This window comes from Cynocephalus volans, chromosome 11, assembly GCF_027409185.1.
Source record: "Cynocephalus volans isolate mCynVol1 chromosome 11, mCynVol1.pri, whole genome shotgun sequence".
Taxonomy (NCBI): Eukaryota; Metazoa; Chordata; class Mammalia; order Dermoptera; family Cynocephalidae; genus Cynocephalus; species Cynocephalus volans.
Window position 1 is genome coordinate 102,498,614 of NC_084470.1, and position 72,089 is coordinate 102,570,702.

General features: G+C 40.4%; 1 protein-coding gene and 3 pseudogenes across 1 annotated transcript; 1 reads left to right on the forward strand and 3 right to left on the reverse strand.

Moving 5' to 3' along the window:
* Positions 1-16,222: 16,222 nt before the first annotated feature.
* Positions 16,223-17,128, reverse strand: LOC134390180 (mortality factor 4-like protein 2; annotated as a pseudogene).
* Positions 17,129-26,083: 8,955 nt separating this feature from the next.
* On the reverse strand, positions 26,084-30,893 carry LOC134390181 (transport and Golgi organization protein 1 homolog; annotated as a pseudogene).
* Positions 30,894-32,372: 1,479 nt separating this feature from the next.
* On the reverse strand, positions 32,373-52,616 carry LOC134390182 (transport and Golgi organization protein 1 homolog). The gene is made up of 24 exons (XM_063113440.1): positions 52,512-52,616; positions 51,391-51,522; positions 48,122-48,143; positions 47,293-47,380; positions 46,955-47,033; positions 46,757-46,867; positions 45,676-45,747; positions 45,393-45,497; positions 44,590-44,712; positions 44,372-44,483; positions 43,434-43,489; positions 43,276-43,343; positions 42,938-43,099; positions 38,151-38,252; positions 37,425-37,485; positions 37,279-37,314; positions 37,137-37,204; positions 36,913-37,013; positions 36,610-36,747; positions 35,836-35,901; positions 35,638-35,720; positions 35,445-35,516; positions 33,553-33,706; positions 32,373-32,536 (listed from the first exon to the last, which is right to left on the reverse strand). Exons 1-24 carry the CDS (start codon positions 52,614-52,616, stop codon positions 32,373-32,375), a joined length of 2,280 nt encoding a protein of 759 aa, XP_062969510.1.
* On the forward strand, positions 48,531-49,314 carry LOC134390871 (Parkinson disease protein 7 homolog; annotated as a pseudogene).
* Positions 52,617-72,089: the final 19,473 nt, after the last annotated feature.

Sequence of the window (72,089 nt, forward strand, 5' to 3'; positions counted from 1 at the left end):
CTTCCTGCTTCTCTAACCAGGCACCCTCTTTGTAAACCACATCGGAGAGATGGGATAAAAAAAAAACAGTGGCGTTGCTGCCGCTTTGCCTGGCCAGACCTGCGGAGCACAGAGGCTTTCCTCCCCAGGCCATGGCTGTGGTCATGCGCATGTTGCTCAGTCACTCTAGGACTGAAAACTGCAAAAAGCAAGAATAACTTGAGACTTTGAGATGACAGGTCTTTGGGAGTGTCTCGAGTTCAGGGGGAACGTGAGCAAATCGTGCTCTGTGGTGACAGACTTGAAAAGCTGCTGAATTGTGCTGACTGGCATATCCATTGTGAGAGGATGTGTTTCCTTTTGCAATAATTTTGGCTACATTGGGTTCGTTTTGTGTGCATCTTCATTACTGCCTTTTCAGTTCCATCGGGAGCAACAGCGAACAAAGTGCCGTGATTTTGACTCTTCAGACTTGCGACCACATCAAGCTGGTGCCGTGCAGCTCTGCAGTGAGCTTGATGTCCCCGCACTCTCAGGAACATCTGTGTGAGTGGGCGATGCTGGCCGTTAGGAAGGGGGACTGCAACGTGCCACTCAGAATTCGGCTTGAGCTGAGAGAAGATTGAATTTTTTGTTTGTCTGCAAAATTTTCAGGCAGTCTGATCCCTTTAAGAGTGAGGAAGGGGCATGTTCATGGTGCTGTTCCGGCTGGAGCAGAGCTGTGAGAACGGCATGTACCTTCTCGTGTTGTCTTGAGACAAACTCTTCCCTGTTAAATATCCCATTTGTTCTAGGGACTTCCTCTAGGGCAGAAGGCCTGGTGGATGACTTTGGGATTTGGCCAGGTTTGTGGGTATTGCCGGGGGTGTGGGCCATGTGGGTTTTGGGGACCACACATTCAGTGCTGCGTTCCGTTCTCATGTGAAGCCAGGTGGTGGCTGGGCACCGGGAGAGGATGGTTCAGAGGAGGGTAGTGCCTGGGAGGCTCTCAGTGTTGCCAGCCCCCCTCCCGAGCCTGCTTCCTGGGACACAGCCAGCTGCAGAGAACATGGCTGCCCTGGTGGCCTGGTGTCTTGGGTGGTGGGTTGACTCATGGGCTTTCTGCTTCCAGACTATTCCAGGACACAGGTCTGTGGTGATGCTGCCTTGTGAGTAGGTTCAAGTGAATGGAAGCACGCTGCATCTCCTGCAAGACATGCTAGAAGGTCCAGGTCACAGCTTGAACCCAAGGCTGGCTCTGATGGGAGGCTGGAGAACTTCCCAGCAGCCTGGAGCCCTTCACTCTGTGGCTGCCTTGGTGGCTGTGGCTGCCTGGGCATCGGGCAGAGGTCTTGCAGGCCAGGTGGCGGCCACACCCTGTGAATGTCACATTCCCACGGGCCAGGGCTCAGGACCTTTTTGAGAGTCCTACATGGAGCTGGTGCTTGCGTTCTGGAATTGGTCTCACTCCACAGCCTTGGGCAAGATGCCTCCATGTCATGGAGCTGTGGCATAGAGCATGTCATGGGCAGAACCCTCACCGGTGGGCCTCTGTGTTGCTGCTGTTGTCTGGGACTTTCCTGGTGGCCATTGAGACCTTTGTGCTGCGGCCCAGTGTGCATGTTTCTCACCCCTCAGATTCCTCCTTGGAGGCCACTAGACAAGCTGTGGTCAGGTGTGGAGTGAGAGGCTGGGGCTCTGGAGGTGGGCCAGGGGTGGATCGAGCCACGCATCCTTGGCCACGGAATGCACCCAAGTGTGGAATAAAGTACTGTGTATGTGGGAGTGGAGAGGAGATGGTGGCAGTGTCACTGCTGTTGAGGGGCGTTTTGCTTCCTGTCAAGGTGCTTTGCTGTACTTGTGGTTGACGGACAAGTGGCCTCTTGACGCGGGCTTCTTGACAAGTGGGCTTCTCAGTGTGAGCCAGGTCCCCTAGAGCTCACATACCACCTGGCAAGGTGCATCCAGGTGGACAGGGACTCATCGGCCTTCCCAGGCAGTGCTGAGCTAACAGCACGGCAGCCACGGGGCCATGTTTTGTTTGTTTCTGGGGCTTGCGGTGTGTTTCTTTTCTCTAGCCAAGTGGAGAGTTTTACCTAATTTTCTTCCTTGGCACAGGTGAGACTTCCAGTGTCCCTCTGGCTCATGAGGGCTGCGCAGCAGTGGGATGAGAGGCTGTGAGCACAGCTGAAGAGCAGCTGCAGCAGGAGGGGTGTGGGGACTGGTGGGGCAGTGTGGCAGGGCCCGGGAGCCCCAACTGCTGTGTTGTGATGTCGTTCTGCAAGTTCAGCTCCAGGAGGGAGGGAAGGGCCTTGTCATGGCCATGCCTTGGGTAGAGTGAGCGGGATGGTGACAGTGGATTTTGCAGGTACACGAGTGTAAACTTAGACCTGGGGGCACGGATGCCCTGCATCCCAGGCCTGGCTCAGTTGTCTGTGGCCTTTCCTCAAGTGAAGCCATGTTGCAGGTGGTATCATCTGTGTTTAAAGGATGTAACAATGTCCTGTTCTTTGGTCATGACAATGAGCTTTGCTGCCCTAAAGCATGGCACTCATGAGGGGTGGGGGCCTCGTGGTGGGCTGAAGGTGCTTTGCTGATAAAAATAAGCTCTGGGGAAGCAGCCTCCATGGTTGGTCCTTGACACAGTCCTCCTTCTTTCCTTGTCTGTGGCACCTGTGGTAGCCCTGGGATGGGCTTGTGAATGGTCCTGTGCACAGAATCCTCAGCTTCCAGCTCCCTCCCATGGTGGTCCCGGGGTCTGAGGCAGCCCCAGGATGGTGCCCAAGATGCAGCCCTGCTGACCTGAAGCATCCTGTGTTGATCCATTGTGGGCCTGGGGGTGTGGCCACAGGTCTTGTGCTTTGTCCTGTTTATGAGAGGTCAGGTGGTCACAGCGGGCGATGAGAGGCCTGCAGTTCCTGGGGTGCCATCTGGTGATTGTAAAACGGGCAATACACATTTTTGGAGGGGGAATGGTAGGGGAAAAGCTGCAGACGGTCAGGAGGCTGCCCTACCCTGCTTCCTAGGCAGACACCTCTGTGGCCTTTCTCTGGGTGTCTGTTCCCCAGGTGAAAAGTTCAGGGTGTCCTGTCTCCCCAGAGGGGCCGGAGGTGGGACAGGAATGCAGAGGCTGGATCCGGCCGGACATCCTCACTTCCCTTCCTTTTGGTACCCTGGCCTGGGGGGCAGGGTACAGACTGTGTGGTTGTCGAAGTCCCAGCTGGTATGTTGCAGGACTCTCCAGATGGGCCAGCCATGGGACAGACAAGTTCGCTGGAGTGCCTCTCCAGATCAAGAGCACCTTTCCCCATTCTGGGCTGCTATAGGCTGGATTGGGTGCCCACATCACAGGGTGGGCATCCCCGTGTGAATGAACCAACCTGATGGCCCCAGCAAGCACCTGGCCCTGGGCTGGGGCTGTGGGTACACTGCAGGACCCTTGAGGACTGGAGGATCATGCCCTTCAGCACACCCAGCACTTGGGTTACCCGATGGGATTGAGGGCATTTGGTAGCCTAGGCGTGCTTTGTGCTAGCTTGGGTAATGGGGGACTGTGGGTGCCCAGGAAAGTCCCTGAGAAGAACAGACCCTGCACTTTCCAGCCAGGCTGGTCATTGCCGCTGCCCCCCCGTCCCAGCAGCGCCTTCCCCGGTGGCTCCAGGCGCTCAGGAGCATGTATTCTCAGGTAGTTGTTGAACAGAGGAAACTTGGCACCTGTCCACAGAAGTCCATTGTGGTTAGGAGCTGTGGGAAGATGGTGGCCTCCCCTGCTGGGAGTTGGCTCTGCCCTGTTGCCCGAGCCTGATGGAGGGGCTGCGTGGCGTCCGTCTTGGACTTAGTGAACATGTGACTATTGTGCGTCCCCTTTTTGAGCTTTCCTTTTAAGAGGACCTATTTAAGGTCCCATCACTCACACAGTTTGCAGTTGCGAGGTTAAGGTCTGAGGTTAATGGCACGTTTTGGGAGGCACACCAGAAGGCTGCTTTTCACGGGGGCTTTGTGCGGGCCACCCTGACCCGGGCTGATGCCAGGCGCTTGCCTTTTATGCTCAGCTGCTCTCGCCCATGAAAACCTTTGTCAGCGCCTGGGGCCCCTTGCTGTCCCCGCAGGCCTTCCCTGGGCGAAGATTGTGGCCCTTCTGCCCTAGAGCAGATTCTGGTGGTTGAGGGCACACCTGCCACCCCTTCCCTCACATCCAGGCCAATTGCTGAAGGACCAGGAGGTTTCTGACAACATTTGTGCTGATGGTTCAAGAGGCTGACACCCCGGGGAGGCCCGGCTGGTGGTGTTTCCAGAAAGTGGCTTTTCAAGGCACACCTGGTCCCTTAAACAAGGCAGGGTGCTGGGACGGGAAGGGTGGCCCATGTTTGCTGTTTCTTTCATTCCTTTTTCTCCACAGGGTGCTCTCTTCCTGGGCAGGTGCAGGGGCTGCCAAGCTGAGGGTCTTGGGGCCCCCACCTGCCTGTCACCCTCTCCTGGCTAGCACCCTGCAAAGGGACCAGTTCAAAAGGTCACTGCTCTGATTTTCATTGCTGCATCTTGTGTTCTCACGACCTCTTGTCTTGCACACTGACGGGTGAGACTGGAGCTTCGAGGAGGGCCCTGGCCTTTCATGGGATTAAAAAGCTACTGAACGGTCTGAATGGTGAGCCGCCAAGGTTAAATGTTACAGTAGCACAAAATAGTGCTAAAAATCAAGCAAAAATACACATGCATCTCCAAGTTTAAGGTGAACAGGGACCAGAGCTACTGGAGACTGTGCCACCTCCTAAAACAGAAGTGATTCGAAAAGCAGTGGGAAGAGGGCCTTTTCCACACGACGTCCGAAGGGGCGGCTGTGGCTCTGCATCTGCACTCACCAATGGTGTGTGGGCCCCCTTCCCACTGACCCACACAAGCCCCCTTTCCCAGCCGAGGCACGGGGAAGCCCTTTGTGACTTTTTTACATAATAGAGAGTGAGTTGGTTTATATTTTTGCATTGTAATTGGCCAAAAAGCCTTTAAATACAACCATGTCTTGTAAATGTTGTCCTTAATGTAATTGTACATTTTATCAGAACCCAAACTTTCCTGTTGCTACTCCAGTATTCTGTTGGTGTGCATGTGAATCTAGTTTCTTTTTCCCTTTTCCCTTCTTTGCATGTGCTGGCCTGTTCCTCTGGACCCTGGAGCAGGTAAGATATTTCGCTCCTATGAAGCCCTCCCATGACCCCACGTGCCGCTGAGCCTTTCTGCCACTGGAGCTAGATGCTGGGGGTGTGCGTCTACGCAGGGAGATGGTTGGGGGTAGGAATGCCATGTCTTAAACCAGGAAAACTGTCCTGACAGTAGTAAAAATAACCAGCTGCCCTGAAAGAGCACCTGAAAACACAGGCTCTTTGCCTTCTCCATAAAGACATTTGTTATGTCGCCACCAGTATTCAAAGTGCAAATGTCATAGGGCTCTTTCTTTCTGAGATGACCCCAAAGCCATTTGGCCCTTCATCTTGGTAACAGATGAGGGAGGTCTGTTTGGTGGTGCTCAAGCCCCACCTGGGGCAGCTTCAGGCGTGGGAAGCTCTGCCTCTCCTGTTGTCGGTGCTGCTGCTGGCCTCCCCGCTCTGTCCTGCCTGGCACTGGGTCCTGGGAAGTGTGCATGGGCAGAGTCTCTGTTCTCTGGTCCCACGTACTGCTTGGCACATCCCTCTGCAGCTGGCACCTGGGACCTCAGCAGAAAGGAGGCACTCCTTCCAGGGTCCTTGGGAGCCCAGGGCCGGGGACAGGTGGTGCGGCTCCCGTCCTCACTCTTCTGCCTATGGTGGTGACAAAGCCCCAGCCCTGCTTCCTCTCATGAACTTGAGCCCTTGGATGCCCATGACCCCAGTCCTCAGGATGGCCTCTTCAGTGCCTGAGTGGGGTGACACAAGTGTGGGGTCCCCAGGTTGGGCGACTGGCAAGCAGACTGTGAGAATATCCAGGGGGAAGTGACGAATCCGTGGTGAGAGTGCAGGTCCTGGTTGGGGCTTGGCCAGGACCATGGGCCCTCGTGGCTTGCATTAGCGGATCTTGCCCGTGTGGAGGGCCAGGAACCCTGCTGCTGGTCCATGGAGGCCTGCCTGGCGCTGCACAGTCAGGGGCCGCGGTGGGCTCACTATGCCTCACTGACCACACCAGTGCATTTTACCATGACACTGAGGCTCCTGAAGTCGGGTTTCTAGGCACTGCTGGCACCTCGTGTACATGTGGTCACTGGCTGGTTGTGGTTGGGATGTTGTCTTACCTGACCGTCAGCCCACACTCTGGGAGAAAGCCTGTAAGAATCTTGGGCTGGCACCATGGGCTCTGGCCCCTGGTCTCAGTGGCTGCCATGTTCCCTACATGCCACACCAAGCACCTTTGCACATGTGTGGATCTGATCAGGCCGCGTCCCTGACGGGCTTGGGGTCAAGTTGGTGCATGTGCAGGTGGGTAGGGGGCATCCACCTGCACCGGGCAGCATCACCTCTAGAAGATGCCTGTAGAGGTCAAGGGTTTGGACCCCAGTACCTGCCAGGCAGAGCTCTTCCATACCCTGTTACTGTTGTGTTAATTAGGTGAATAATGGTGTCATTCCCTGGAGGTTGTGGGTGGGGCATGTTCCATCTTCCAAGGCCAGCCGTCTTCTCCTGACTGTGGCCTCTCCAAGTGACAGTGACAGTGAGTGAAACTTGTGTCTGTGAATGGAAGGGAAAAGCAAAAGGACTGTCAAAGGTTATTAATGGAGATGACTCCTGATTAATAAAGCCACACCACACACACTGTGATGTCCCTCTAAGGCAGTCACTCCCTCCATTCACCACAGTAGCTCTTCATTTCCATATTTAAAATGCAGAGAATGAAAAGGGATGAAAAATTCATTCTCACTGTGCTCACTTCAAACAAAAATGACTGGTTAATGTGCTGAGAAGCTGTCATTACTGCTTTTGTGAAGTGTAGTTGTGAAGTAACAACTCCACAGAGATTTCTCAGCCTACAAATTGTGACTGTACATTTCTGAAATTGTCTGCCAAATAAACAGGGCATTTAGTAAAAAAAAAAAAAAAAAAAAGAAGAAATACTTCTCATGAGTTAGATCGTTTAATTTTCCCAGGCCACTATAAACAGTGATCATACATCTGACAGGGAAGGGAAGACTGCTAGAGTAAAATGCAGACGAGACAAGAGAAATAACAGCTAACATCTTTCTAAAAGGGCAAAAACTAAATCACCCCCTGAAGACAGCTCTAAATTTACAGCATAATAAAATCCAAGCAGTAACTAATTAAAAAAAAAAAACGTACTACTACATTTCTTTAGAACGCCAAATTCATTTCCTCTTTCAAATGTTATAAATGGTGATGGGATTTTCAGACCAGTCCACAAAATCCTGGTATCTCATTATTTACTACAGTATCTGAACACCACTTACAATAATGCTGTTCCAGGAAAATGCATTCAGAAAATTCCAAAATGGAAAGAAATGAATATTTCTCTACTGTCACAGCCTAGCTAATGAGAGAGTAAGCTTCCTTCGCTCCCTTTCAGCCAAACTAAAAGTCACTTAGGGACCAGGCTTCCAAAAGGCAAATGCTAAGGCTGAGAAGCAACAGGACAAAGAGACTATATAACCTTGTGCAAATCAAAATAGGTCTTAGGGTTTTTTATATTGGGAGATAGAAGATTGGGAAATATAAAATGTTTTCACCTTTTCCCCTTATGTTCACACTTTTATTCTCCCTTTTTCCTTTTATCTGAGGAAAAATCTCATGAGGCTAGAGAATCCAGGCAAAAGAAATCCTTCTTTTAGGAATGATTTTTACAATCAATTGGGCAAGGACAGGAATCTTATTAACAATAATATTTCCATTGTAATATAATTAAGAAATTAATAAAACAATACAGTATTCAGTTTTAGAAAGAATTGCATTCAATGCTTTTGGCCACTTTAACTGTTAAGGTTCAAATGAAAGCTTTGCATTTGCACAGTTCATTTACACAGAATAATTTCCCCCAATTATGTGAAACAAGTGTGAAGCAGAATGACATACAGTACGAGAAAAAGTATGTAGGAGTATACACACATATACATACATATATATGTCTGAAAGTCATATTCTGTACAGAAAAAAAGGATAAAAAAATTTAATAGTGTCTGAAAATTATATAATCTGCATTTCCAAATAATATATTTTCTGAGCACATGATCAAATCAGAAAATCTGGCAAACACTTGTATATGTAAGGGGAAAAAACTGAAAAATTACTTCATCTCGTAAATATGAGAATTTTTATCCTTCTATTGTATTTCCTTGCAGCATTTTTTCTGTGTGTGTGTGTGTACATATGTGTTTTATATAACACACAGTTTAAATATACTTTAAAGTCTTGGTTTCTGCTTTTTTCCACTTCACGTTAAATTGAGAGCACTTTCTGTGCCTCAATGTCTTTGAAGTATGTAAAGCCACCTTATATCCCATTCTATGGATACAATAATTTAACAATTCCCCTACCATAGGGATCATTTAGGTTGTGACAGGTTTTCAGTCTAATAAGTACTTTTCCACTGAATGCCCTTGTATATGATCTTTAATGCATGATTGGTAATTTCTTTAGGACAGATAATTAGACATGATATTATACTATATAAAAGGATGTGACTATTTGTAAGGCTTCTTATACATATCACTAAACTACTTTTCAGAGTGGCTGTATGAATTCCCAATTCTAATAGTGCATATGTGCACCCTCCTCATTCTTAATCTTTAGGTTTTGATATAAGGGATTCATAAATTGAAGTTTTCCAATTGAGTTTATACACTTTATCTTATTCGCTTAAGTCTAAAAGACAAATTTTAGAACACTATAAGGTTAGCTTGAAGTATAATCATTAATTTGCACTTATGTTACCGAAAAAGAAGCAAATAAAAGGGCCAGTGATTATAAAACATCCCTTGCATTTATGAGTTAAAGTATAAATTAATTTACTCACAACAAGGACAGTTCTCCAGAAGAATACACCAAATGAAACAATTCCCAAGAAGGCTGTTACAAGTACAGGTTCCCATGGCAGTCCATAGAAATCTGGCCCAGGCTGAACATCATCATGCAATGTTGCAACAAACTGAAATAGACATATTAGAAATAATGGGAAGCCTTAAAGAAATTTGCAATAATGCAGTCAGAAAGAGTCAGCCATAGAAATTCTATGCCAAACTCCACCAGATAACAACCCCCTCAAAAAGCTTCAATAGCTCTTACTGCTTCAAGAAAGACAGGATGTTGGCAGTCTCATTTCTGGTTTGACTCATAGTGTTTTTAAATATTACCAGTCTAAACGTCTTTAAGTTGAGCATATATTTCCATTTAACAGAGACCCTGCCACATCATTTTGTCCAACACATAGCTAGAGTCCCTCTGGATCATACTTTTCTCATATTTAAGTGGTTCTTATTACTTTAAAAAAAAAAACAAACCACGTAAGACAAAAAATTTAAATATAGTATAAGTAATCAACTTTCATGGCTGCAAATAAAACCAATATGATGGTAATAGATGTGTTATTCCTCTAAAAATTTAAACGTTAATTTTGGTCTACTCTTACATAAAGAAGGACACATGCTAAGTCAGATAGCTCATGGTAACTGGTCTAGATAATCACTAATTTAACTGTCTTGTATAAAACTTGGTGCCTTAATTTTAAATGTTTCCTGGGTTGTAGTCCATTGAACACCTGCCAGCTGCACACTGTTTTTGCTGCCTTCTACAAGTACCCGAGTTAACTACCATACTGACTCCATCCCTCAACAGTGCCAGGGGCCACTGGGAAAAGACACGCTGGCTCTCAGTGTTTGGATAATGGCTTTAAAGATAACACAGCACCTGTCACTTCTAACTGTTCTGTAAGAAATGAGCAAGTGATGACACTTCAAATATACTCCCACTAGCCTCCCTAAACAGCACAGCAACATCCTGCGTGCCTCGGGCCTGACACACTCCATTTCCTTGGCCAGGTCGGTCAGGGCACCCACTCCGCTCAGAACTCGTCCACCCCCCTGCCAGAACTGGGGTCCCTCCGTGGGAATGGGGATCGTCATCTCCAGCAGCTTGGCTGTGAGGGCTGTGTACAGCAGTGACGGGTCCACAAAGCGCCCTGTCTGACATGGCAACAGAAGGCAAAATGGCAGCAACTGCCAAAATCACGTATGGACAGGTAGGGGGTGAGACGCTTCCCTGCTGAACGGCACAGGACTTGTCTCCTTCACTGCCTCTTCTCATGGAGACTGTCTCCCTCAAGGCACAGAACTCATCTTTTTCATCATCTCCTCATGGAGACCATCCTTCTTACAGCATAGGACTCATCTCCTTCACCTTCTCCTCTCACAGATACCGTCCAGCTCAAGGCACAGGACTTGTCTCCTTCACCATCTCGTTTAATGGAGACCATCTGTCTCATGGCAAAGGACTCGTCTCCTTCACCATCTCCTCTAATGGAGACCGTCCAGCTCATGGAGTAGACTGAAATCCGTCTGTCCTGTGGCCAGCTCTTCTGCCACCGAACACTGAGAACACTGTAACCATGGGGATGATAGTGAACACTGTGAACAAGTCAGACGGTGCTGCGTGGACGGGGCCTGCGTGGGCAGCCGAGCGGAAGCATCCAAGCAGGGGGAGGTGAAGAATGGGGCTCGCTCACCATAGGAGTTCAGAGAATAGACGACACAAGGGGCTGGAGTGAGGCGGCCAGTTGGCTACTGGGAGAGGACCATGGGCCAGGGACGGGGGACAGGAGGAAGGCAGGCCTTTTCAGCTGCTCAGAGCTGGCCCCCTATGTCACAAAGTGCTGAGACCCCCGGCCGCCCTTCCATCTGGACAGGAAAGGAGTGGCCCGGTGCCCTCCATCCTCTGCTTACTCCACCCTGCCCAAGCTCCAGCTGCTCACGCGGCCTCCCATTCTGGTGACACCCCTTTAAAAAACCTTATCCTGTGCAGTCATGCCATCGTCACCCCTATGCCAGTGGGTCCAGTTCTAGGTCCCACATTTTAAGGTTACTTGACTCATGGAAAAGGACAGGGAGAATGAATGGTCTGGAAATCACTTTCCAAAAGTTGAGGAAACTCGGGACATTACTAAACTGCAAAAAGAAAAAAAAAGCATTTGTAGAACTTTAAAGAGATGTCTTTGAGTTGAATCTAAAGTCAATTCAGAAGAACAATCAAGCATGAAGCAGGGAAAGCCTAAGGAGAAGAGCAATGAAGGGCACAGTGAGAGGGGCAGGGCAGGCCCTGTCATTACTCAGTAGGGTACCAGCCCAAGGACAGAGACCAACCACAGGATGGGACAGAAATCCAGAATGAGACCCCAGTGCAGTGGACATCTGGGATACAATAAAAGGCAGCTGAAGAAAAAAAGACTTTTTTTTTTGACCGGTAAGGGGATCGCAACCCTCAGCACGGTGTTGTTGGCACCGCACTCAGCCAGCGACTGCCCCAGCCATCCCTGTATAGGATCTGAACCCGCAGCCTTGGCGCTACCAGCACCGCACTCTCCCGAGTGAGCCAAGGGGCTGGCTCGAAAAACAGAGTTTTTAGTACGTGGTTTTGGCATATCTAGATAACCATATGGAAAATGATAAAATTGATCTTTTTCTCATTGTTCAGAAGGATAAATTCCAAATGGATCAGAAACCTGAACGGAAAAAATGAAAATGAAAAAGTGGTGTACTAGAAAAAAATTTCTATGTCTCATGTGTTGGGCAATCCTAATTATGTCTCAAACTCTAGAAGCAACAAGGGAAGAGATTTGTAAACTTGATTACTTAAATATAAAAAAACTTGCCCAGTCCCCCCACCCCAAAAATTGCAAAATAAGCAAAATTTGACGGTGACAACCTGAGAAAATATATTTGTAACATATTAAAAGGGATTAATATTTCTAAAATATAAAAAGCTTCACAAATAGAGAAGAAAGTGGCCAGCAAACCTATGGAAAAATGGGCTGAAAGAATGAACGGATCTGGGGAAAGAAATATAAATAGCTTGTAGACATATGGAAACACACTCTGCCCTGGTCATAATAAAAGAAATACAAATAAAGCCTACACTGAGTCACCATTTCTCACTTACCTTGGCCAGATCCAAATATGTGATCACATATGAGGATACTTCAAAAAGTCTGTGGAAGAACAGAATTAAAAGATAATACGAATCTTTCCATAAGCTTTTTGAAATACCTTGTACTCTGCTGGTGAGTGAATGTGGTGAAAATAGCCACTCTCATGCATTGCTGATCACTATGCAAAATGATACAACCCCTATGAATGGGAATTTTGCAAAATCGCCCAAAGTTAAGTGTGTATTTACCCATTGACTCAACAATCCCACTTCTAAAGCTCTATCTCAAAGATACTGGAGAACAACGAATGTTGAATCTATATATGCACAAAACTATGTTACTCCAGTTTTATTTATAGTAACAAGACTGGAAATAAAATTTCCATCAATAAAAGAGACATTGAATAAACCAACGAATACTGTGCAGCTATAAAAAAGAAACAAAATAATTTTTTATACTGTTATATAAAAAATATGGTTTCCAGAATATTAAAAAACAAAACAAAACGTGGCACTTGGTATAATCAGTCTTTCAAATTTTAGCTATTCTAATAAATGTGTAGTGGTAACTCATTGTTGTTTAAATTGGACAATTAATGATGTTGAGCATTTTAAAATGTGCTTCTTTGCTACCCACAAATCTTTGGTAAAGTGTTTATTTTACTGGGTTATGTTTTTCTGGGCTTTTTTCTCAAATGAGCTTTAAGAGTTCTTTATATATTTTGGATACAAGTCCTTTATTAAACAGATGTTCTGTAGTGAATTTTTCCCAGTCTGTGGTTTGTATTTATCATTTACTTTGAAAAGTGTTTGTTTTGACAAAGTCCTAATTATCAACTTTCACTTTCATGAATCATGCTTCTGATGTCAAATCTAAGAAATCTTTGCCTAACCCAAGTTCAACAAAAATTTTCTCTCATTTTTCCTACAAGTTTTATAGTTTTAGGTTTTACATTAAAGTCTGTAACGCATTTTGAATGAGTTTATGAATATGACATGAGGTATGGGTGATTTTTTGCACAGAAATAGCTAAAAGTTCCATTTGTTGAAAAGACATTCTTTTCTCCATTTAAATTTCTTTCCACCTTTGTCAGAAGTTCATTGCCAGATACGTGTGGATCTATTTCTGGATTCTCTATTCTGTTTCAATGATCTATTTGTCAGCTGTCCTGATTACTTATTAAGTCTTGAAATTATGTAATGTTTATTCTACTCTAGGACCTTTCTATTTTCCATAAGAACTGTAGAATCAGTTTGACATTTTCTATTAAAAAAAAATCCTGCTGAGATTTTGAATGGGATTATGTTGATTCTAGTGATCAAACTGTGGATAACTGACAGCTTAACAATATATTTAGTCTTCTGAATTATAAACAAGGTATATTTCTCTATAAATTTAGGTCTTCCTTAATTTCAGCAGTATTTTATAGTTTTCAATGTATATGTCTTACACGTTTTTTGACATAATTTAGGTACTGCATTCTTTTTATACTGTTGTACTTGGAAATTTCTTAAAATTTCAATTCCCAATTATTTATTGCTAGTATATAGAAATAAAATTGGTTTAGATGTAAATCTTTTTCTGGCAACTTTACAAAACTCCTTTCTTAGCTCTAGGAGCTTTTTTGTAGGTCACAGCAGATTTTATGCATAGATGTTCATGTTTTCTGCAAATAAACAATTCTTCCTTCCCAATCTGGATGCATTTTATTTCTTTTTCTTACCTTAATGTACTGGCTCTTGCCTTACTGAACCTCAGCATGTTGTCTAATAGATGTGATGAGAGTAGACATCCATGTTTTGCTTTCTGATTGTGGGGAAAAGCATTCAATCATTCACCATTAAATATGATATTATCGTAAGATTTTCATAGAGCCTATTTAAGTTCTCTTCTATTCCTAGTTTGTTGATTTTCTTTTTCCAGCAGTAATGCATGTTGGATTATTTTTTCAAATTCTTTTTCTGTGTCTATTGAGCTGTACATATGGATTGTCTTTTCTAAGTTTGTCATCATGGTGAATTACACTGATTTTGTTTTGTCTTTTTTTTTTTTTTTTTTTTTTGCAGCTGCTTGGTACAGGGCTCTGAAACCTTGACCTCAGTGTTATAACAACATGCCTTAACCAACTGAACTAACTGGCTAGCCAGTTTAATTAATTTATTTTTAATTTAGACACATTTGTACATATTTATGGAGCAGTGTGATGTTTTAATACATGTATAAAATATGTAGTAATTAAATTATGGTAATTAGCACCTCAGACATTTATCATTTCCTTGAGGTGAGAGCATTCAAATTCTAGCTATTTTGAAATATATAATATATTACTGTTAACTAGAGTCACCCTACTGTGTAATGGAACAGTAGAACTTATTCCTCCTATCTAACTAACTTTTCAAATGTTAGATGAACCTTGCATTCTTGGGATAAACCCTATTTGGTCATAATGTATTTTCCTTTTTATATATTGTTAAATTTGATCTGCTAAAATTTTGTTTAGACTTTTTGTTCCTATGTTCATGAGAGATACTGGTCTGTGTTTTTTTTTTCTTGTTTTTCTTGTTTTCATATCATAATACTGGTTTCACTTAGATAGGAAGTATTTTCTGTTCTTCAATTTTCTAGAAGAGTTTGTGTAGAATTAGTATTATTTCTTCCTTATAGGTTTAATACAATTTACCAGTGAAGCCATATGCGCTGGAGCTTTCTTTGTGGAAAAGTTTTTAAGTATGAATTCAATTTCTTTTATACTTACAAGGTACTGAGGTCACCTGTTTCTACTTGAGTGAGCATTTGCAGTTTGTGTATTAGATGGAATTCCTTCATCTAAATTGTCAAGTTAATTGGCCTAAGTTGTTCGTAGCGTTCCCTTGTTATCATTGAATATCGGTAGAACCTAGGGTGATGCTCCTCAGTGACTGCTGATATTGGTAATCTGTGTCGCCTCTCCTTTTCCTGATCACTTTGGCTAGAAGTTGATCAATTTTATTACTCTCAAAGAACCAGCTTTTGGTTTCATTGATTTTCTCTATGTTCCTTTTGTTTTCTATTCCATTGACTTATGCTCTTATCTGTATTATTTCTTTTCTTCTCCTTACTTGGGAATCATTTTATGCTTCTTTTTCTAGTCTGCTTTGGTGAAAACTGAGGTCACTGATTTGAGACTTTCTTTTTTCCTAATATAGGTAGTGCTATAAATTTCCAAGCAGTGCTTTAGTGGCATTGTACAAATTTGACATGTTGTGTTTTCACTCTCATTCAGCTCAAAATGCTAATTTCCCCATTGACTTTAACTCATAAGTTATTTAAAGTATATCATTTAGTTTCCAAATATTTGAGGATTTTCCAGATTTTCCCATTATTGATTTCTAATTTAATTTTGTTATGGTCACAGAACATATTTAGTATGCTTTGAATCCTTTCACATTTATGGAGACCTGTTTTATGGCCAGAATATGGTTTATTTTGGTAAAAGCTCCAAGTACACTAAAAAGAATATGCATTCCACTCTTCTATAAATGTCAGTAATATTAAGATGGTTGATGATGTTCGCACCTTCTAGATGCTTACTGAGTTTCTATTTATTTGTTCTATTAATTATTGAGAGGTGAGTATTGAAATCTCTAAATATAATTGTAAATTCATTTTGTCCTGGTAGTTCTATCAATTTTTACTTCATGTATTTTGGTTTTTTGCTCCTTTGATATTTAGAAACAAATTTTATTGAAGATCTGAAATACAATTCCTAAAATATCAACTTTTCCACAAAAGCTTGGTTACACAATAATGCATTGCCTCTATCATGTTAGAATGTGCATTAGAATCAAATACAAAAACGATTAAACAAACCACCATCCTTCAGCAACTTAAACAAAGATAGTATACCTAAGAAACAACATAGATGGACTTGCAGACAGAATGGGCTGTTTCACTTCAAGCACCATTTTAAAAAAAAGAGCACAAATGCATGGGTTTTCATGTATATACATTAAGTTGAATCATTTGGCACTAGGAATCAGGGTATTAACTGGGATTAATCGTGCATTAACTAGCATGATTGATCAGGACATTAAATCAGTAGCATTAACACATATAGAAAATTGTGTAGTGTCAAAGGGATAGAACCACCAGCGTTCAAGGAATATGGTCAACTAGGCTAGGCAAGAAAATGTTTTACTGAATGTTTATTCTTTGTCGAATTACTGCATACACTAGCAGCAACTTTCAAATGAGAAAAAAAGCTTGCAATCCTTGCGGAATTCTTTGCCAGATATTTTTGGAAATCATGCAGATAGCCCAACAATAACACAAGGCTCTTCTCATCAAGGGGTGTATATGCCAACATTGCTCCGATTCCTGCAAATAATCTCAGTAGTTGTGGCGCTCTGTAAAACTATGACATTGGTGCATCAGGGTGAGCTGAGAGGATTGCAGCATACTGGAGCCTCTCAAATTTGTCAAGCAGGTGAGTGCCCAACATCACGTTGAAATATTCTTTTATTCCTGCCACATTTCATTAACTGCATATTCCTTACTATTGATGTTTCCCTGTGATTTCTTGCAATTCACATACTCTTCCAGAATGGCATATGTGTTTCTCTTAGGATTTGAAAGAGCTGCTTCTGCCTCGTAACTAAGTCCCAGTCCTCAACATGCCATGGTTTTAATTCTTCAAGAATCTTCACTTTAACTTCCATCCTGTTCTTAAATACCACTTCACTTTCAACAGTATGGTGCACATGGGCCCTTTTCTTCCGAGGGGGCTGAAGTGCTTCGCTGGCACTGCCACCGTCTCCATTTTCAGGAGTCTTCTGTTTGTTTGTTTGTTTGTTTTTTGTCTTTCTAATGGATCCTGAAGGGAGGATCTCTGCTGAGCGACCCCACACAATCATCCTGGGAGAGCTGGTTCTAGATTCTTCTGCTGTGGACCAGCTGTCTTCTTTCCTGAACAGGCCCTTCTCATCTTACTTCTCTGAGTGTTGCTTCTAGTTGGTTTTTTGAAGTTGTTTTGTTCCACAAATTGTTGTCCATGAGTTTGAGAACCCTGCTTTCTGGAACTCATTCAACCCTGTATTTATTCCAACCAACAATCTTCCTTCCAAGAACGCCTAGTGAGTTCCCAGATGGACTCTTATAGATCTGGGATGGTCTTGAAGGATGAAGTAGGAGACATAACTTGGAACGGAAAGCAGGTTCTGCAAAGATGAAGAACTTTTGTGAAATCATCCAAGATTCTGCAATCAGGGACGGTTCTGCAATCAAGATCCAATCTCATCCTTACTGTACAGCAAACTTAGCTTTTCTGATGGTGACCTGAAATTCAGTTCTTCCCAGCAGCTGATGTGTGATCTCTGCTGTTCCTACAACTGCCATAGCCTGCTTCATGTATTTTGAAGGTCTATTATTAGGAGCACAAACATTTAGAATTGTTATATTGTCTTAATTCACTGACTCCTAAAAGAAATAACTTTCTTTATCCCTGGTAATATACTTTGCTCTGGAATCTCCTTTGTCTGGTTTAATATAGTCACTCCAGCTTTCAGTGGACTAGTATGAGTGTGGGATATGTTTTTTTATTTGAAGGGTGATCCTGGTAGACATGTAGTTGGGTCATGCTTCTTTACCCAACCTGACAATCTCTGCCTTTTAATTCGGGTATTTAGACAATTTCCACTTACTGTGATTATTGATATGGTTAAGTTTAAACTCAGCATCACCTTTTCTTCCATTTATCCCATTTGTTCTCTGTTTCCTTTCCTTTTCCCTCTTATTCTGCCTTCCTTTGGATCAGTTGATTGTTTTTAATGACTCTAGTTTATTGCTTTTGTGGGCTTAGTAGCTATAACTTTTTTTTTGTTATTTTGTGGTTGTTTTAGGATTTATAGTATATACATCTTTAACTTAATCATAGTCCTCCTTCAAATGACACTGCACTACTTCATGTCTATAATAAGAAATTGATTGTGGACTATACTATATAGAGTATATGTACTTCACAGGGCCTGGTTTTCCAAAGCCTTGCAGTTTCATATATTGACCTTGCAAGGACAGGAAATTTTACTCAGGGTATAATTCTCTGTTGCAAGATAAGGATTGTGGCACAGCAGGTTGCTGGCTCAAAAGACAGACTATTTACTGATTGTTATGTAAAGATACTGACAGATTGCTGTTAAGAAGGAATGTTTGCTAAGATCAAACTTGTTGCTAGGACCACTTACTTGTCTACTGGAATGTCATCTGGCTTGTTTTACTGAAAATTACCAGCCTATACTGTTAAACTCTAACCCCATCTATGTCTCTTCCTGTAACTTCCTGGTCTGGAAAATAAATGCAGGAAGAGAACCCCATGTCAGTGTTAATTTCCCAAGGAAGGGATGCCTCTCTCTTGAGGGTCCCAAAGGTAGATTAACCACTTTGGGGCCTCTCACTGCGCAGTAGAGATGGGCTTTGAGTAATCCTTTGCATCTCCGTCACACAGGAGAAGTAGTGTGACAATTCCGTGGGGGCAAAGTAACACAAAACAACACTTGATGATAGTTAGTACCATTTTACCCCCTTCTGACCTTTATACTATGGGCATATGTTTTACTTTTATGTATTTTCTAAATCCCATATACACTGATATTTAAATAACATGAAAATGGTTTTATGTATTTACCCATGTGGTCCTCATTTCCGGCATTCTTCACTCCTTTGTGTAGCTCCATAACCTCCATCTGTTGTTATTTCCCTTATGTCTAAAGAACTTCCTTTAACATTTCTTGTTTCTTGGTGACTGCCCCATATGTCCTTTAACATTTCTTATGGCAAGTGTGCTACGGAATTCTTTCCGCTCTGAGATGTTGTAATAGTCTTTGTCTCAAGTTTGGTTTTGAAAGATATTTCACTGGGTATGATACTTTAGGTCAATACTATCGTTCTTCAAATATACTAAAGATACTACTCCACTGTATTCTCTCATGCCTTGTTTATGATGAGAAATCCAAAGTAATCCTTATCTTAGTTCCTCTCTATGTAAAATGTCTTTCTTCTTTGGCTGTTTTTGAGATTGCTCTTTATCACTTGTTTTGAGCAATTTGATTATGATAAACCTTGGTGTAGTTTTCTTCATGCGTCTTGTGCTTGGGTTTCATTGAGCTTCTTAGATCTATGGGTTTATAGTTTTCATAAATTTTGGAAGTCTTTCAGCCATTTTTCCTTCTAATATTTTTCTGAATACCTCTTGTCTCCTCTTCTACAGGGATTCCAGTTACATGTAGGTTGGATTCCATATCCAGCCACGATAGCTTTTTAGGTACTGTCTCTACTCTCCAGTTACATTTAGTTGCTTAAAAGTGTCCCACAGCTCTGACTTCCAGTAGTTTTGTCATACTCTTGAGCTGATCAGTACTCTGATGAATGAAGGGGACTCTTAATGGATCTCCAGAGTTTTCTCGGCCTGTAGCTCTCTCCTCCTGGTTCTCCATCCTGTGAATTCCAGCTGCCCTCTTCTCCATGGACTCTGAGCACCCTCTCAGCTCAGGGTGTCCACTGGCTCCACTTGGTTCTTCCCTTCTGTGCCACAGCCTGGGAACTTTCTTAACACTGTAAGCTGGGACAAGTGTACTGACAGCATTTTTTCCTTATCGTTCAGACATTACTGTCCTTTGTTGCCTGATGTCCAGTGGCTGAAAAAATGTTATGTTATTTATTTTGCCTTGTATTTTCTTTTTAGTAGTTTCATTTGGGAGTGTAAAGCCAGTAGTTGTAAAGCTATCATGGCTGGATATGGAAATCATTTGCTTATATTTAAATTGATTTTAAAAGTTACCTATAGGGAAGGGTTAGAACAGACTGAATGGAACTGGGACAAAAGCTAGAGTTCTCCAAATACACCTTGTTTTACAAATTGACTTTGGATCCTGTAAACATCTTTGATAATTATTAAACAAACAAACAAAAACCTTTAAATGTAGGCTCTAAAACTTGAAAGAAAAGTGAAACCACCTATGTATCAATTTGGTAGCAAGACCACATAAAAGAGTGTTTTTCAAACTCGCCCTAATGGGATATATCTTAAAGACAAAGGAACTGCTAAACAGTCTTAAAATACTTTCTATCACATACTGTTTGTGGTAGTGTTGATATGTGTATTTTTAATACTCATATGACTATTGTAAAATAAGGTAAATATATGTTGATGTCATTGAAAACTGGGATTTCCATCATCAGAGGAAAAACAAATGTTAGATGAAAGAAAAATCTCTCTGGCATCCTGAATTTTGATTGGGAATAACCATATGACATTCTGATGAATATTCACATAAAAAATCCCACATATTTCCTAGCTTTGTCCTCTGAAAAGGCCTAGAAATGATGGCCAACTCAAAAGCAATAAGCAATCTCAGCACCAGAATGTAGTCTCTAAATACAATTATCCATTAAAAGGAACAAGGGCTCTTTAGAGAAACAGTTCCTTCAAGATCTTGGTAGGAAATGTCCAAGATGAGCTGTGATCATCTTGTCATACTAGGAGGCAAGGAAGGTTACAATGACCAGTAGATGGTGACAAAAAAGTCCCAAGAGCCAAGCTGAGGAGCCTCGCAGTAGCCAAAGATGAGAGAAATTGAGCATCACTAAGAATAATCAATATCCTTGATTGGACTGAAACACACCAAATATTTTAAAATCCGTAACATCAAAATGAGCATAAGAGAAAACAAACCAAAACCACCCTTTGGGCATCACTGGATAATGCTGGAAAGACAACTCATTGTTTTGAAAACCGTTTAAGTTAAGAAAAAAACATAATTACCCTGCCTTAACTATACATACCAAATCTCAGTGTAAAGAATAGTTGATCGTAGTTTCTCTTTGTAGAAGCATCCCAGACTTTAAATGAAGAAGGAACAATACAAAGAGGCTATCATCATTTTGCAGCCTGTAATATAGTGACAGGTCTAGTTAATGTCACCGACGATGACTGAGATCAGAAGAAAAATAAAATAAAAGAACAACACCCAGATGTTAAATGTTTCCTGATTCTTGTCAATCAAAATTGAATTTGCATCTAACTACTTTCAATCCTCTGACTGAAAGTGACTAGAAAACTTGATAAAATATATGAAAACAACTGTTTTTCAGATAGAGAACAGGTAGCACACACCTGTGATCCCTGAGTTAAAGAAAACAAATAGGCAAGCCCTGCGACCACCCAGCTTTCTCCCTGGAGGCACTTTCTAGACCTCAGTGCAGGGAGGGGAAACACAGGCAGAATACATCAATCCCACTGTGGAGGTGGCAGTCAGAGTCTGGGGAGACTAAGGTACCTGAAATACACAGGGAAAGGCACCAGAAAGATAGGACTATAAAGGAACAGAGTTTCCGACTTCTGCAAGGGGTTCTCCTTCAGTTCTGGGCTGAATTTTAAGCAATACCTGTGTAGGGTAATTATTTATATCAATAGGTACATTTTAATTATATGTAATTTATATCTGATTAAAGTTGAGTTAAGATACATATCAATCTATTACAACATCAGGACCTCAGAAGGATCCTAATTTGATCAAGAACAATTTTTAAAAGGAGAGCATGATGGTTACCAATATTATGAATATATTTAATACCACTTAGCTGCACACTTCAAAATGATTAAGAGAGTAAATTTTATGTTACGCATACTTTACCAAAGTTAAAAAAAAATGGAGGCAGGAAAAAAAGGAGGAAAAGGGATTTTAAATATGCCAAATATCGGGTGATATTAAGGAATTATTGTTATGTTGGGTAATGGGCCCATGGCTTCTCTGCTTTAGCATGTTTGAAATGTCCCATGATAAGATGCTAAAAAAATTAAGACATAACTTCAAATGTTTAAGGGTTCCCTATGTAAAAAGGGAATTAGATTCTAAAGAGGAAATCATGTGGAAGAAAATTTGGAGTCAATATAAGAATGAACTAGCCAGCAGAGGAGTGCGTAGCCTTGGAATGTAGGTGGCTCTACCAGGAACTGCTGATGCACAGAACTAAAAATCACTTGTCAGGGCTGGAGTAGAAGAAATAACTGCAACTAGTGAGAAGTTGGACTATTAGCCTTCTGAGACCTCTTACGTAAGGTTTCACTAAATATTGATCAATGAATCTGAACTCTGGTGCAGGTTTCCCAATCACACCAGCATCCCATTACTCCCTAAGCCCTGTCGAGTAATTATCTACATGATCTATTGGACATTTAAGATAAACTATTTCCCATATTCTTCACATTTCCCGGTTTTCATAGATATTTGCTAAGACATTTACTTAAGCTTTTCAAAAATCAGAATTATGCTTTATACCTCTTGGAATCTTTTGTTACTAGCACAATGTCTTGTACATATTGGGCCATCAAAATCCTTTTTTGACAATCCCTTTCACATCAGCAGATGTAACAGTGAGCGAGCACTTCTATCTTACCATTCAAGGCTGTGTCTTCCCTTGTCACAACCAATCACAGACGTGTCTTACAACACATCGTGTCACACAGGCCTTCAAGAGGGCACTGTTCATATCTAGACATACAATAAAAAAGAATCTTCCCCACATCTGGAGGTGGTTAACTTTTTCAAGTGATGATGATTCATTCTGATAATTAAATTCTGAGTTCTGAGACTGCCTCCATCACTGAAGATTTCATCATGCTAACTGCATGGATAACACACACCTTCATCCAGGCGGCTGCTACCACCACGACCATGGAGAAAATTGAAAAATGGTTTGATTTTTTTCTCCATCTTTCCCATCTTGGTGGTCTTTCTCCTGAATTCCCAAGGTATTCAATGTTTTTACACTGTTCTCTAACCCTCCAAGTGGGAATCAGGTGGAGAATGGGATCCTATGAAATTCCAGGCACTGCACCACACTTAACATTGTCAAATCATTGAGTTTGCACAACAACTGCAGTAGGATTTGTCTTCATTTTTCAGATGAGGAAGCAGAGGTTCAAATTTTCGTGATTTGGCCAAACTCCTAAATGATGGCTTTGGGATTGGAAACCAGATCATCCTGGTTCAAAACCCATGCATTTTATAGAACGATAACAGCAACTACAAAAAACAAAAACCCTCTTCCCTACAGAAATCTTGCAATAATAGAACCTAGAGGAAAATACTGTACATTTGTTGAAAAGGGCACTTTCTCCACAGCCCTAAAGGCAACTGAGCCTTCAACTTCTGAAAGCTTGTACATTTCCATAATTTTCTAACAAAATGTCCAATTTCCGCAAATACCAGAAGGGGGAGCTAAATCCTTAAAAGCTTAGATAAACCTCTAAAGAGATTAAATGCCTCATTTGGGTCATGACTCTCTTCAGAAAGATCAATCTGAATAAACATTCTGCCATAAATGACTCTTTCTAAGAAACACATCTGACCAATCCCTTTCCCACTTAAAATGATTGGCCTAATGCCACTCTTCACGGCACACATGACTCACCCTGCCTCCCTTCACAGACCATCCCCTTCGGGTCCCACACGCTACCACCACCAACCACCCACGTTCCCCTGGCTTCATCAAGTAACCTCGTCTTCAGGCCTCCACTTCTCTGAACATGTAATTTCCTGTCTGGCTGAATGCTGCCCCCGTCTCCCTCCCCCAGCCCTTCTATTCAACAGCAAACTACATGTCAAACTGCCATTTGACTCTGCTTCAAGCCTGTCTCAGCATCGTCCCACCACAATGATCCAATTTATTTAATATACTGTTCTACCTTCAGGTAAATACTTCTTTCTGCCTGTATCATATTATGTTTCAAGTGATTGTCTTTATCTCCCAGTGAGACCAAAAGATCCCTGAGGGGAAGAACCATTTCTTACACGTGTGCCCAGCCCTGGCAAGCAGCAAATCCTCCTCTTGTGCTGAACTAGGAACCCATCAAAGCCATACACCTATGGCTCATTTCAGGGGCTATCTTCAAAGGATCAGTAGCATTTTTCATAAAGATATTTTAAGGTCTTTAGCTCATGCTCAAAATCAACTTAAAAACTGTAATAATCAACATTTTACTGTGTTTATAAGAAACTGTATGTGTTAAACTTGCTCTCTTAGTTAAATAAACCATGTATGAAAATAGTGAAAGAATTGTGTTTTTCAAAGGAGTAACACTTGCTGGCTCTTCAGCATTTGTCTCTAGTTGCTTTCTTGCATCAACAGCAGTGACAGGACTGCCTTCTATTGTTAGTGCCTTCTATTGTTAGCCCTATAGTTGAGGGGAAAAACAAGTATTTTATTTTACACTTTAGAATAAGGATTCTCTTCAGTTTAAATATTTACTGAGTATGCAGTAAGTACTTGTCACTGTGCCTTGAATAATTGTTTCTCCTAAAAACAATTACACAGAGGAAAAATCTTTAGAATCCCCATTAGAGCCTTCATACCCTTTAATTATAAAATGAACACATCTCCGTTGGGAAAATATAGGAAAATGGTCAGGGCCCCTCAAATGTTCAGAATCTTACTGAGCATTTGATGTAAATATGCACGTGCACCCAGGTATTCCTTGGTTATTGTCCAATGTAATTGCATATGTGCATCCAGGTGTCCTGGCTTATGGACTTAAGTATAAAGGATGAGAGGCTCTGATCCACGGGGGTCCCCACCCCCGGAATGCCCCTGAGGGGCCAGGGGGAGGCCGCTACTGCTGCTGGAGGCTGTTGCTGCCAGTGCCCCTGGGATGCCCTGAGAGGCGACCACCGCTGCTGCTGTAAGCTGCTGCTGCTACTGCTGAGGACTGAGCTCGTGTCGTCTGCCAATGGCTCCTGGGATCTTTCCCAATTACCTAGCATGGACCTGCATGTGAGGGGTCTATGACCCAGTCTGTACAATGGGTTTGAAGGGTCTGAGCCCTAGCCCTGACAATACAAATGGAAACTTAGTATAACTAAAATAATGAAATGTTTTTGCTTTAATTAGGAAATGCCTAGCCATACAATTAGTGTAGCTATTGCCTCAACCCAACAACTGGCATAGTTGTGTAGCTTTACAATCTCCAACCCACCCTTCCCCCCACCAGTCGCCCATCACCTCCCTGGCAACAGCACCACTATGGGAACAATAGGAGTATTTACTCATGGGAATTGAGAAAAACAAGAATTTTAAGCTTTTTCCATATAGACAGTCACATTCAACAAACATTTGTTTAGTGCTGGTGAAGCAAATTAGTAAAAACTTCAGAAAAACGAGGAGTGAAAAAGAGTGCATCCTGGCTTGCAGATGTAGGCAGAATGCACCCGTGCTCAGCACAGGGTCTGGCACCCGGCAGGTGTGCAGTAACTGTCCTCTCAGTGAATGAATGGCAGCTCCATAAAGAGAAGAGGGTAAATGCCAAGAGAGACCAAAGGGAATCGCTTACAGGGCAGAGAACTGGCTCAGGCCTCTGAGGAAGAGGTAGATACTTACACCTGAAAGTATCTCCACATGAGGAGGCGGTTGGGGCATGGGTTTCAGTATGTGTTATATGAGCCTGGGGCATGTCTTACAAACAGCTAGGAGTCCAAAATGCTGATCAATTAGTGAGGGGTAGGACTAGTTGCCTCTAAGGTCCCTCCCAACCCGAAGGTTCCACCCACTATGGATCTATGAAACCTCTTGTGAAGTTTTCCCAATCAAGTCAGCACCTCAGTGCCTGCAATGCACGGACACGCATTTAGGAAAACTTGCCTGTGAAGGTTAATGATGTTATTTTGTGGTGGGACTTAAAAGATAGGGCAAAGAATTTGTTAACTCTGGAAGCAGAATTTTGCCTAATCCTGAAAGTTTCTGAGCAAGAGAGTAACAAGTCTTAATGTGCATAGCTCATCTTCAGCAGCAGAACATTTTGAGTTAAACAAGTTTAGAAGTAGAGAGTATTATATTTGAATGCAATGTCCTCTGGAACATGGGGGGGGGGCTCTGTGATGTCATTCCTTTGCAAATTAGCTTTATTCCTTTCCCTGCTGTGACCTCCTATACTTTGTGTGTGTGCCAGGGGTGGGCAGGTGTCAGCCCAGTGCTTCCCAGTCCTGTAGTGTCACTGGGTAATGCTGCACCTGTGCTCAGAGATCAGAAACTCTAAAAACACAATAAACAGTAACAATGTCATCATGCCCCCGTACTGGACAGACAAAATAACACAATCAGATGTTCTCTGATTCACTGGGTAAATGTGAGCTATGTAAGCATTAGAAAGCTGTTGATACCGTTATCGGGTTTTTAAAAAAATATTTTAAACTTCCTCATCTCCCACTGGATGTTTACTGTGTGCTGCAATGACAAATGACAGCCTACAATGGACTGTCACATGCTGCAAAGTTCTGACTGCTCCCTATGAGCACATAGTATACAGATACCTGGACCCTTCCCTGTATTTTAAAGTATGTTCTTCTTTTTTTTTTTTTTTTGGTTTTACCATGTCTAGGTAGCAAATCAGAAAAAGAACTGTACTACATTGTATCCTATTTATGGAAAAGGGGGTTAAGGTGGACAAAAAACACAGAATCCTTGAGTTTTAGAGCAGTGGTTCTCAAACTCTAACTAGAATCAGGCAAGAACTTGCTGAAGGGCTTGTTAGACACAGACTGCTGGTTCCCATCACCAGAGTTTCTGATGCTATTGTTTTGGTTGAAAATTACTATTTGAGAGTATAAGTCCTTTTAAGAATAATACTTTAGATTAAAATGTTCTACACAGGTTAGTGATAGCCAAACATTGGTTTGTAGGTTAGTTATGACCCCTGGCCTCTCCTATTTTTTATTTCCACCTGTTAGACTGAGTCACAGATCCTTCAAACCCATCCTGTGCAGACAGGGCACAGACCCCTCATATGCAGGTCGTGAGCTAGGTAACTGGAAAGACCCTGGGAGCCATTGGCAAGGATGACATGCTTTATTCAGATGCGAGCTCAGCCACTCAAGGATCAGAGCCATTGTCTTTTATATTAGAGTCAGATAGCCAATTAACACATGGGTGCGAGTCAGATAGCCAAGGAACACTTTGGTGCACATGTGCAGTTAACGTATTTACAACAGACATGCTGTTGTGGTCAGCCAGGTACGAGGTGAGCGAGCCTGACCAGTCTGTCTCGACTTTCCTCACACCATCTTTTTAAACTCCTGCCTTTCTCTCAATTAGCTCTGGGATCTCTTAAAAAAAAAAAAAAAAAACCACCTCTTATGTATCTGCATTATCTTCCCCTCTATTTCCCACCTTTGACTACAAATCTCCTAGAAGGTTTTCTCTATGAAGTGCCTCTACTTTGTGGAGAAAAATGAGCACGTTTTACCTGGGTCTAAGTTGTTCTCAGTATCTGGCATCTGTGATACCTCTGAGGCTCCTGTGTCATCAGTTGTTGGCTGATCCAAGTTGCTGAGCGCTACAGTTCCCTGCATACTAAGGTCTTCTTTACTCTCTTGTGGGAGATCTTCACGTGGTGGTTGCTTCTCTACAGGGAGGGAAGAGGAGAGTGCACCAGGCTAGCACAGCTTGACACCACCTGCGCAGCCAATCTGCACCTCAAGCCCACCCCCATCTCAGCATTCTCTCCTGCACCCCCACCATGCAGGGCCATCCCATGGAGCCCAGCTGGGCAGGAAATAGGAGTTTCAGTTTCTTTTATTCCACTTCAAGGATGACTAATCTACATAATACAATTTACAAAGAAGCCTGTATTCCCTAGTATTACATAAATAAATAGATTTATGGTAGGGACTTCAGTAATTTAACTCCCCTTGGAAAACCAACATATATGCACACAAATAAATGTGTAGAAGGGAAATTCAATCAAGGGCAAAAGTGTGAAATGCCTCTTCTATACAGAGTAATAAAGAATTTCATGCACAGTCACGCTTGTCTCACAGAGCTAGTACAGAGAAAGGCATTCCATACGATGCAGGTGGCTGAAGTGTCTTTCAAATATTCCCAAAGTATCTCAAGGAGCCAAAAGAGTACACCCATCCCTTTCCCTAAGACACTCAAGGCATGGTGCAATGTGATCCAGGGCAAAGACAAATTTCTTTGCCGCCTCACAATTTACCCTGAAAACTCATTTGAATTTTTTATTCCCATCCAAAATATATCTTGTTTGATTAAATTCAAAAACGTTTTCCTTCCCTAATTCTCAGGTATAACTGGCATCCTGGGAAGATATGTTTTTCTGAGGCTTTATGTCCTCCTGTTATCTAACTTATATCTTCAGTTCACATACCTCCATTTGAAAAGCCTGGATACAAAGAATAGTGCATGGAACCAGGAATCAGAAAGTTTATATCAGGATACTGGCTTGGGATCAATTCAGCAAATATTTACTGAATGACTTCTACGTGTCAAGGGCTGTGTTAGGGGCTCCTCATACTGGTTCCACCCTTGATTAATCGGATGCAGGAGCCCTAGTTTAACTGGAGAAAGTGACTGCTGCAAAGAGGCACAAAAGAACATGACATCCACAAAAGACGAACTTTGGGGTAAATGCAGGAACTCAGGCAAGGCTCGGTTAGAGTGCAGGTAACTCGAATAAGAAATTGTACTCAGTAAAGCCCTTTCAGAATTTTACATGATATCTGTACTTTTTTAACAAGTGCAACTCGTATATCATTTTCTTATTTATGTCTTTCTCTTTAGCTTTCTATAAAGTTTCATATTGAAACGCTAATCTGTCTCAACTGTCCAGGAAAAGTAAGAAATTCTTCTCCATACTCCAGCCTAAACAAAAGAAGGCAGGAAGGAACATGTGGTCCCTTGTGTGGTCTCTGTCCTTCACGCACCCTGGAAAGGTGAACAGAGCTTTATGGAGAAGGTATGAGGCACTTCAGCGACCCCTTTCCCCACCTTCTTCTCCAGGCCTGCTCTATGAGGCCACAGGCAGGTACTTTACCTTCCATGGGTCTGCCCCAGCCCTCCTCTAGGGGTGGTGCCATTACCAGTGGGGCAGTCTCGTCCACTGTAGAGTGCTGGTACCTGACCAAATAGATAAGGTCTTGAATGTCATCTAGCACCACAGCCTCTTCAAATATATTATTTCCCTTCATTCCCAGATCTCTGTTCTTGGACACACGTGTATCGAGCATGTTCTCTGCTACGTTCAGAATTTGCAACTCAGAAGCACGGAAGACTTTATCTAGGACTTTTTCCACATTGTCTGGCAGGCTCTCCCGCTGTGCTGACTTCAGGTTTAATGACATTTCTTGTAGCATGGCTTCCAGCTCACGGACATCGAAGTACTTCTGGAACCGCTGCAAGCACTGCTCTTCTTTAAAGAAGCTGCTTATTATACGCAAGTCCTCCCTATGGTCACTGTGCTGATGTATGTGTACATCTACAGGTGTATGTGGAGTCCAGTGGGACAGGTCATCTTCAAGTTCTTCAGAAACAGACCCCTGGTATTCTGTGTCCATGAATTTCTCTATATCCTCGTGGTCCTCTTTTAAGAGTTCTCCCCCAGGCTTCTCTGCAACCCCGAGGGGTTCCTGTGGGCTGTCTTTCTTCAGATCATCTCTATTCTGAAATGCTTCACCTTGCTCTATAGTCCTAGTTTTCTCCTTGTTCGGGAAATCAGTTATGTCAGACGGATTCTGTGCTTTCTTATCTACCAGAGGGCTCTCTTCTTTTCCCACCACCATACCGCCTGGGTCCCTGCCTATTGTGTCTACTCCTTCGGCCATGGGTTCACCTTTTTCTTTTAGTATCCCAAATTATACTGGTTTCTTGTTTGTTTTCTTCAGTTTCCAGCTCAGGATTAATGGTTCCTAAAATTGCTCTTTCGGTGACTTGCACATTTACGTCTGCCTGCCTGTCTTGCGTCCCAGGGCTCTTCTCTCTAGACTGTTTTGCAATGACAGCATTTTCATTTTCCAGTAGCTCTTCAGGGGGAGAGTCATCCTCTGCTGCTTCTGGATTTTCTGCATGGGAACCTGGCCCTCGTGCGCTGTCAGTCTGGTCTGCCTCCCGCGTGCTGGAGGAGTCCTCGCTGTCCTCTGCCGCAGTGGCCTCGTCTTCTCATTCACACGCTCACTGCCTGCAGTGGCCACAGCTCTTCCTCGTTGCTCAGAAAGACTTCTTCCCGGAGAGGGAGCCTCTGCTTTTTGTTCTCTCGGCAAACTGATATTATCTGAAGAGGAGAATCTAGGCTTATTTTGAGTTTTAAGAAATACTTGCTCTTTAAATTCCTCATGTTGATGCTCCATTGAAGGCATGTGTGGTTCTGGTTCACTTACCAAAACATTCACTTCTGCCACACTGTCTCTGGATGCATTATGTGGATTATCTCCCCAACGTGGCACAATGTCTAAGGATTCCTGTTTAATATTTCTTTCATTCATTTGATTCCCTGCAGCGTTATGTACAGATCCACTCTCTGAGCCACCTTCCAAAATCTGCTCCCCAGGCTTTTCCCCTTGGAGTGTGCCTTCTGAGATATGAATAGCTGCTCCTTTCTGGTCATTTTCTCTGTCACCAGAGGTGGATTTTAATGTGTCTTTATGCTTTTCATCAGCTAATAAAGAGTCAGGGTTACTGTCTGGAGTAGAGCTGTGCACAGCCATCTCCTCCTGCCTCTCACCGTCTAATTCACTCTCACTTTGTACCAGGCCCCTCTCAGGTTCTTGAACTTCCCTCCTTTTGCCTCTAATGTGAAAGTTCTGTGTCCACTTCTGGGTCTTCCCATTATTTCTTTCAGGGACTTCTACAATCAAAAGACTGTCTTCTACATTTTCAGGGTCAGTATACTCTATGGCTGATCTTGGTGTCTCCTGTTTGATATTCGGGATGAATGAATCATCATCTTCCTTTTCTTCCTCTGAAGAAGGACTCTCTAAATCCATCACACCTGTTTTCTCTTCACCTCCCATGACAATAGAGAATATAGTATCCCCCAACTTGTTAGTATATTTTTATCACCCTTTTTGATGGCAGGAGACAAAGTTATCTCAACCTTATACTCTCCATTTGAATTCTGCTCTTTCTCTGTTGAATATTTCTCAACTCCAGACGTCACTGGAGTTTTATATCTTCTTCACTTGTAAAGATTAGTAATGGTAGCTCACCAAAGTTTTCTTTATTTTCATGTTCTTTTTCAAATGTGTAATACTCAGTATCCAATTCCTCATCAAAATTATCTTCTAAACAAGTAACAAGTCTGCTTGTCTCATTGTCAGATACAAGTGCATCAGCAGTTGAGCCAAATTTGGTTTTCAAGTCCAGAGTCATGTCCTTTTGCAAAAGTTTATAAGCATCAATCTTCTCCTGTTCACTGGAAATCTGAGAGCTATTGCTGGTTTTGTTGTTTTCACTTTGTTTAAATTTAATTGATCTTGCAGCATTTCTTCAAGAAGTTCAAACAAAGACTACTCTCCCTTCGCATCTCCCATTTGACTGTTTGCATGTTTCTCCTCAGCTATAAACCATTCCTTGAGATCATTAGTGTTTTCTAGAAACACATTTGTTTTCCCCTGAGTCAGCTTCTTCTGGTTTAGGTTCAGGTTCATTTTCCTTAGATACTTCAGGAGTGTTTTCCACATGCACATGCAGAGAAGTTTTTTCTACAGCTTTCTCAGAAACTCCAGTTGCAGAATTGTATAATTCCAAAACCCCTAAAAGTTCTTCTACATTATAATTCTCATAATTGTCCTTTCCCCATCAAAACAAACAAAATCTGTCTCCTGTAAGAGAAAGGAAAACATTGATGTGTCACTAACCAAGTGGCACAAGAGCAAACTCTTACCATGCTACTGACAGACATAACTCCAAGTTCATTTTGGCTCTAGAGGGGAGCCTGTGTCAACCTCGATTGATGACTACTCTTAGGCAGTTGGGGGACAGGAGGCTGGAGTCCGCTTTCCCACCCAAGTAGTACTCCTGGCTTTGCTTCATTCTCTCTTCCTCAGGTAAGGAATGATTCATGTGGCCGGTGAGTTTGCTCAGCCCCATCCCTGTGTTGTGTTTTCGACCTGCCAGAGGGAATTCACAGGTGACTTTTAGGTTGAATCCTTAGCAGTAAGCAACAGGGAGTGTGCTGCCAAGTCACCATCTTTAGTTCTGAAGAGTTTGATTTACATGTTCCACAAATGTCACAAGTATCATGATAATCAAATGAAACAGACACTTGGGAAATATTAATAAAACAAATCTTTATTAACTATTACTACAGAGAACTTCAGCAAGAGGGGAGATAAAGTTTACTAATCTTTTAGTAAACATTTTTAGCATAACAGTCTTATAAACACCATTGTTATGTATTTATCTAGTGCATACTAAAAAGAGGATAATGGAAATACATGTTCTTAAAGCATTTCCACAGGAAATGTTCATATTTTTCATGACATTTTAAATTATTTATCAGAAATAAAGTACTCTCTTGGGCCAAGAGAGCCAAAAGGTGTAAATGCTGTGTGTCCTGGTCCAAATCCCCGAGGGTCAAAAGGCAGGTCCCATCTTCCAGGTGGAACGCCTGGTGCATATTCTCTTAAGTCTAGTGGTGGACGCATACCAGGACCTGGAAAACAAACATTCAGTCATGAAAAGATACCTACGAACATATCTAAATTAAGATGATTCCAGGTACATTAACATATTCTCTAATTTCTCACAACCCTAGAACGTCAAGTGGTGGCATCCCGGTTTTATAGATGAGGCAAACTGAGACTTATCATTTTTAAGTTACATGCCTTTGGCCAGACAGCCTCGAAGGAGCATGGGCAGGATTTAAACATGGCTCTACCTAGCTCCACACCTGCATTCTTTCCACTATACAGTCTTGCCATGTTTTTCTCATAAGAGCTCAATTTGTACTTGGACGTACCATAATACCATACCAAAAGTGACAGATTATGAAATAGGGCTTCCCTGCAACAAAGAAATTTTGATAAAGGAAACTCCATTGTCTACTACTGTAAAAATTCATGCAATAGCTCAGAATGGAACTAACATACACCATCAAATTCAAGGTGCTTGCTCTGCTGGAGAAGACCTTCTAGCTTCATCAAATTGAAATCAGCAACATTCACAGGATAGCTATTACATCCTACGTTCTCTTTCAAAACTCCTCATCTATTCCCAAGTGAGGAGTGAGGCTTTAACCTTTCCTTCTTTTGTGTTCTGTGACCCATTTCTTATGCTTCTGTTATGGGTGATCACAAGCTTTCTGTTGTAGAATCTATGTGTCTGTGACCTACAGGACATCTTGGGTTAAGGGACGTGTCTTAACCACCTTTCTATCCATTGCAGAGCCTGGTACATAGCCATGGGTGTTTAATAAACAGCTGCAGAAATCATATATCTGTCTATCAATAGCTCCTTTTCTTGTCTAGATGAGATAGGTACTGCCATCTTAGTACAGGGAGACTGTGTAGCACTCCATGTGTCCTAAGAACTTGAGCCAAAATTGAAATGTACTCAGTCAGCTTTATCCTTGTATTGCAAAGCCCTGCAATAGCAACTGTTTTAGCGAGGAACAGAGAGAAAAGATGAATATGCTTTACAAGTCAGTTACTACTATTGAAATCATCATACCGAATGGTGGAGGAAATGGCCGAGGCCAGAAATGCCCGCAGAGGTGAGGAGGTGGTCCATATCGAATGGGTGGTGGGATGGGTCCTCCAATGAGGGAGCCTATTGGGAGCACCCCTGGAAAAGGAGGTGGGGGGCCTTTAGGAGCCATATTACCCTGCAGAATAGAAGCAATTCAAGTTTTGAAAATACTTCGGTAGGACAGACAAAAGCACCAACACCAGTAAAAGCTAAAACCCAAAGAAGCAGATGTCAGACACCTGTCCAAAGAACAGAATCAGTGCAACAAAATTCTATCCCTCCCCCATTTGTTCTCACTGACAGAGAGGTTATAGGGATGCCACAGGAGTGAACGGTCTCACTGTAATCATATTACTCTTTGTGTCTGCGAATGGAAGGGAAAACCTGGAGGACTGTCAAAGGTTATCAATGGAGATGACTCCTGATTAATGAAGAAGCCACACCACACACACTGTGATGTCCCTCTAAGGCAGGCACTCCCTCCATTCACCACAATAGCTCTTTATTTTCATATTAAGAATGCAGAGAATAAAAAGGAATGAAAAATCCTTTCTCTACGCATGTCCTAATAGCTACTAGTCAGAGTACCTTCAGAAGGGCTTTCATATATCTTGAATTCTCAGAACTCTAAATCTCTAAGTATGAACATCTTATTTTCATTATGGGAGAACAGAGTTTTAGATAATTTGCTGAAGGTCCCCCAGCATGGAAGAGGCCAAGCTGGAATTCAATACCAGGTTTGCCTCCAATCCCTTGCTCTTTCCACCTCTGCTTCTCATCTCTAACAAAGGGGTCTCTACTCTCTCTAAAGTCTTCCGCCTCAAAGGGCTTTTGGGTCTAACCCAAGCTTCCCTTGGATAAAGAGATCTCTCAAGAGATATGTGTTCCTGGAGTCCTGCCCTGGAACTCAGAAGTATCTTCCAATAGAAACAATGTTATATATACAATTAGGCAGGCACAGCTCTAATATTTATCTTCATTCATTAGAAATACTATATATTATAAGATACTGACTAATCATTTCCTATGGTAAACTGGCTTGGAAACTCTAAATATTTAAACTTACTTTGATTTCAACATAGAGAAGCACTATGAGGTATGATCAGAAGACTTACCAGCTATAACAGCAACAGAAGTAACAAGAGAATACAGTGATGTGAACATATTTTAAAGCCATTGCTGGGAATGGAATCAACAGGTAATTACAGATTTTCATTACTATTTCACTTGCAGCAAACATTCTTCTGTTATCAATCTGTAATTTCAGATCATTCAAAGTAGGCTTTGCCAGGGCCAGCCTGTGGTTCAATTAGGAGAGTGTGGTGCTGATAACACCAAGGCCGTGGGTTCGGATCCCTATGTAGGGATGGCCGGTTAGCTCACTTGGAGAGGGTGGTGCTGACAACCCCATGTAAAGGGTTAAGATCCCCTTACCGGTCATCTTTTTAAAAAAAAAAACCAAAAAACATAGTGGGCTTTGGTTAGCGTACAAGTGGAGAAATTTTTAAATAGCAGTCTTCCAAGTGAAAATATAAGAACTATGGGTTTTGCAACTTCAAATGAATTTACTTTGCCTGAGAGAATTCAACACTGAATCACACAATATAGTTGAAATGATGACTTTTCACATTTTTAAAGTTAATCACAATTATACCAGATGCTCTGAACAGGTTAATTGTCTAACCAAAACAGGTAAGAGGAGAAAAAAACAACCAACCAACTAGTCAGATTTCAGCAACATTCCCAAATCAAGGACAAGAGTGAGATAAGTACTGCAGTGGAATTTAAAGCCAAGTATATTAGTACTCCTCATATCCTTTCCAGAAATACACCAAGTAAAAGCCCAGTGCAGTCCTCAACCTCTATGTACTTACTGCTCCTGGATGCTCAGCTAAAGAAGTAATGCTGGGAACTGAAGGGCCTTCACGCTCTTGGGGAACAGTTTGCTGTTTAAAAAATAAACAATTGAACACACAAAGAGGAAATGAGGCAAAGAGAGAGTGCTGTAGGAAAAGCTGAATGTTCCTGAAATACCTAATTGTAATTCACAACAGCTGCAGCATTTACCTTGCTCCCGTTCATCACCTTAGAAGGGGAAGAGCGTCTTGAGTTGCTGCTCATCATGGCAGCTGGACCAGATCCTGGGTCTGTGAAAGGCCAGAGTATTTATTTAGACTGATTTTGATTTGTACACTGTGAAAAAATCCTCCACTCACCTTCCACCATGACTTTAGACACTTTGAACACACTTAGGCCTCTTTCCAGAGGCAGAGTGTTTCCCAGACACCTCAGAAGACCATTGAGGATGAGACAGAGGCCTGTCCACTGACCCTTGAGAAAGAAATAACTGAGCCCTTGAATATATTTTTTCAGAAGAAATAAACCAATTGTGGACAGACCTGGGTTCAACTCTAGCTAGAAAGCGGCATTAGAAACGGGACTCCCAATACAATTAAGGAAAATCAGTTGTAATTTATGCACGGGCTTAAAGAATTAAAATAAGAACTGTTGTGGATTGATATAACAGCAATAAACCCTGCACATTAGTAGCACTGGTCCTGTAATTCATTTAAGCTTGATATAATTCTATAGGCTGATTTGTTTCACTATATAATTGGACTTCAATATCTTACCTAGCATTATAGACATATTTAGGATTTTTAAAACATACTTATAGTATTTCAGATTATAGTGATGTTATACAGAAGTATATATCCTGCATAAACTACAAAGTTGTAAGGCTAGTTTTATAATATTCAGGAGAGGAACCTCAAATTTAAAGATGTAGGGTGATACTTCCCCGTAAAAAGTTAAAAGAAACCAAAAACAAGAAAAGGACCTCCACAGAAATAATAAATAAATGCTTTCTGTTCTAAAGTAGATCTTGCAGTAGACTATCCACCAACACAAATGAAGAAATTTGCTTCTGTCTACTGGATCGATCCAAAATTCTAAAATGTTATTTGCATTAGAAATCTTGAATAAGAGGGAAAGAGCACTCTTGAAAAGTTTATTTCAAGGTCACATGTGAATGCTCACCAAATTCTCTTCTAGGCATATCTCTTTGGTTGAGCGTATCGAAGAGAGGCCTCCCGGGTGGCTGTGCTGCCAGTGGAGGGGAGCATTGTCCACCACTCACAGGGGATGGGCCAAACGAGCCATTGTGGCTCAGAGGACCTGAAGAAGACAGCGTCTTGTTACCACTTTAAGACCTTTCTTTTCTTTGGTAAGTTCTTGGAATTATTTCTAGGGCATCATAACTATTACACACAAAATAAAAAGTAATTTATATACGCTTTACACCAAAAAACAGAATGCTGCTTTTTACGAAATATTTCCCACCTCTCCGTGGAGGGTTTTGTGTGTTTGGTCTTCCTGGCATTGGTTTTACAGTCATAGGCTCTTCTTGCAGCAGTGCCACCTTCTGAGTTATTTCCAATAATCTTGAATATAGAGAAAGAATGGACTTAAATATGAAATTGAAATCAGTTCCTTATTAGAGACCACATAGTACACCCTTTAAAAAATTAAACTGCATTGAAAATAGAGATATCAAAATCACTGACTTGTATCTCAGGTCAGCGGCTTCCCTTTTCTCTTCAGCTATAGCCCTTTCTGCATCGCGAATTTTTATCTGTTGGAGAAAATATTTTTAAATTCAGTTGTGGTAGAATACACACAAAGTAAAGGAAAGAAAGAAAAGCTTACCCAGTTAGCATGCACTTTTTTGTCCTGAGCAGCAATCTGAAAAGATACATCAAAAAATATGTTTTGGAACTCATTATAATAGCCATTATAACAGTCTGTATTCAATACCAAAAAATTCTGCAACTGTAGGGCAGTATAATTATTACCTGATCTTTAAATGAACGCTCTGATTTCTGCAATTCTTCCTCCATTTCTTCAATTCTGCGCCTAAGAATTACACTTGTCTTTACCAGTTAAAGCACAACTGGATAAAAATTCAAACTACCTGGCCACATTCCCAATACTCTTAACAACTGTACCCTAAAAGACTTCATCCATACATATAAAAACATATTTACATGGTTATATAAATAGAGTACAAGAATGTTGAAAGCTAATGCTACATAATTTCCTTATTATTTAATGGCTAGAAATTCTGAGTCAATGGAGATTATGAGTTGATAAATTATAGTTTCCTTATATGTTCTTCAATATGTTCCCAAATAATCCTATTAATATCTTCCTTGATAAAGCTTTTTTACCGCCCTTATTAGAAAACTTCCAAGAATTATGACTACTGCATCTATCAAATGGCACAGTAACTTTAATCACTTTTGATACATCCTATAACAAATTGGTCTCTTAAAGAATCACTGCAATATATACTCCCCTCTCCTCCAAACTGTTTGCATTAACCAAGTTCCCTTACATACAGTCTTGCCAGCACTGGGTATAAAATTTAGTTTTTCTCTTGTGAGAACTGAAGGTATTCATGCCCACTGATATTTATGCTTCTGTACAATTATTTTCTTCTACACAATGTAAAGATGGTTATAAAAAAACTAACACTAGTTTCCTTAGCCATTGACACCACCTTTAGAAGCTGAACTCACTTGTAAGTTTTTACTTCCTCTGCAGCCAAAACCACCTTCTCATCTGCAGTTGACAGCTGCTGCTCTTTTTCTTGCCGCTTATACTCTTCTTCACTCAATTTCCTAAGATAAAATGGGTTGTCAAGTGAAAGTGTTTCTCTTTCTTCCCAGCAGTCTAGCTGAAATCTCTATTCAAATGTCACTTCCCATCCTACTCTCAAACATACACAGACATACAGAGTCTAGGAAGGAATTCAAACCTCCATTTAGGGATAAAAATCAAACTATGGCCTGTTTGAGAATCACCTGCATTTTCTAACTCACAATTCTCTGCTCACTAATGAACGAGACAGATGTAAAAACACAGTGGGCAATCTCTTGTGCTGGAGATGAAGAGAGCTCACGTTACTTCAGTGTGGAGACCCAGTCGAATCAACCGAGCATAGCTAAGCTTATTTGGGATAAGCAAGGGAGAATTACTTCTCTTATTTCTACCATGGAAAGACCACTAGTTACTTTTCTTATTTTGTTATGGATGAACTGTTTCTGAAACCAAGACATGTTAAAGGTAGTCAGCGAAAGAGCCCTTGGAACATGTCATGTAACTATGCAATTAACGGAAAAACATTTTCACATGTCAGAGGTGGAACTCCTACTACCTACTTCGATGGAATCATGATTAAGGAAAGAGTCCAATCTGAGTATTGGCAATGTTTATTGAACAGAAAAAAAATCCAAATGGTCCCATACTCAGGGTGATATCTACTAGAAACTGGTTTCAACCTAATAACCTTCAAGTTCATGATGTCAATCTACTATGACATAGATTGTAAAGGGAGCAACATTTAATGATTTAAAAATCCCATTTTATAGTAACTCTTGTACTTGTTTACCCATAGTTCTGATTCATGATACTTAAATTGAAAGTTAACTTTCTATGAATCAGAAGCAAAATTAGAAGAGCTATAGTAAAAAAAAGTTTACTAACACCAAGGAAAAAGGTTTACGTAATTTTTTATAACTGCTCATTCAGTAATTTAGCAAATATTTTACGTGTGGCTATAATACAGCAGTCACCTTGTAAGGTGCTAAGATAAAAGTATGGGTGAAGTACTATACCCACAGTAAAAAAAAAGGAGCTCACAGTTTAATGTATAAAAGATATATATAAGAACTGAACAATCCCTCCCTAACTCTGGTTTAGTAAGAAATGTGAAAAAACTGAGACTTGAAGAAAGACCAGAGAGAATTTTGCTTCCTATAGTGGATGAGTTAGTCTGAGAACAATGAGAAAATCTTGACAAAAATAGAAAGACTGTGCTTGAAGGCATCAGAGAGCTGATAAGGCATGAAAGATACATGTGTATGGCCAAGATCCTGTAGGAAAAAGAATCTCACAATTACAAGTAAGACTGGCATTTTAAGCCACTCTTCCCCTAGGTTCATCCACACATTGAAGACAGTGCAGAGAGATAAGGAGGCTGAACATAGCTTCCAACATATCTCTGGTTCAAATAAGAAAGAGGTGGAGTTCTGGGCTGCTGGAGATGGAGGAACTCTATTAAAAGCCCTGGGCTTTGAGCTGAGAGTAGAAAGTGCTGGATATGTGGAATATTAAACTGTTAATACACTGTCCTTTGAAGAAACTATGACATTTCTGAATGACCTTAACTGCTGACTGGATTAGGTGATGAGGACTTGCTAGAAATAACCTCAAATATTTCCGGTGGGAAGATCACACCCTCCTAGGCCTCAAATTTCCTTTATCATTATCATAATTGTCACTCAATCTAAACTGAGCAGGCACTCCACAAGACAAGACAATGTGATCAAAATCTAAAATACAAGAGAAATGGACTCAATGGCTTCACATAATGGAATTATTTTTACACAGATTTTTAAATTATTGTGCCTTACATATTCAAGAAAGTGAAAATGAAGATCAGGAATTTCAGCAGAGGATTAGAAATTATAAAATGAATAATAGAAAGTGAAATTAAGAACTCAATGACTGACTTTAGCAGCAGGTTTCATAACTGAGGTGAGATTTTAGTACATTGGAAGACAGGTCAAAAGAAAACTTCCAGAATGAAGCAAATTGAGAATGCAGGAGATAGAGGAAATAATTTTTACAAAGCCTGACATGTTTAATTGGTATCTCAGGAGAAGACAAAGTGAGGCAAAATTCATACGGAAAAAAAATACCTCCAAATTCAAGAGGTGTTCATCACCCAAGCAGCATAAATGCAAAAGAGAGATAGAGAAAGGGGAAAAAGGAAAACCCCACTCTTGGGCACCTCCCCATAAAACTGCTGAAAACCAAAAAGAAATATGACTGAAGGTGCTAGGACAAGGGTGAAACATGTGAAAGAGGGGAAATAAGAATGATAACAGATTCCTCAGGGAAACTTTAAAACCAGAAAATAAGCAATTGGTTATCTTTAAAGTGCTGAAATTCAATAACTGTGAAAAATTCTATAGCCAGCAGAAAGATATTTAAAAAATGGAATCAAAATAAAGACATCTGATGCAAAGGTAAATTCATCAAATCTGTTACTAAAGGATGTTCTAGTAGAATGAAAGTGATCCCAAATTGAAGACCAAAGATGTAGATGAATAAAGAATTAAAGGGACAATAAATATGTGTGTAAATTGAATGAACACTGCAGGACAGCACCATGAAAGACAATAAAAAGTCTTGTGGAGTTTGAGGTATACAGAATATTAAAATACACTAGCACAAAAACACCTAAGTCAGGAAGGAAATAAAGCCCAGAAAGTGGTAAATCTATTAATTTATGTCAGACTTTTTGATAAGTCTGGGATATAATTTTGAGGTCTTTTAAGCTATGGTCACGTGTCAATTAACAGGGATACATTCTGATAAATGCATTGCTAAGTGATTTCATCACTGTGTAAACACCAGACTGTGTACGTACACAAACCTAACTGCTATAGGCTACTACACATCTATAATCTGTGGGCCTACCATCATACATGTGGTCCATCATTGACCGAAATGTCATTACAGGATGAGCAAGATGACCTCGAATTAACTACCAAGCTTGAACAAGGGAAGAGAATAATTAACAATGTTCAAGCAATTCAAGAGGAAGAAGAAAAGAAACACAGTACAAACCAACAAACGGAAAGCAAATACCAATATGTAGATTTAAACTCAAACACATATTTAGCAGTTACATTATAAGAAAAAAATGAGTACTCACCCAGTGTCTATGGCTATTTATGCCACCACTCCCTCCAGAAATGATTTTAAGGAGCATAAACATTTGAGTAAGCAGGAGATTGGCAGGTGGAAATAGTGTTAGAATACAGTTTTGCTTCGGAGAAAACCACACACATGACAACAAGGAGGCGTGGAGTGGTATGAAGGGACTGTACTGTGTGTGGCTGTAGGCCAGGAAGCATCCGAAGGAGCTACAGGAAATGGACCTGGAGAGGCAGCTCGGGGCCATGTAAGGGGAGCAACCTCTATACCTGCTGAGGAGTCCAACATGGATACTGAAGAGAATGGGGTATCCTGGACAGAGTTTAGGCACATAATGAAATGGACCCACTTGTATTTTAGAATATACACTCTTGGAGCTTCAAGAAAATTGATCAGAGTGTGGAGGAAGTTGCATAAGAAAGGGAGACTGAAGACAGGTGATTAGTCAGGGGACTGGCAGAAAAGATGACATGTGCCTGAACTAACATAGTGGGTTTGAGAGAGGACAGTAGAATACAGACCAGACATGGTGACTGAAAGGAGGCTGGAGGAGCTGAATAAAATAGAGCCACAGTGCCTGAGTCCTGAAGAAAAACTGTCACTTACATGATTCACCCTACTATTAGGGCAGAGACATGCTTATTCTTAGAAAAGGTAATAAAAAGAGGAATGTTTCTCTCAAGTGGGCCCAGTGGTTAGATCTCGCCTGAACAAAATTCGGAAATCTAAATTGGTTGCTTGATGAGCGCAGAATTAGAGAAAGTTAATGGTGTGCTTTCAGTGTTTAATGGAATCAGGCAGTACAAGCATTTTTTAAGAAGTTAGCTTTATTCAGCAATACAGGCCTTCTCCCAGACTGAGTAAAGTGTAAGAGTAAACACAAATAGCAATGCCACAGACAAGCTATTTTGTAGGAATTCAAATATTTTTGTGGAGGAAAACCACAAAATTGACTACAAAAATACATCTTTTGAGAGATACTTAGCTCCAAATTTGAGATGGATATTTCAAAAGATTAATACCTAAATATACACACCAAACAGATATTTCTGTATTCAAAACTCCTAACATCCTTACCATAATTACATCATGATTAGTCTGAATATTTGATTTTATTAAGTCCTATACTTTCAGTAACTATATATTCCTTTTGAAATTCTTATTCTACTAAAAACCATGTCATAAAAATCACCTGGAATTTGAAGAGACTATATCAAGCACTAGTAAAACAAATGTAAGACTAATCAGAATTACATAAATGACCACAAAGAAAGGCAAATGGAGGAAGTGGTGGACTACAGACAGGGTGTGCATCTGCAGAAAAGAAGCACGTGTGCAGCAGCGACCGCTGCTACCAGTAAACCACGCCCCTCAGGTGAATTACAGGCAACAATTCCTGGTGCCTGGTCAGAACAGAAAGAAAAATGCAAGTTCTGGGGAAAAAAAGGCAAAGAAGGAAAGAACACATACCAATCAAAGGTGGAAAAAACCATAAATAATCTTTAAGATAAAATTATCTACATTAGTATACGTATATAGTCATGACAATTGTGTTAATAACTAACAATGAAAATCTTACTTATGCAGAGCCATCTCGTTCTGCTGGTATAGTTCACTCAAAATCTCCACTTTCTGCCTCAGGGTTTTACATTCATCCTCCAGTCCAGCTTTGGCAGACTGCAGTGAACTGCAGTCCTTTTCTAATTGCTTTATTCCATCTGTAAAGGATAAAACAGTTGAGCTCTATGTGTGTGCACAAGGACTTCAGAATGTGGTTGAGAAGGCGTTGCCGACAGGAATGAGAAGGGCAAAGCAGAAAGCCATTCCTCGTCTTCCCAATGATATTTTGTATCTTTCCAACATGTGGTGCTTTGTTTTGAAGAAGCAACCTACCTTGCAGGTTCCATTTTTGTGGACATGGAGGCTCTTAGCTTATATTGTAAGAGTTTTAGATCTCCTTCAACTACTGATATTGTCGTTTGTGTCTAAAAAGTGCAGAAGAGAGAAGTATTCTTAAAAGTGAGTCATCGTTAGTATTCACAAGCACTTATGGGACTCTATAAAAAAAATTATACCTGAGAGACCCCCATCATCTGCTTAATTCGAGTTTTCATTTTCCCATTTTGGTTACCTAAAAAACAGAAGGTTTTAATTGCTTTTTCTTCCCTTGCTTTTTTAACTATATATTTTCTTGACTTCCTCAAAACTACAAAATTATCGTGTTCAAATACTAAAAGGAAAAAGCAAATTAACCAACAGAACTAATGAGACTAATTGACTTTTAAGAGAATTAGAAATATAATTTAAAAAGTAAATTCCTAGTATGTACAATAAAAATGTTATCCATGCTGTTTTTGAGCAAGAAGAAATATCTGAGATGAAGCTCTGTCTTCTCTCTCAGATCTCTGCTTGGGTAAGTGTCTTATTTTAGAAAGAGTCACTCCTCTGTTCTCCCCCAGAATCTGTTATCAGGTGTGGTTTAAAACAACCACTAATACAAGCAATAGCCAACTTGGGAAACTGTGTTTAGAAACATTTTCTTCATCAGCAAATACTGCTACCCTGAAGCCTCCACTGTCACAGCCTAAGTTAGTTTATAGCTCCAACCACCTCAGTACTCTTAAAACTGGTTGTAAGGCTTAAAACCGCACAGCTACAGAGACGAGTATTAAAACCATATGTCGTCTCTGTGAAGCTGAGAAACAGGTATCTCCTATTGCATGGGATCAATACTTAGAGGTATAAAACATGACCCGTACAGTTCTAATGCATGTCATCTAGTTCTCAATGGGATGGGGAAAAAAAGTTCAGTGTTCTTTGCATTCCAATTGCTATATCACAACCCAGCAGACCACCTCTGCCCAATGCAGATAGACATATATAGAAATCTAATGATATCTTTCTATGACTGTAAAGCTTAAGAGGAAATTCTGCCAGCGGAGAAGCAGCATCAGTGTACTAAATTAAAGACAGGAAGGCAACAAGGGGTCCAACTTCCTGAGACTGATCTTACCTCCCACCTCTGCATTTGCTAATTCATCTGACTCCTTTCCTCCTTTATTTTGACTCTCAGATTCAGACTCATACTCTAACTGATTCAACTGTGTAATACAATTAGTCAAAGCCTAGAAAAGAAGCAAAAGGGGATCGGTAAGAGCCTCTCAATTTTAATCCAGCAAATTTCATGAGAATTCATGAGAATTAAGCATGTATTCATGAGAATGAACTTACATTAATATTATCATCTTTGTGAGTAAGAGCTACTTGTAAATCTTTCTGAGACTTCTTCAATGATTTGATTTGCTCACTGAGTTCATCATGTGATTTACTCCAGTCTCTGATTTCCTGCTGCAACTGAAAAGTCAAACATGTGAATTCCCACAGGTTAGGGCTTTTGCACTGAAGACACTAGAACTATGTGAATGAGACTGGGAAGTAAGAAACTAAGCCCCTCCCTGACCTGTGACTATGGGTTAAAACCCTTGCTAAAGGAAAGTGGAGAGTGGTCTTAACATTCAGAGCTATAGCATGAACACCAGATCTGTCAAGGAAGTTGATCCAGTTCACTGCATCCTTCAGAAAATTGGGGCAATTCAAATAACTCACTTCAAGTAGGAATGGAAGAGCATGTCCTATCGTCTCCAAAGTCCAGCCTCTTGATTATGTAACCTTCCCTTGGCCAATGAAGCAGTTAACTAGTCGAAGAAGGGTTAAAAAATACCTACGTTGGTCTAAAAAGCCAATCTATTACACCTTTGAAGCTACTCAAGTTAGTAGTTGGTTAATGTTTGATAAGACAAAGTCTAAACACTCTGATCATAAATTGTACAGAAGAACAGGAGCTCTGGAACAGATAAGAATGTAGACGTGCACTCAGTTCTGGAAGCAGAGTTTTAACTTTGCATATCCAGGTACAGAATTCTGCATGCTCATTTCATTACCTTTAAAACCAATCTGAGAAAAAATATTCATGAGGTAATGGTATTTGGTTGTCTAGATTACATGATCTAAGACATCCATTTTTTTTTTTTTACCTGCTCTTTCTTCTTCTTAAGCCTAGCATTTTCTTCTTGAACCCAGTGGCATTCAGACTTCATCTTCTCTTCACTAAGCTTATCTTCTTTAAGAGCAATTTGAACCTAATGTGAAAACATTCCTATCAGTGAATTAATTCGAAAGGACAAGCACGTTACAATTTCCCAACCAGAAGTAACGTAGTTTTCATTTTCTGCATATTTCAGCACACATCACAGTTTTGCTCCTCAACAAAACTAAAACATAGTATAACTATTCCGTAGGAATTGTAGTCAGCTTTACCTCTGCAAATTCTGAAGCGTTCATGGAGATAAGATTGTTTAACTTCTCTATAGATTTCCTGTTTTCTAATATCTGCCATGTGGAAACAGAATACAAAACATATATTAGAATTTTGGTAGAAACATCAGAATATGTGCCAAAAAGAAGAAACAATAACAAAACTTATCCCCCTGCCATCCTGTATGTTTCAGGTAAAAGCATGTGAACCAATTTTGGCATAGGGGAAAAATCAAGAACTTAAAGAGGAACCATAATTGAGTGCACAAACATTTCATGACATCCACAACCTTCCTGGTTAAGAGATAATGTACTAGATGACCAGACAGAAAGGTGAAAGCAGAGAAAATGAACAAACTTTCAAGTAAACCAATTCAAATCAGTCATTTTTTATTAATGGCAGAGAAAACAAACAAAGAAACAAACCCAAGAACACTTTAAAAATTCTCTTGCTTGAATTAAAAATGGCAGGATTTGAGGGAGATAAGATAAATGTCACATACAGAAGAAATTCCAAACAATTTATGAAGATACTGGCTCTTCAAGGAGGTGGGGCATAACTCTCCCCTCTTGGACTGTGGGTAACTTCCTTCCAAAGAGTCCAGTATATATAAGGTGGAAAAAGAGTAATTTCTTAACAGAAAAACCTGGCAAGACTACCTTTGCTAGGTGGTCAACTCAACTGGGTGTATGACATACAGGAAGCCTCTCTACTGTCTTTGTAACTTTCATGTAATTCTAAAACTAAAGTAAAAAGTTTACTGAAAAAGAACTTACAGAACCAAATGTAAGGACTGTTACAGTTATCACAGTTACAGTTTCTTGGTTGCTCTACATGTTTCAGAGGACAGAACCAAGTAATATGAAAATTACACAGAGCTGAGGACAAAAATACTTCCATAAAACCACTTTAAATTATATTAGTCCTTAAAATTCCTCAAAAATGGACAGAAGTAGGTTTAACTTCTCTGACTCCCACTCTTACTTTAGATAACAGCATGGAAAATATCGTGTTCAGCTCATGCAGTATCCAGAATATTTAAAAGTGTTACACTACAGTGACACTTAGCAGCAAAACTCTTACCAAGTCCTGATTCCTGACAGTATGTTCTCTCTCATGTTCTAACATAACACGAAGACTTTTAGCTGTGTCATCCAGAATTTTACTAGTTTTTTCAAGTGTCTTGATTTTATCCTACAAAAAAAGTTATTAAGATTGGTAATAATTACTCATTACTTTTACTTCTGTTTTCAGAATGTAATCGCAAGAAGGTAATTTTACCATATATTTAATCGCTTCATCACGAAGAATCATATTTTGTTTCTTGGTTTCTTGAATATATTTCTTCGATTCCTTGATCAATATAAAATAAAGCATTCAGAATTCAAAAATATAAATTATAGTTCTACCAAAACTTATTTCCAAATAAGTGACCCCTTCCAAAACGAAGCAGTGCTTTACACATATGATGACTGCTTAAGATCTGAATGGTTGGTAGCAAATAATAAGAAAATATGATTTAACAATACTATAATAACTAAATTTATAGTAATTGTAAAACAGGCAGAAATAATTCAAGTGGGAACAATGGGGAACAAAACTAAAAAAATCATTATACCTTCTGTTCATAGTCTGACAACTTTTGAACAAGTTCTCTATTTTCTCTTGTGATGTTTTTCACCTTGTCAGAAATTTGCTGTTCAGTGACTAAAAAGGGGGCAAAAATCAATATGTCACTAAATAAAATTGTTACCCAATGTATTAACAGCAAAGACATGTTATTTGGCACTATGAGGAAAAATAACTTCTTTTCAAAAGTTTTATGACTTTTTAAAGAGCAATCTGTAGTTAACAGCAATAAGGATATAAAAATATTATTAAAATTTAAGAAAAATATTCTTATAATAGAATGGCTATTTAAATGAGATTCTAGTTTAAATATATTTCAAAAATGGGAAATATAGTAAAACGTTATAGCTTGATGTTCCTTTCTGCATGAAGTACATTTCTTCTCAGAAAATGGGATTCCTTCAAATACATGTTATTTACAAAAAAACAAAATTCAAATATATTGATTGATATTTCTATTCCTCAAATTATCTAGTTTAATAAATGTTTCATGTATTGATTAAATCATTAGCACAGGAACGTTGTTCACCTGTAATAAATCTGCATTGAATCAACATTTAAAGTCAGGCTGCCCCAAATTAAACTAATCATCTTCTCTCTAGTCCCACAATTTACTCATCCTCATCTCCTCTCCATTGGTATCACCACCATCTACTCCATCATCCAACCTAGCAACTCAGGAAAACTAAAACTTTCGGGAGCTAATAAGTCAATCAGACATAAGAAGTCATTATATCTACTTCTAGCTTATATAAAACTCATGACAAACACCAATACAGAGGAAACACTACCAAAGATAAAATAAGTCTAAAATTTTACCTTGATAAACTCTACTCTTTACCTGGAAGAGAGAGAAATAAAATTAAATTTGATGTTTAACATTTTATTAATAAAAATATATAGTTCGTAATATAACGGTGAAAAATCATAACCAAGTGAGAGTTTAATAATGGTTTGACTCAGCCTAATGAATTCATAGGATTAAAAAAAAGAAATGGTTAGAAAGAATTTCAAATTTAATTGGTGGCGATACTTCATAAATAGTCTCGATAGACAAAAGCATTAAGGTAAATATACCTTGCAGCTAAAGATATGTTTATATATCTATTAAATGAGTACCAATCTTACAAAATGAACACGATTTTAACAACAGATATGGCTAATATTTCATAATATACTAATGCTTATTTACCTAAAATCATTTATTTAAGAACCCAAAATAGCCAAGATGAGGTCTAGAAACAATGATTGTTCAAAAAGAGTCTGAGGAAACAAAATTAAAGGTATAATCTTTGTATTAAGATATGCCTCTTTCCTTCACCAGAAAACATCTTTGAAATCTTATTCAAAGTTGGATATTGGCTGAATTTAGAAATACTTCTGGGTGTGTGGTCCCTTTCAGTCAGGTTTGGGTCTTTAAAAACTATGACCTAAAAATATTACTGGAGCTTCAAAAAGAGCTCTGGTCATCCTGGCTAAGGGAGCAGAGGAAATGGAGACAGTCATCCCTGTAGATGTCATGAGACACGTTGGGATTAAGGTCACCATTGCACGTCTGGCTGGAAAAAACCCCGTACAGTGTAGCCATGTTATTGTCATTTGTCCTGATGCCATTCTTGAAGGTACAAAAAAAACAAGGACCATATAATGTGGTAGTTCTCCAGGAGGTAATCTGGGTGCACAGAATTTATCTGAGTCTGCTGCTGTGAAAGAGACACTGAAGGAACAAGAAAAGAGGAAGGGCCTCATAGCTGCTATCTGTGCAGGTCCTACTGCTCTGTTGACTCATCAAATAGGTTTTGAAAGGAAAGTTACAACATACCCACTTGCTAAAAACAAAATAATGAATGGAAGTCATTACAGCCATTCAGAATTGTGTGGAAAATGATGGCCTGATTCTTACAAGCCGAGGTCCTGGGACCTGCTTTGAGTTTATTCTTGCTATTGTTGAGGTGCTGAGCAGCAAGGAGGTGGCTGATTAAGTGAAGGCTCCACTTGTTCTTAAAGATTAGAGCAAAAGAAGTTGATGGTGAGTTAGAGAAATAGGCCTTATAATCCATTCTCTCTGTGTTCACTTCAAACAATAAATGACTGGTTAACGTGCCGAGAAGCTGTCATTACTGCTTTTGTGAAGTGTAGTTGTGAAGTAACAACTCCACAGAGATTTCTCAGCCTATAAATGGTGTCTGTACGTTTCTGAACTTTGTCTGCCAAATAAAGAGGGCATTACATCTGAAAGGGAAGGGAAGACTGCTAGAGCAAAATGCAGACAAGACAAGAGAAATAACAGCTAACACATTTCTAAATTTGCAAAAACAAAATCACCCCCTGAAGATGCTCTAAATTTACAGGAAAATAAAATCTAAGCAGGAACTAATTAAAAAAAATACTACTATATTTCTTTAGAACTCCAAATACGTTTCTCCTTTCAAATGTTATAAATGGTGATGGGATTTTCAGACCAGTCCACAAAATCATCTATGGTATCTCATTATTAGTACAGTATCTAAACACCACTTACAAGAATGCTGTTCTAGGAAAATGCATTCAGAAAATTCCAACTTGGAAAGAAATGACTATTTCTTTACTGTCACAGCCTAGCTAATGAGAGAGTAAGCTTCCTTTGCTCCCTTTCACCCAAACTAAAAGTCACATTGGGACCAGGTTTCCAAAAGGCAAATGCGAAGGCTGAGAAGCAACAGGATAAAGAGACTACATATCCTTGTGAAAATCAAAACAGGTGTTAGGGTTTTTATGAATGGGAGAGAGAAGAGTAGGAAATATAAAATGTTTTCACCTTTTCCCCTTCTGTTCACACTTTTATTCTCCCTTTTTCCTTTTATGTAAGGAAAAACCTCATGAGGCTAGAGAATCCAGGCAAAAGAAATCCTTCTTGTAGGAGTGATTTTACAATCAATTGGGCAAGGAGAGGAAACTTATTAATAATAATATGTTGAATGTAATACAGTTAAGAAATTAATAAAACAACACAGTACCCAGTTTTATAAAGAATTGCATTGAATGCTTTTGGCCACTTTAACTGTTAAGGTTCAAATGAAAGCTTTGCATTTGCACAGTTCATTTACACAGAATAATTTCCCCCAATTATGTGAAACAAGTGTGAAGCAGAATGACATACAGTACAATAAAAAGTATGTAGGAGTATACACACATATACATACATATATATGTCTGAAAGTCAAATCCTGTACAGAAAAAAAGGATACAAAAGTTTAATAGTGTCTGAAAATTATATATCCTGTATTTCCAAATAAGATATTTTCTGAGCACATGATCTAATCAGAAAATCTGGCAAACACTTGTATATGTAAGGGGAAAAACCTGAAAAATTACTTCATCTCATAGATATAAGAATTTTTATCGTTCTATTGTATTTCCTTGCATTATTTTTTCTGGGTGGGTGCGAGTGTACATATGTCTTTAATATAATGCACAGTTTACCTATACTTTGAAGTCTTGGTTTCTGCTTTTTTCCACTTCATGTTAAATTGTGAGAACTTTTGGTTCCCCAATGTCTTTGAAATATGTAAAGTCACCTTATATCCAATTATATGGATATACAATAATTTAACAATTCCCCTACCATAGGGATCATTTAGGTTGTGACAAGTTTTCACTCTAATAAGTACTGTTCCACTGAATACCCTTGTATTTGATCTTTAATGCATGATTGGTAATTTCTTTAGGACAGATAATTAGACATGATATTATACTATATAAAAGAATATGACCATTTGTAAGGCTTCTTATACATATCACTAAACTACTTTTCAGAGTGGCTGTATGAATTCCCAATTCTACTAACAGTGCATATGTGCACCCTCCTCATTCTTAATCTTTAGGTTTTGATAGAAGGGATTCATAAATTGAACTTTGCCACTTGAATTTATACATGTTATCTTGTTCACTTAAGTCTAAAACAGAAAGATTACACTATTTTATAAGGTTAGCTTGAACTATAATCATTAATTAGCATTTATGTTACTGAAAAAGAAGCAAAGAAAAGGGCCAGTGATTATAAAACATCCCTTGCATTTATGAGTTGAAGTATAAATTAATTTACTCACAACAAGGACAGTTCTCCAGAAGAATACACCAAATGAAACAATTCCCAGGAAGGCTGTTATAAGTACAGGTTCCCATGACAGTCCATAGAAATCTGGCCCAGGCTGAACATCATCAGGCAATGTATGAACAAACTGAAATAGACATATTAGAAATAATGGGAAGCCTTAAAGAAATTTGCAATAATGCAGTCAGAAAGAGTCAGCCATAGAAATTCTATGCCAAACTCCACCAGATAACTACTCCCTAAAAAGCTTCAATAGCTCTTACTGCTTCAAGAAAGACTGGATGTTGGCCGTCTCATTTCTTGTTTGACTATTAGTGTTTTTAAGTATTACAAGTCTAAATGTCTTTAAGTTGAGCATATATTTCCACTTAGCAGAGACTCTGCCACATCATTTTGTCCAACACATGGCTAGAGACCCTCTGGATCACACTTTTCTCTTGGTTAAGTGGTTTATATTACTTAAAAAAACAAAAAGAAAAACAAAAAAAAAACCCCACATAAGACAAAAAATTTCAATCCAGTAGAAGTAATCAACTTTCATGGCTGCAAATAAAACCAACATGATTGTAATGGATGTGTTATTCCTCTCAAAATTTAAACTTTAACTTTATTCTACTCTTACATAAAGAAGGACACATGCTAAGTCAGATAGCTCCTGGTAACTGGTCTAGATCAATCCTGAATTTAACTGTATTCTATAAAACTCGGCACCTTAATTTCAAATGTTTCCTGGGAGATAGTCCATTAAACACCTGCCTGCTCCACACTGTTTCTGCTGCCCTCTACAAGTACCCGAGTTAACTACCATACTGACCCCATCCCCCAACAGTGCCAGCAGTTACTGGGAAAAGACGCACTGGCTCTCAGTGTTTGGAAAGTGGCTTTAAACACAACACAGTGTCTGTCACTTCTAACTGTTCAGTAAGAAATGAGCAAGCGATGAAACTTGAAATACACTCCCACTAGCCTCCCTAAACAGCACAGCAACGTCCTGCCTGCCTCAGGCCTGACACGATCCATTTCCTTGGCCAGGTCGATCAGGGCACGCTCTCTGCTCAGAACTCGTCCACCCGCCTGCCAGAACTGGGGTCCCTCCGTGGGAATGGGGATGGTCACCTCCAGCAGCTTGGCTGTGAGGGCTGTGTACAGCACTGTCAGGGGTCCCCAAAGCGCCCTGTCCGAGGTGGCGACAGGAGGCACAATGGCAGGGACTGCCTCCATTGCATATGGACAGGCAGAGGGTGAGACGCTTCCCTGCGGAACAGCACATGACTCCTCTCTTCTACTGAAGACCAGCTCACAGAGGGGACTGAACTCAGTCTGCCCAGCGGCCGGCTCTTCGGCCACGGAACACTGAGAACCTTGTTACCATGGTGACGATAGTGAACAGTGTGAACACCGCGTGGAAGGAACCAACTGCCGAGCAGCGCGGGGGTGAGCGCGGCAGCCAAGCGGAAGCATCCAAGTGGGGGAGGCGACGAATGGGGTCGCCCGCCATAGCAGCTGAGAGAATGGGTGACGCAAGGGGCCAGAGTGAGGCGGCCAGTGGGCTACCAGGAGAGGACCATGTACTGGGGCTGGGGTACAGGAGGAAGGCAGGCCTCTCCAGCTGCCCAAAGCTGGCCCCTATGTCAAAAAGTGCCGAGACCCCCAGCTGCCCTCAGGTCCAGACAGAAAAGGAGCCACCCCGTGACCTCCATCCTCTGCTGACTCTGTCTGCCCAAGCTCCAGCTGCTCACGCGGCCTCCCATTCTGGTGACACCACTTTAAAAAGCCTATCCTGCCACAGTCATGCCATCATCACCCCTATGCTAGTGGGTCCAGTTCTGGGTCCCACATTTTAAGGTTACTTGACTCATGGAAAAGGACAGGGAGAATGAATGGCCTGGAAATCACTCCAAATTTGATGAAACTGGGGATATTTACACTGCAGAAAGAAAAGTATTTGTAGATCTTTAAAGAGATGTCTTCGAGGTGAATATGAAGTTAATTCAGAAGAATGAGCATGAAGCAGGGAAATCCTAAGGAGAAGAGCAATGAAGGGCACAGTGAGAGTGCAGGGCAGGTCCTGTCATTAGTCAGTAGGGTACCAGCCCAAGGACACAGACCAACCACAGGATGGGACAGAAATCCAGAAACAGACTCCGCTGCAGTGGACATCTGTGATACAGTAAAAATCAGCTGAAGAAAAATAGACTTTTTTTTTTGACCGGTAAGAGGATTGTGACCCTTCACACGGTGTTTTCTGCACCATGCTCAGCCATCGAGTGCAACAGTCATCCTGGTATAAGATCTGAACCCATAGCCTTGGTGCTACCAGCACCACACTGTCCCAAGTGAGCCAGGGGGCTGCCCAAAAACCAGACTTTTTAATATGTGGTATTGGCATATCTAGATAACCATATGGAAGTGATAAAATTGTTTTCTTTACTTGTAGAGTCAGAAACTCAACAGCAGGATGGGAGGGTCAGCAGGCATTAGTTATGTAAAAATATTGAGGAAACTGTTGTAGGAAAACACAGTATTTGCTAAGAACAAGCTTTTGTTGGTGGATCAACTTAACCTTTTGCAAATTGCATTATGGAATGTCACTTTGTTTTTCACCGATGTTACCAGCTTCTATTGTTAAACTATACTTAACCATTACTCCACCTATGTTCCTTTTATGGAACTTTCTGGCCTGGAGAATAAATACCGAGGCACAACCCCAGTTCAGGGTTAATTTCCCAAAGGAGGAATGCCTCTCTCTTGAGGTTTCCAGGAAATGAACTCATTTGGGGTGTCTCACTGCTCAGAAGAGATGGGCTTTGAGTAATCCTTTTTGCATCTCCATCACCCTATGTGACGCAAAGCAAAACTGAAAATGTCCTTGTCAAGTAGGATGATGTGTACAGGGAATAAAAGCAGCATCTCTCATGAGTCTGTAATTTCAGAAATGAAGAAATGGACTAGAAACTATGAGAACAGGAGCAGCTAAAAGATGCTGACCATGAAAAGCAGTGGAACTCCACTGCCTTTTCTCCTTTCCTTCTCCTCTAACCTGGCATCAGTAAAGAAAAGTGGATAAAAGTTCCATTTCTCCTTTTTTTAAAAAAAAAAAAGTCCTCATCTTTCTTTTTTCCCCTCCATGTAGCTCCTTGCTCTGGTATCCAGAAGTCAAGCTGTTTTTCTGCAGCTGCAGTTTCTTAGTGACTGCATTGCCTCTGAAGGTCTACTCATGGGCCTGTATTCGGTTGAATTGCGTCCTGCCAGGATTCATATGTTGTAGTCTGTCTCAGTCATTTTATGTTGCTATGACAGAATACCACAGACTGGGTAATGTATGAAGTAGAGACATTTATTTCTCACAGTTATGGAGGCTGGGAAGTCCAAGATCCAGGTGCTGGTATCTGGTGAGGGCCTTCTTGCTGTGTCATACTGTGGTAGGAGAGAGAAAGGGCAAAAGAGCATGTATAAGACAAAGCAAGAGATTGGACTCACAACCTCAGGCTCTTTTATAATTTGCATTAATCCATTCATGTGGGTGGAGCCCTCATGACCTAAACACTTTTTAACAGTCCCACCTCTTAGTACGATTATAATGACAGTTAAATTTCAACATGAGTTTTGGAGGAGCATTCAAATCATAGCATAGTCCGAGCCTGCAGTAACTCAGAATGAGAGATTATTTAGAGATAGAGTCATTGAATATGTAATTAGATAAGTTAGGATAAGGTCATATTGAGGTAGGGTGGGCCCCTAATCCAATATGCCTGGGAACTAAGACCATATAATGGGGATAATGATAGCACCTACATTGTAGAGTATTTGGGAGGATTCAAAGAGTTCTTAGTATTTATTTATGGCAATTATTATTCTGTAGTGCTGGAGCCATTCAAAACCATGATGCTCTACCCCTGGACAAAACTTGGTTAATTTTCCTTGCAAAGATTTCAATTCACATGGGTTCAGAAAAGTAAAAGCCCTTCTAATTCATCACTTTGCCAGATCCCTCCAAACAGCAATTGTGATATGCTAATAGCTCCTACTACAAGCTCACGTTTATTAAAGAACAAATCCATGGATAAAGAACAGAAGTGTTAATGAATTTTTAAAGTCTGCTAGTTTGATGAACATTTAGGGCCATTAATAAATACATGGATTTCCATGGGAACATGCATGTACTTTGTCCTCTGCTATCCAAGCACTTAGCTGACACCATAGCAGGTTGTTACCAAAGCAGGAGTGTAGACAAGATTACAGGTGCTGAGGTTGACTGGTGATAACTTATTCAGGGGCTTTTCATAGAATTTTAAATACTCATCTGCCTTTTTGTATGTACATTATAGTATGCTGGAATATATTTGAAGATGTTCTAAGTCGATTGCTGTTTTTCAGAAAGGTGCAGCAATTTCAGCTTCTTTTCTTATTTATTAGCAGGGTTCTGATATCCAGGCCTGCAGATGCCTCTGGATTTTGCTGAATAAAGTTAAGAAGTATTGATTCAGTCCTGGGCAGAGTTGGAGATGAAGGACCCATTTTTGGAAGAACCTGGATTTGGAAGAGAAAGTGGCTCTTGCTGCATCAAATGGAAGATTGTTAGAGAGGACTGGCTATTTGACAATAGGGGTGTGTGTGTGTGTGTGTGTGTGTGTGTGTGTGTGTGTGTGTGTGTGTGTGTGTGTGTGTGTGTGTGTGTGTGTGTTGGTTTAAGTTTCCAAGCTGAGAAAATGACAGTGAAGTTACAGCAGACTGTGTGACTTTTTGGAAAGGGTCCCTATTCCTGCAGCCTCAGGACTGGGCCTGGCCTTCTGTGGAGCTAGCAAGTCTGTCCGGTGGCTTTCTCACTCTTTTCTGTGTTCTTTTACTCCCATATTCTATAATGAGCATTTATTCTCCTTCCGTCTTCTCTGTCCTTAGAACCTTTTCTCCTGGACCTCAGCTGAATTCTAGAGGCAAAGGACCTTAGGTTTTTCTCTCTCATTCCAAAACTTGCTCACCCTTAATGTGAATTTTGAGCCAGCCAATGTGCTTCCTCTCCTCGGAGTCATGTTGTTGAAGTGTGGTCTCTGATGGTCTACTCATGGGACCTGTTATAGTCCCATGAATGATGTCACCCCCAAATTTATATGTTGTAGTCATAACCTGCAGTAATTCAGAATGTAACCTATTTTGGAAATAGGATTATTGAAGACGTAACCCTAATCCAATATGTCTGGTGTCCTTATAAAAGGGGGAAAGTTGGACACAGGCACACACAGAGGCAGAACCTCATGTGTATATGAAGGTGAAGACTGGGTGCTACATTTAAAAACCAAGGCCTGCAGGCAGATCATCAGAAGCCAGGAGAGACATGGAACAGATTCTCCCTCCCAGCCTTCAGGAGGAGCCAACCCTGCTGACACATTGACCTCGGACTTTTAGCCTCCAGAACTGGGAGACAATTACGCTGTTGTTCTAAGCCACCCATTTGAGGAACTTTGCCATGATAACTCTAGCAAGCTAATACAAATGCTATTTGCTATTGAAGCTGTCTTGGGCAGTTGGGTGGTGGGACAGGTATATGGAAGAGGGGTGGAGCCCCCACATAAAAGCAGACAGTGAATCTTAGATCTACTCATGCAATCTGGAAGCAGAATTCATCTTGGAATTTGCTCCAGCTCAGCTCCAGCTAAGCTAACACCATTTTGTGAGGTTCCTTAAGCCAGCTGGAGATTCTTCATCTGTCTCTGTCTGCCCCTGAGTGACAGGATGGCTACGCGCAAGAGGACCATCGGATAGTAATTGTTTTTATCATCATGAGATGTCATTTCTCACATAACCTCTTGACATGGCACAGATGGGGGCTGTCTTGTTGATTCCTGGGCTATACCAAGTACCTTAAATTTATGAAATGTGTTCTTAGAGAGTACATAGTTTGTGGGCCCAGTGCAAAATGAAAATGTGGGGTAGGGAAGGTGTGGTGGTGAAGTCAGTTCTTTCTTCCTGCATGCTCACTGTCCTAACCTGTGCCTGGATGTGCTTGGTACCTGGATTGAGGTGGACAAGATAACTTTCCCTCAAGTCACCCACTGCCTTTGATGGGAAGAGTGTTTCCGCTACTTTTATCTGTATACACAGGGCTCTCCTGCAGCCCATAGTCTTGTTACTCACCCCTGTCCCCCTCATGAAGGAGACCCTGGTAGAGAGCAGGAGGCTGGGAATGGCTTCTTCTGATTCAGTATAATTTGATCTAATATGTTTCTTCAGAGAATGTTTGAAAGAGTTACGAGGGAAGCAGATTAGAGCAGTTTAAAGAAAAATGATAAAAATTGTAAAAATAAAACATAAAATCCTTAGATTTTTAGCTTTAGGATCAAGGAGGTAAAGGGTTTTCTATGCTTCCTTGTGGGTCATGAGCCCCAGCTGGCACTTGGGGGTCCCCTGGCTCCTTGCTTCTCTGCTTTCTCACCCACTGGGAGGCCTGTTTGGGTTCCTCTCACCCACCCTGGGAGTGTTTTCTTTGCTTAAACAGGGATGTGCAGTGCACCAGGAGGTGAGTGCTTTGGGGAAGGAGAGGCACTCACAGTTCTTCAGAGAGACCTTATGACTGTCAAAGCGGAAGATTAGGACTGGGCTCCTCTGAACATTGGGTTTTCATTGAAGGGAAGATGGAGCTCTCTATATTTGTGATTTTTTTCCAAGTTGCCTGGAAAGTTGGCTGAACTTTCCCCGATGTCATTGTTTTTGTTTCATGGGGTGAGTTGCTCTCAGGGAGCTCTGCTCTGTATGAGGTGGGGGTTGTGCACCTCAGAGTCTCCTCTGCAGGACTCAGCCAGGGCTGCTACCTTCTGACCCACTCATCTGGGAAGAAGGTGGGGATGGACAGACTACTGCAAAAACACCCCAACACCCTTGTTGGGAAGAGTGGAGTGGGATGGGAAGAAGCCAGTGCCCAGGAGGATGGGAACAGTGAGTGTTGTCATTGCTGCTCAGTGTCTGGCTGACCTGGCACAGTCTGAGGGTCCAGCAGGGCCCGTGGAAAAGGTGGGTTCTGCAGACTCTGTCGCAGTGCCTTATGGCTCCTGGGGTTAGGTCAGGCCTTCATGTCTTGGATTTTTTTTCTTGAAAAGATAGAGTGACCGCGCAGAAGTAACTGTGGCTGTAAATGGAAAGGAGCTACTTTTTTTTCAGTGCTGCTTTTATTTTCACAGTTAATTATTTATTCATAAATCTTGCTTCAGAGATTTCATTTTGGCTCCCAAGTGATAAAAGCTCAAGGTCACAAGGGTAGAGTTTTCAAATGCTTAGTGTTTCTCCTGAAGTAAAATTTTTATTTCAGGACTAGTGTTGCTCACTGGAAGGGTGATAACTTAATTTTAGCTCCCAGATGAAATGTAGACTTTTTGCTGATGAGGGGATGGAAGACGGCGTGAATCAGCCTAATGAGGGCAGCTGAGCTGTCTCCACCCTGACATGGCAACCCCTTCATTGTGGAATGACCCTTACAAAATGATGATGATGATGTGTATGTACGTGTGTGTGTGTGTGTGTGTGTGTATGTGTGTGTGTGTGTATGTGTGTGTGTGTGGTGGGGGTGGTTTCGGGGATAGGGCAGAAGCTTCCAAGATGCTAAGCTGCTTCTGATTCCTGCCTCCATTGGAAACAAACAAAAAACATACCAGGGAAAAGCTCATTTTTTTTTTTGTATTCTGTTAGAAAGCTGCACATGCACGTCCAAGAGGAATTTTGCTGCCACATCCATTGATAACAATGGCTTCAAAAAGTGCTGCATTTCCCCCTCATTTCACCACGTGGGCCACAGTCAATCAAAAAGGGTGAAACTCACTTGTATGAGAGGAAGAGGTAACAGGTGCGATCCAAGCCATCTCTAACAATTAATTTTAGAATGGTTGATTTTAAAGTCTTATATATTATTATTTTTGAATGGTTGTACATGAAATAACATTCCAAGGGCACCAAAAGTGAATCCTTTTCTTCTGCACCATGTCACCTGTCCAGTTCCCACTTCCAGAGGCAGCCACTCAACAGTTGCATTGGTATTCTTCCACAAATACTCTATGCTCGTAGACCTTGCCTACATATAGATCTTATAAAAATTAACTAATGATAACATACGAGCAATTTTTAAAGGTTGTTCCACGTTGGTACAAATTTCAGTTCTTACATTTTATGATGTTAGGAGCCCAGCAGTCTGTGGCAGGATTGGATCTGGAGTGCAAAGCCCTTCATTTCTCCTCTCCTCCCTTCCTGTAGCCCCAGGTTATTTCCCTTTGCTCCTGAAGTACTCAGTGGAAAGAAAGACATTCTAAGTGTACCACAAGGGGTGTTGGCAGGATGCAGTGACAAAGGAACACCAAGGTAGAATGTCTTAAATGATAGAGAAGTTTATTTCTCTCTTACATCACAGTCCAGAGGAAAGTGGTCTAGGGCAGGTAGGGAGGGAATAATATCCTCCATATACAGCTTCCACCTCAGAGTCCAAGGCAGATGGTCAATGTTTGTCATTGCCCCAGCAAGAGGGAAAAAAATTGGGAAAGTGTTTGGGAAGTACAAGCACATTTCTCTCTATGGGCAGGACCTGTAGGTGGCATACATCACTCTGCTCACATCCTGTTGACCACAGTTTATTCACACGGCTTCCCAGGATGCCCGCCTGAGATGTGGGAGTTCTGTTATTCAAGGAGGGAGAATGGGTGTTATGAACCACAGCCTTCGTTAGAGCTGAATGTTCCCAGATGGAGTTGGCTGTGGGACCCTGGCAATCCACAGGAAGATGTCTCCAGTCTTCCCAAAAAAGGACAGGATGATGTTTTGTTCAACAGCCTGGCTGCAGGACTAGGTCTCACCACAAATGGAAAAAGGAACATTGGAAAAAACGTAGAGGGCCTTTTTTGATGAGGAACCTTAGAAGGCTTTGTGCCCAGGTGACATGGTTCCAGGCAGACACGACCAAAGGTGCAGCTGTCCATCATTTCTTTATGGAACACACTGGTATCCTCCATTGGAGAAAGGAATTTACATTCAAGTGGGAGAGAGAGACATAAACCAGACACTGTAGTAAGTTATAGTGCATGTTTGGGGAATGCTTGGAGATAAATAATGAGGAAGGGCAATAGGGAACAGTCGGGTTGGGGGGAGATTGTTGCAATTTCTAAAGAGCAGCCTAGAAAGGCCTCCCTGAGAAAGGGACGTTTGTGCAAAGACCGGAGGGTGTGAGGGTGTGAACTGTGTGGCTACCTGGAGGAAGCGCATTTGGGCAAAGGGAAGAGTGAACCTGAAGCACTGGAGGTGAGAACATGCCTGGGCATTTGCAGATGAGCAAGGAGGCCACTGTGGTTGGAGCAGAGTGGGTGGGGGGAGAGAGGGAAGCACGTGGCATGGGGGCTTGTAGGCCATTGTGAGGATTTTGCCTTTATGTAGAATGAGATGAGGAGGCAGTAGAGGCTGTGGTGGAGGGGTGACATGAGCTGACTTATTTGAAGCATCTCTCCAGCCTTTATGTTGAAAACAGATCCTAGAAGGGCAAGTGCTATCGTGATTATGTAGATGAGGGGTGATGATGATTTGGTTTAGGAGACATAGTAGGAACATTGCATTTAGAGTATATTTTGAAGGTAGACCTGAAGTATGATGAAGGATTGGGTATGGAGAGTCAGAAAAAGAGAGGGATCAAGGATGACTCTAGAGTTTTTGGCTTGAATGACTGAAGGATGGAGCTGCGAATCACTGAAATACAGAAGATACAGGAGGAGAGGACCTTGAAGGAAGATCAGGAGCTCAGGTTTTCACATGTTAGGCTTGAGATGGGTATTGGATATCCAAGTGATATAATTTGAAACCCCAGATTTAGCTGTGCCTTTAGTCAGATACATCTCTTAAATTTTCCAATTCTATGAGCCAATATAATCGTTTTTCTGCCTTTTTTTTTTTTTTGCCTTAACTACTGTAGGCAAAATTCTTGGTTTCTTTGCTGTCTTATCTAGTCATCGACTGCCTCTTTTTCATGTCTGTCCTATAGAAGTTCACGTGACCATCCATGTCTCTCTGTATTGTCTGTCTTAGGTTATAATCCATGAAAAGGCAAGAGTTAAGACTGTTAACTTCTCTTCATCGCTCCTCCTAAGTTTTTATGTGTGTGTGAGAGAAAGAGAGAAAATGTTTTGAGGCAAACCATTAATGAATTATTTTTGATGATGATTCAATTTAAAAGACATTTATTGAATGTTCAATAAGACAGTGACTGCTTTCATGAGCAAGGAAGACAGCTACATAAACAAATAGCTGTAATGCAATGTGACATGAACCATAATAGGAGTATGAGAATACAGATCTGAGGAAAATTAATCTGAGTGTAGAAATTTTGACATTTCTGTCTTTACGCCAGAAGAAGTGGTGTGAGAAAGCATCACATTTGGAGACTACCATTCAGGTCTCAGTCTCGCTATGAGCTGTGTGTCCTTGACAAACATTTGACTTCTCTGAGATGAATATTGTATATCCAAGTGATATAATTTGAAAATATGGATTCAGTTGTGCCTTTAGTCAGATACACATCTTGCATTTGCCAGTTCTTTGAGTCCATAGAACTCTCCTGGGCCTCATCTACTAAATGGGCACAATAACCTCTGCACTGCCTATCCCATGGACTGCAGTGAGAATTAAGTGTTATGATAATTGTGAAGGTGCTTTATTATCTGCACAAGGCCAAGAAGATAGAGATTTTTATAATAACCAAAAAATTTCTGTGAAAAACCCAAATTTCTTTAATTGTAGGATTTTTTTTTTCAAACAATAGACAAAAAAAATCCACATCAGAAATAAGATAGTCTATGACTTCCTTCCCAGGGACCCTCTATTTTAACCCCTCAAGTAGTAGTACATTGAAGGCATGAAAGCCCAAAGACCAAGTCTTGTGACAAATGGGATTGTCTACAAATGGTCTGAGAAATGTGGCTGCTGTTGGTTTCCCTTTATCCTAAAGTGGTTAAAGAGCTGTGAATTGTACTTAGTGCCTGCTCTGAGTCTGGGAGGTCAAGGGAGAAGAATGAAGGTGTGTATGAGGCGTGCGTATGGCTTAGTGAGTCATATTTACAGAACTTGGGTTGTATTCTTGCATCCACAATGTCAACAGAAGAGGAGGTTAGAAGTCAGTCTTCTTGCTAGGTTTCTTTTTCTCTAAAACAGCATAAATGAGTCATGTTTTATTTCTAAAAGTTGAAAAATACGTATGTTATGGGTTGAAAGAACCTGGCAAAAGTTAATGTATTGGAAACTTGACCTCCATTGTAACTGTACTAAAAGAGTGGAAAATCCATTTTGGCATTTTAAAGGTAGGCCCTGAAGAGGTGATTAGGTTGTGAGGACTGAGCCCTTGTGAATGGATCGATCCATTCATGGAGTAATGGGTGTGGTTCTGATGCTTAAAAAGGAGATCCAGTGAGAAGGTTAGCTCTCTTTTGCTCAACTCATTCTCGCCATGTGACACCCTGGTTGCCATGGGACTCAGTAGAGCTCCCACTCAGAAGAAGGCTTTCACCAGATGTGTTCCCTGTACTGTGAACTTCCCAGCCTTGGAAACTGTCAGAAATAAATTCTATTTCTTTATAAATTACCCAGTTTTAGATATTCTGTTATAAGCAACAGAAATGGACTAATGTAATGTACCTGAACAATTGACCCCACAGATACCTGAAGCAGCTGACCTGGGGTGTCCTAATGAGGGTGGCTGAGCCTGAATAATCTGGAGAGTCAGGCAGGGCTTCTCTTCTCTGGTTTGGAGTTCAAGAATATAAGAATATCTTTGAAGGTGGGAGGCAGGGTGCGGAGGATAAATGTGAAGGATGGGCCTCAAGAGGCCTAATGAGGCAGAGTTGAGTTTGTTAAAGAAATAATTTATACACACAAAAATGTATAAAAAATACAAAATGATCACATTTACCCACTGAGGTGTTTTTTGAAGGCAGGTTTTCAAGATTTTTGAAATTAATGCTTGCATTTTTATCTTGGTGATGGTTATCTTCTTAGACATGGAACCTTGAAGACGTAAAATTTACAGAAGGATTATCTTAGTCTGCAAAGCATGGGAGTAATTTGAGGCTAAGCTAATAGAGAAATTGGCAAGGACCGAATGTGATAAAGCATGTAAAAAGCAAGATCAGACTATTATTGACTTTGGACCTTACTAACTCTTTTTATTTCCTCCTTTTCATAATACTTAATGTGCAATTAAGATGATGTGGGGTATTTCTAGCATATATTTGGATTTTGACTTGGGTCCAGCTTAATGGTCCAACTTTTGGGTGTCATAGATTAATAAAATATTAGGGCGGGAAGTTTTATCCATCATTTTCTTGCTACTTTTGTCATCCTCACTTGGCCTCTGCTAGCACCTACAGTCTGCGAAATTGTTCTTTAAAATGTGCTGCATGGACACTAGTTCTATAGGATATTAATAGTTATCTGGGTAAAGGGGCTTCGGTCAAAACAAAGTTGAGTAAGTTTGATTCTTCAGGACGGGTGGAGTCTTGTGCATGCTAACGAACATGGAGAATGTCCAAATGAGGTGAGGGTAGAGAGCAAAAGAGTTTCCCCAAGTTATTTATATTTGTTAACAAAGATATGCTTAGACTTTTCTCTGCTTTATGCTGTGTCTCAGCGAAATTTTGTGTTCTGAAACACTCAGGTCTTAAATGGTGGTGGTGTTTTTTTTGTTTTGTTTTGTTTTGTTTGTTTGTTTTATTAATTTGCTTTAAATTAAAAAAATTGTTTCATTGTTTTGAAACGAAGTAAAAATGATAACCTGCCCTATTTTTTAAAAAGCTTTATTGAGGTATGGTTGGTATCATTTAAGTGCACATATTTGTTGTTTTGAGATATGTATACACTTGGGAACCCACCATCACAATCCAGATGATGAACATCTCCACTCCCAAAAGTTTCCTTGTGCCCCTTCCCTTCTCCCTGTCCTCTCCTGCCAGCCCCTACCCCACCCCCAGGCCAATGCTGATGTGCTTTCTGTCATGACATATCAGTTTCTATCACCACAGATTAGTTTTTATCACTACAGATGAGTTTCTATCACTAAAGATTTTTGTGTGGAATTCTACAGTATGCACTTCTTCTATTTTGTTTTGGTGTCTTTCACATAGCACAGATATTTAGAGATTTGTTGTTCTGTGTTGTTGTGTTTTCAACAGTTAATTCTTTTTTACTGCCAAGTAGTATTGCATCATATTTTTATACCACAATTTCTTTATCCATTAACCTCATGATAGATATTTGATTTGCTTCCAGTTTTTGGCTATTACAAATAAAACTGCTGTAAACATTCAGGTAAAAGTCTTTATATAAACACCTGCTTTCATTTCTCTTGGAAATACCTACCAGTGGAATGGCTTGTCCACATGACAGATATATTTTTATACATTTCAGAAACTGCCAATCTGCTTTTGAAGTGGTTCTGCTATTTTACATTGCCACCTGCAGAGTATGAGCGTTCCAACGCTTGGTATGATCAGTCTTTTACATTTTAGTCATTCTAATAGGTATGTAGTAATATCTCCCTGTGGTTTTAATTCGCAGTTATTTAATAACTAATGATGCTGAACATCTTTTCATGCATAATGTACCATTTTTATGTCATCTTTAGTGAAGTGTCTGCTCAAATCTTTTGCCCATTTTAAACATATTAGGCTGTTTTTCTCATTATTGAGTTTTGAGAGTTATTTACCTATTCTAGATACAAGTCATTTATAAGACATATGATTTGCAAAATTTTCCAGGTTTTGACTTGTCTTTTAATCTCTTAACAGTGACTTTCAAGAGAAGACATTTTAAATTTAGATGAAATTCAATTTATCAATTTTTTCTTTATGAATCTTGCTTTAGTGTCATATCTCAGAAATTCTTTGACAAACTGAAGGTCACAATTTTGTTTTCTTCTGGAAGTTATAAAGTTTTAGGTTTTATATTTAGATTTATGATTCATTTTGAGTTAACTTTCACATATATTGCACGAGGTTTAGATCAAAGTTCACTTTTTTGCATTTGGTATCCCATCATTCCAGTACTGTTTGTTGATGAGACTATCATTCATCCATTGGATTGCCTTGCACTGCACTGTCTTGGTTACTGTAGCTCAGGGGTCAGCAAGCTTTTTCTGTAATGGGTCAGATAGTAAATATTTTAGGCTTTGTGGGACACATATGTCTTTTGTAGTATTTTTTAAAACAACCAGTTAAAAATATATGACCGGAGTTCCGGTCAAGATGGCAGAATAGATGGTCCTCAGCATAACTCTCTCCCACGAATCAACCAATTTACAACTATAAAAATGTAGCAACAGCCAAGCTGGGGCCACTAGGGCTCAGGAGAAGAGGAGGAGAGACCTATAGAGTTCATGAAGTGGGAGAAGCCACGATGAGAGAAATAAAAAACTGCTCTGAGCATTTTGGGCTCTGGCCACTTTAAGGCTGGAACTGCTGAGTGCATGGAGCAGGAGCCAGCAGAAGCTGCAGCTGTGCCCTTCGAATGGAGTTGCTTGGAGATGGCAGAGGAGAAGAGGGCCTTGGACAGCAAGACCACTAACAGGGTTCCCATGGAGCCATGCAGGAGTGAGGAGCCAGAACAGGTGAAAATGGGGAGCCATTCAGAGGCCAGTGAGTCATTGCAAGGGACCATCCCAGGGCCCATCTATGGGAAATGTTTGGAGCATGGGTGGTGGGGGAGAAAGGCCCACTGGGAGAACACTGGTACCCAGCAAGGACAGCTGATCTGCCCCGCAAACAGTGCAGGACCACTCAGAGGAGACTGGTTGGGAATGCAGAATTGCATGGGGTGCGGTTTGATGAAAAACCTCAGGCCCAGATCAGAGTTTCTGCACAACCCAGGTGCACTGAGTCTCTGGAGAGCTGGAAGCACATATAAGGTCAATCATTAAACCCTGAGCTACACAAAAAGCCTTCCCTAAGGAAACAGCAGCAAAGCAGCAATTTAGTTCAACCACACAGCTCAAGTACTGATTCCCACAGGAAGTTCCCCTGTTTTAGAAGTAAGCAAAGGACAAAAAATTAGTACCAGCACAGGCATACCACCAGCGCCTCAGGGCCCACCAGGGGACCTAAGGCTTGGATCCGGGGACTGGATCCCTCCCCATAACCACTCACACCACCAGCATCTCGGGGACTGCCTGGTGACCCAAGGTATGGAGAAGGGGACCGGACTCCACTCCTACAAACAGGAACTGTGCCAGTACCTTGTGGCCTGCCTGGCGACCTGAGGCATGGACCTGGAGGACAGAACACTCTCTTACAACCAGGCAAACCACACCAGTGCCTTGGGGTCTGCCCAGGGACCCGAGGCATGGATAAGGGAACTAGGCCCCCCTCCAAGAATCAGGCACACTGCCAGCACCTCAGAGAATTCTAACCATAATGTTAGCATTTTATCCAAGTACATTTATCAAAGTTAATAAATTAACATTGGTACAACAATATTAACTAAGCTATAGACTTTATTGAGATTTTACAAGTTTTTCCAATATTGTCTTTTTCTGTTCCAGGGTCCAGTCAGGGATATTACATTACATTTACTCATCAGGTTTCCTTAGTCTCTTATCTGTGACAGTTTTTCACTGTTTTCTTGTTTTTCATGACCTTGATGCTTTTGAAGAGTACTAGCAGAGTATTTTATAGAATGCCCATTGATTTAGATTTGTGTTATGTTTTCTCATTATTAGATTGAGGTCATGGATTTTGGGAAAGAATACTGCAGGGGTGAAGTGCCTTTATCATACCATATCATACCATATCAGAAGGTACATGCTACAATATATGTGCTTCATCATATCAGCAAGTGCGTGCTATCAACAAGACCTAGTACTGTCGATGTTAACCTTGGTCACTTGATACATTGGTGTCTGTCAGGATCCTGCTTTGAATACATTTTCCTTTCCATATTCTGTTTGTCAAAAGTGAGCCCCTACATCCAGCCTGCACTCCAGGGGTGGAAAATGAAGTGTTACCTACTGCAGGGAGCAATCTCAAAGAATTCATGGAAATGCACTAGAACGACCACATGATTAATAAATATTTTGGGGAAGATACTTTGAGGCCATGCAAACATCCTGTTTCTGCATGAAGTTTTTCCCACTAATTTTCACATTTCTCAGCCAATCTTGCCTGCTACAATTATTTATTGCATGTTCTAATAATGTTCGATTTCTTTTGTTCTGTCTACATTTTTTTGGAATTTTTCTTCAAGGAAAATTCATTTCTTTTCCCCCACTTATTTATTTATTCAAACATTAATTAATATCAGCATAGACTAATGGATATTTATTTTATTCTTTAGATTACAATCCAAAACTATTGTTTTTATTTTGGTGCACATTAACCTCATATTTTAACACATGCAAATACCGTGGGATAAAAATAAAACAAAAAGGCTTAATGTTCTTTTTGTAAAATATTGAAAATTAATGGAAAATTTTATACTGAAAAATTTAGAAAATGCTTCTCAAATTTAATGCATAATGGAATCAGCTGAGGATCTAGACAAATGCAGATTCTTGCCCTTCCCTCCCTATATTATGATTAGAAAGCCTGTGGTAGGATATAAATTGGCATTTTAACAAATATGTCAGATAATTTTGATAAATGTACATAAAAATGTTTGATATATATTGCTTGGAATAATCATCAATAATATCCGTCATCATTATTATTTGTGGAAACCCGATCATAGAAGATTGAGGAAAAATGCTTAAAAATACTTGCACATGAAGTAAAGATTTTCAGAATGTCACAGTTTGGTGTTACACGTACTATTATTTCATGTTTTCATTATGTAAGTAAAAGAGTAAAAATCATATCTATCAATTTGAAAATGTTATAATACTGAAGAGTTCTAGAAACATAACTTCAGTAAGAATAACTACATGAAAAAGAAGATTCATGATAAATAGCTAGCATGAGGGCAATTTTCATCTTTTTGAATATTTTGATTGTCTTCCATTTATTTTATCGATCTCTTTGTGGTATTTGTTACATCCAAGGGGTGGTTGCAAGGGGCAGTCATATGAAAAATAAATGTATGTTAATTATCTGTTCACTATATTTAATAAGGAAATTTAAAAAGAGGCATGCAGCTTAATAGTGCTTTATTTTCCTACTATTTTTATCTTTCCAAAAAGTTCAGATGAGCCTTTACTGTTGTAATTCATGAAATCAAATGCCCTTAGACCTGAAAAGACAGATGGTAGTGGCTCTTTTAAATGACACCGTGATGTGGAGAGAAACTAACCACCTGGTAGAAGATGCTGAAATAACAAAAATTCACGACTCCATCTAATGTAGCTATTAATAGTGTGTATTTTCAAAAGTTCTCAGGAGGCAGAATATTTCCTCTGTTTATGCAAATTTCACTTAGGTGCTAATAATGTCTCTTAGCTATGCAAAGATCTGAAATAAAAGCCACCTGCATTTTCAGAGTAAAATCAGATTCTTTTATCCTAAGAAACGTAGAGGTTGAAAGAAGAGTTCTTAGAAAATGGACCGAGAGGAATGACGAATCTGGACCTTGTAACTGCAGTGCTAGTATAAATTTTTCATCCTTTTATAACCCAGATGAACACAATCTAAACCCAAACTGCTGAGGTCTGGGGATGGAGGTAGGGAAATGTATTCTCCGGCAGCTGTGGGATGAGAAGTAAGAGAAGTAAAACGTGGAGCTACATTCTCAGCAGAGGCATGAGAGTTAAAAGTAGAATTCCTGTAGCTGTTAGGGGACCTGGCTGATGGGGTTGTTAGCATGCAAGGAATAGAATTAAGGGGCAGTATTTATGTCAGGAAGAGTTTCTCATTCAACATCTCCCAGCAATGAATACATTTATCATGTTTTCAGTCTCCTTTAATATATTTATGAAAAAAGAATGAGAAAATTACTCATTTATTGACTCTTCCTAGGTTTAGCACGGGAGGCTATGCTAACAATGAATTCAGAATAAGAATGTAAAAACTCCATCACCTTAAGAGCTCCAAGAGCACAATAAAGAAAATAATATGATGAGAGGATATTTATTCACTACCTGAATTAAGGCATAAAAGAATGTGTTTTCTTCTTCTCGCTGAAATGTACCATACCTGATTTAGAAACTTAGGACACATATGTGGATATATAGCTATCATTATACATTTTAAATGATGCTATTACATTTATTCCATTACAGATTGGTTTCTATCATAATATAACCCATGTAAAAGCCACACATATTATAGTATTATTGAAATCCAAAAGAATATTACAGTGAAATTATTTTGAGGGCTATGGCTTCATTTAAAGGTAATTACATATAAGACTCATAACATCTTAGAAATTTTTGTGCTCTGGATATCATACATATTCATATTAACTTTTCAGAATAATTTGTCAATCAAAAATGTTTTTCTGCTAGAATATGGCATCATACCACTTCAAAACTACCTCTGATTGACAAGGGTGGGTATTAAAGGACTGCAGAATGAGAGCTGAGGCTCTGCTTCCTGAAGACAGTAAAATCTACTAACCCAGTCGTCTCTCCTCAACTCCTTTGAACCAGCATAACTTTTCCAACTTAATTTTGCATCTTCAGTTTGTTTCCTTCTTCTGATTTCTTTCTGATTATCTACAGACAAATTAGGTTTCCAGTATCCTAATAATTACTCTGTATTCCATCCTGCCACACCTCTTTTCTACCACCATTCCTAAACTTCTGGTAAGCATTCCATGCAGTCTGCTTCCATCACCCACTGGTCCCTAATGGCTTCCAATCCACCTCTTTGCCCGTCCTGCTCCAGTAGAAACTGTCCTGCCTTCAAGTGCTAATGTCCCTCAAACTGCTCAAACAATATCTGTTTAGGAGACTTTTTTTTTTCCTGCTGGAAACCAAAAGAGAAAAAGAAATGGATGTGGTGCTTAAACCATGATGTCACCTTTTTTCTAATGTTAAAATAATAAAATATTGCTTTCACTTGCTGCTTCATAAAGATAAGATCAATGAAAAGAATTTTCGCTTTCATTCTTGTAATTGGCGATGCCTTTGGATTAACAACATATCATTAAAACAAAACTATTTAAATGTCTCATAAAGTCTCTTACAAAGGAATTTTCTCTCTACATTAGTCTTTACATTATTTTGTTTGGAAAAAAAATCCTTATAACAAAATGTAAAGAAAATGGCATCTAATTTTTAATAAACAGAATATTTAGGGTCTGCTAAGAATTGAATGGCCAGCTTAATTTTGCTTCAGTGTCTTGTAAATATAATTAATGTTTACTCTTTTGCTCTTCTGAATGACATATCCAAAATATAATCCATACAGATATATCTTTATGTTCAACAAATACTTGCAAATCTTCATTATCTAATTTTTGCAATGCATACGTCACATTTTCTATCTGTAAATTTGTATTAAAATATAGATATAATTCTTTCATAATGACATAAGTAAATCCCCATCACATGTATACCTAAATTCTAACTACTTAATTGGTGTCATCTCCTAAAGCACATGGTATGCAATTAAAGCATTTCAATATCTATTTTAACCAAAGAGTAAAACATAATCAGTCAATCCTGATTTAGATGCAATTTTCTATATATGGAAATTGGAATTAAACATTAAGAACCATGACACTTAAAAAATACATATTGCAATGTACATACTGGTATTAAATAAGGTGCTTGTCAGTTTTAGGGGAGAGTGAGACTGACTAGGAGCCCAGACAGGAAATAAATGTATAGGAGGAAGAGTGGAGAAATGTAAAAGCACTGGCCTGAAAATTAAGAGCATCAAGCTCTGACAGACTCTGGCTCTATTGCTTTGTAGCTTTTTGACCTTAATCACAGAAAAACACTGAAATTTCTCTAAACCCCCTCTCAAAATGATACCTTCTTCCCAGAGTCCGGGGAGAACTGAACGCAACGCCATATCTAAACAAATTAACCAAGTAGCAGTTGTTAAGTAAATTTTAGTTTTTCCTCCTTTCTGTGCATACCTAACTTATTTTTTTCGTCTAAAAGACAAAAAAAAAAAAGTCATTGCTAAATGCACTGTAGAAATAAATAGGTAAATATATTATTTCATTCTAGAGATGCAAGTTGCCATGGCAATGCACTTATCATCCTACTATTTTGTCCAGTTAGCTAGTAATAGGAATATACACATATTTCACATACTGAAAACAACATTTAGGAAAGTCCTGAGTGTTACTGTCATTGGTGGATTTATAAAATTACTTGCTAGGGACCAGATCCAGCCCAAGGCCTGTAATTTTTCCTGCTAGCTGGAGGAAAAGATAGGGACCTCAAAGGAAGAATTTCTTAATCTGCAAGAGATTTCCCTTTACTCTTCCTTGAAACACTACTCAGGATATTCCCTGACTTTGAAGATAAATCTAATTTTATTGATAGAATGAAAGAATAGTGTATAAAATGTTTGGTCATACTAAGTTCAATATTATATTTTCTTTCTCAGTCACTGTGGAAATAATTGTGTCATTTATGCAAACAATTGGAAACAGCCTCTGTGAGAGATCTGCTTAAGGAAAACCCTGGTAGTACATTTTAACAGCTGACAAGTAAACTGAGTAGCAGTTGTGGTGCAAAGTACTATGATTCAGATTGACATCAGTGTGTGAAATGCGTATTTGCTTTGTCCCTCCCCCACATTTTCT

What these genes read in the sequence shown, in the direction of transcription:
- LOC134390182 (XM_063113440.1), bottom strand. Translation starts at nt 52,616, where the DNA reads ATGGAGGCAGTCCCTGCCATTGTGCCTCCTGTCGCCACCTCGGACAGG. An exon ending in ACAAAACCCTCCACGGAGAG is followed by an intron (nt 36,748 to 36,912) that starts GTGGGAAATATT and finishes TGTCTTCTTCAG; the next exon opens with GTCCTCTGAGCCACAATGGC. An exon ending in TAGCTGAGCATCCAGGAGCA is followed by an intron (nt 33,707 to 35,444) that starts GTAAGTACATAG and finishes TCTATTCTGCAG; the next exon opens with GGTAATATGGCTCCTAAAGG.